At 35.0% G+C, this 72,089-nt stretch overlaps 3 protein-coding genes across 3 annotated transcripts in view; all 3 read left to right on the top strand.

The window, feature by feature from the left end:
• The window catches only part of LOC147386877 (C18orf8), a 14,464-nt gene extending 13,546 nt beyond the window's left edge, over positions 1–918 (top strand). Inside the window, 1 exon segment of the mRNA XM_086422717.1 lies at positions 440–918. Coding sequence (XP_086278843.1) covers positions 440–616 — 177 coding nt within the window. The 3' untranslated portion in view covers positions 617–918.
• A 10,914-nt stretch (positions 919–11,832) lies between these two features.
• On the top strand, positions 11,833–61,597 carry LOC147386876 (P-loop containing nucleoside triphosphate hydrolases superfamily protein). Its single transcript, XM_086423062.1, has 24 exons — positions 11,833–12,096; positions 12,203–12,482; positions 12,575–12,672; positions 26,911–27,000; positions 29,270–29,322; positions 35,010–35,075; positions 35,162–35,215; positions 41,297–41,356; positions 43,251–43,329; positions 44,197–44,264; positions 46,063–46,125; positions 46,334–46,438; positions 49,046–49,150; positions 49,317–49,424; positions 49,503–49,649; positions 50,754–50,936; positions 51,317–51,475; positions 54,640–54,873; positions 55,917–56,057; positions 56,141–56,266; positions 56,361–56,411; positions 57,103–57,150; positions 57,329–57,466; positions 60,792–61,597. Exons 2-24 carry the CDS (start codon positions 12,247–12,249, stop codon positions 61,386–61,388), a joined length of 3,009 nt encoding a protein of 1,002 aa, XP_086279188.1. The 5' UTR covers positions 11,833–12,096; positions 12,203–12,246; the 3' UTR covers positions 61,389–61,597.
• A 6,822-nt stretch (positions 61,598–68,419) lies between these two features.
• LOC147386875 (putative disease resistance protein At1g50180) lies at positions 68,420–71,161 on the top strand. The gene has a single exon (XM_086424640.1). It carries the CDS (start codon positions 68,420–68,422, stop codon positions 71,093–71,095), a length of 2,676 nt encoding a protein of 891 aa, XP_086280766.1. The 3' UTR covers positions 71,096–71,161.
• Positions 71,162–72,089: the final 928 nt, after the last annotated feature.

Below are 72,089 nucleotides of genomic sequence, written 5' to 3'. Positions count from 1 at the left end.
TGATTTAACAGTGAAATTTTGATTTTGATTTTTTTTCTTCCAAATTTTGATTCATTAATTTGAGTATTTAGAGGAGCATTTAATATATACATATATAGGGTCGGGATCCGTAGACAACGTGTCTTGTCTTATATCGGCAAAAAGTTTTGGAATGGGCTGGTTTTTTGTGAGGATGATCTCTATGGTGAGGGGATCATCCATGCAAAAAAAATCAGCCCATTCTGAAATTGCTAGCCCCAGTTTACAAGTTAAAGAATTGTGGACCTCTTTTCATAGGGTTGGAAGTTTTAGAATCAGCTGATTTCACCATAGAGATCATCCTCAATTGTCAACCTTGACTTACAGTCAAGGAGGGATTTTGAAAAACATATTATTTACTGTGATGTTTATAGGGATTTTGAAGCTCAAAAAACTAACAGAAAAGTTGGTGGCATTGCAGGTCACTACAATCCGGCCGTCATTATTTCTCGAAGCTGCATTTGCTTCCAAAGACCCCCAACATCTAGCATCAGTTTTAAGGTTCTTCTCTGATTTTATTCCTGGCTTTAAGAATACGGCAGATCACACTGCATATTGCCGTATTCTAAATGAGATGAACTCATCCATAGCTGCTTAAGGCATATGTTTCTTAGGAAAGATTACAATATCAGAGGATGCAAAAAAAAGCCTTAAATCGTGAAACTCTTATGCTGTTCTTTACCCTAGAAAAGAAAAGAAAAGGAGAACTGAAATCACTTCAACAGCGTTGCTTTGTCGAGATCATGTTCTACTATCGGTAGTTATGCATTTTGATGGTCGGCTGATACCACTTGCAACCTTTTAAACAGCAATCACAATTGAATGCCATAAAGTCTCCTTGTTTGCTCAGGTCTCTTGTTAGATAAACTATAATTTGGTAGGTAGAAGCCATTTGAAGTATTCTATAACTGGTGATATACGTGACAAAAATCTGTGATTTTTTTTTTTTTTACATAATCGCATTTAAATCATGATTTTATTATTATTATTATTATTAAATCGTGAAGTTTTCTAAAAATTGACAACTTACTTAGTTAACCCCAACTTGGTCACTATGGTGACATAGAAGTCCTTAGTTGCTTCATAGAAATGCTAGTTACCTTGAAATTTTAATTTTATGGGAAATCTTGATTCATCATAGATCTTTCTTATGGGTTGTGGGGTCGACCCCTAAGAAAGAAATGTGATTAATAGATGCTCATTCATGAAATCTTATTTTATATGGATTACAAACAACTAAGTCTGAATTAACATCACGACCAAAGAATGGATCCAAAGTAACATGAATTCTTCGGAAAATTTGGTTATAAATCTATTTTCTATTTTCTAATAGAAAATAATTAAATTTTAATAGTTCAAACAACTGTTTTTAATATAATAATAAGATTTTGAGACTCAGCATATACTATTTCACCTTATAATAGAAAATTATAATTATTTAAGAGAGATTCTATTGCCACATTAACTTTGCTAATGCCAACCAATTCATACATGTAAATCACCGAAGAATTAAATATAAATCCATATAAAAATCATGTGATACGGTCCCCTCACATTAAGCCCATGATGAGGAGGATATGTTAAGAGGTGTGCTTATATAACGAGGGACGTACTACTTCTAATCCATAAGTTTAGATCCACAGTTTCTTAATAGGCTTTCTTGATCAAGGTCATTATCAATGGTTTATTTTTTTATGATTTATTAATATATAAATCTTGATTTAGTTTGAAAATCGTAGATATATAATTTTATGTGATATATGTTGAACAAACAATAATAATAACAAAACCTTATTCCAAAGATTTGGTGTTAACTAATTGTCAAAAGCGATAGTCAATCTAATGATAATTGAGATTTTCGGTAACAATTTAGTCAAGCGTCATTGGCAATCAACTTCAAACATGATGCACCAAACGTGCTAGTCGTGTTGGCCGATCACGTTCATCATGTCTAGTGTTTACTTCCGGCAAAAACAAATATGGGGTATTAAGCCGTCTTATCTGACTTTGTCTTAGTAATAGAAATGAGGATGTTCAAATGGATGAGTGAAAAGATTGAAAATGGACGACTGTGCCCATTCTATTGATTTTAATATTTAAAATTATGATTCAGAGTTTCTAGAATATTAATTTCGACCATAACATTCTGTTTTCAATCGAGACTAGAATGAAACATTGAATGTTTTAATAATATTTTGCATTATTTTGAAATATTTCCTAATCACAAGATTATCTCTGGGCAAGTTTTAAACTTTGGGCAGAACATCTAATCTTCTTTATTAAAAATTCAAAAGCAATAGTACAAAAACAAGAAACCTAAAGTGGGACTTAAAAAACAAGAGTTGGGGATCCAAGGCAACAGTTAGAATAATGAACAGATGAGAGGAGGGACCCCTGGCATCATGAAACTTATAAGATAAAGCAAAGTTAGTAAACCCTTTTCAAAAAGGGGAAAAAATGAAGAAAAAAAAAGAGAGAGAGAGGAGGGGGGAGAAAAGAAAAAGTTGGTAAACTACTCCAAAGTCCAAACATCTATCTTTGGATTCCTCTAAAGGGGTTGGGTCTCACTAGTGCAAACAATGATAAAAAATTGTTTTAAAATAAAATTTTAATTTTAATCTTAAATAGAGAAAATAATAATGTTAAATTATAAATATAAAAAAATTGGGAAAAAAATCCCAAGACTGTTAGTTGTCAGTTGATAACCAAAACAACCTAAAATAGAAGTAATAGATCAAAATGGACCATTTGCTTTAGTAAAACCTAATTTTGGACCAAAATATCCTCATCAAGTGTTTTCTTTGAAAATCACCCTCTCTTAATTATATTTTCTTAGACTTCCTTCATCCCATTTTCTCACTTGAGTTTTTGCACAATGATTACGACCCACCTGGAGGATTGGTTACCATGAATCAAGAATGCAAAATGATATACTTTTAATTTCAAAGATTTAATGTAATTTTCGATATATTTAATGATTTATGACAATGAATGACAAACAGATAATGATATACTCGTATTTTTAAAGATTTAATTGTATCATTTGATCCGAGTATACGTTTTCCGGTCATAACATATGCATTATAGATATTTTGAAAAGATATATTTTATTTCGAGCTCAAAAGCATCAAAATCATCGAGGCTCAACATTTTAATGTCAAGCTCCGACACTTTGACCTTTCAAAAAGTCAAGGCTCAATGCTCATACTTTTCCAAAGGTCGAGTCTCAATGCTTCGATCTTTTAAAAGGTCTCGGTTTCAATGTTGATTCCCAAGCTTTTAAAAGGTTGAAGTATCAAGCCTTCAACGATTACAATTTTTTTATTTTTTCAAGCTCGGCATTAGATAACGTCTTTCCTAACCTTAGAGGCTGGTCTCTTGGTGGACCTACAAACAAATAATTATCTTGATCAATGTGTCTAAGTAATTAGAATTTTGCAATTTTCACACGGTTGATTATTAACCATTGCTTTAATCATTTTAGTACTCAAATGGAACACCTATATGCCACTAATCTCTTTTATTTATCAACAAAGAGATAATCATGAGATTTGTGGCCCATTTTCAAGTGAAGACTTACTATTGTTCCAATGGGAAGAATAAAATCACACTTATCGTAACCTCGTGCACTAGCACGTTGTAGCCCCACTACTAATAATGAAACCTAACTTCCTTTTAACAAATGGAAGAGCAAACTCTTTCTAACCCCACCTGGAGTAGGCCCTCCGAAAGTTGGAGGGCCTACTACATTTGATGGGGTGACATCTATACATAACTTGACTCTCTTTGATTTAGTAAAGGGAGGAGTAAACTACGTCACTCCCCCTCCACCACCCACCAAGATCATAGGCCCCTTGATGTGCCTCAAGTTGGGGTTGGGGGTTGGGGAGAGGGTAGATTATGTAGGATTGCTAGGAAATTGATGCGATACTGACATTAGCATTTTAAATCAATCGTATCTAAATCTTTCTCATTAATTGAATGTGCATCATTAACTTATTTTAGAATTAGTTTCACATACGGTATCATGTTCTTATAGGATAGGAACCGTGTCTAGGTGGCATGTGTTTGATTCAAGTTTAAAATACATCGGACGCCTAATCAAGTCATTTTTCTAATTGCACGCAGCCCAATGTGTTTATTCTCCCAATAAATGCATGCCACATAGACACCATATATTGCTTAAAATATAATAGTTCTTAATACCAACTATATATATATTATAATTATATGTGTATGGAAGCCATCTGATTCCCAACAAACACTATAATTATATTTAGGTCCCACACATCATGATTAAAGCTTGAAAACCAAAACTTTAAAATATCATTGAAAAAAGGCCATTGACCAAATTATACTTTTTGGCTTTCCTGTTAGGCATCAATATTTAATGGATGGTGATGTGCTAAGGTTTTTTTTCTCGAGAAAAATAAAAAGTTGCAATAAATATGATATTGTACTTGGAATTGATAAAAGAATTCACTAATATGTTCTTTCAGAATTTATATATTGAGTCAACTCAATTTTCCATCGAGTTGAGTTTCGAGATGGCTCACCAAGTTAGAAAACTATACGCTTTCGATGGGCTTGGAACAAATAGTGATGTTTGGAGGCCAGAGTGTTACACCATGGCCAACTTCTTCTAGTTGAACAGTCTCAATCACTCTTTAAACAAACATTCAAAACAGGTAAACCCCTACCCCATATTACTTAAAGTTGGCCAGTAGTGTATCAGTGGGTAGCAACATATTTTAATATAACTAATTAATTTTAATGGGCCCATCAAGAGGTGGGGCTTACAACCCTTTTATATGTATGTGTATATATAATTGATCGATGAATCACGTAGGATCTAGATAAGATTGGCAATGGGTCAGATAATATCCGCTTACCCAATTCATCCTACCCGAGTTAGTTGGGTATGGGTATAAATTTTTTTTTTTTATTATCTGGTTGAGATTCGGGTAACTTTATCCTTAATTAATTTATCCAAATTTTTTTAGGGTCAGATATGGATAACTACCTTATCCGATCCAAATATCTGTTTATTCCATTTTAATATGATATATGTATAACCTAAAATTATGATTCTTTCATCATCTTCACAATGAGGTAAATACATTTGACTTAGATATCCGCTGGAAATTTTGGTACAAGTCCGATACAGATAATATAAATAAATAAATAAATTGGATAAATAATCGAATATAGATATCCTTAGAAAAAGTAGGTAAAAAATCGGATATGGATAATCAGATATAGAGTTCGATAAGAATTCAGATATATACTTCATCCGACCCAAATCTGGATCATAATTCTCATTTGGGTCACATGGATTGCTATGTTAGCGTAAATGACACATCAACTCTCTAGGGTTCGTGATTTTTAGATTAAATTTACTTAGAGATTTAAGAATTTTGTACTCTACGTCAATCTGAGGCGTTCGATCATGTTTTTGGGTGCCACATGGATGTGGGGTCGATATAGAACTGTTCCACACATTATTTAATTGTTGTTGGAATTTTATGAATTTTTCTTGGGCCAATATTTGTGTTGAAATGGGTAGATATATAGGAGTTTTTCACTTTTATATTGGATTCCTACCTAAGGAAAGAAAACAAAGTGGTAAGCTGTCCCTAAGACAAAAAGAATCCTTTTCATTACAGTGCGTGGTTGGTGGAGAAGCTTTTCCTAACAGGAGTAGATATTAAAAAATATATAAAATAAAATAAAATAATATAAGTTGAAAAAGCCATTGCAACCCCCCTTTTCTATTTCATTTTAATATCTAAACTGAATTATCATAAATAAAATAGTCAAAAGGTTTTCTATAGCTACAATCTAAGATTCTTTTATGATGTTGGAATTTTTTGCCACGTGGAGGTCTGTCGTAGATATCCTGGACCAATTATTTTTGTATATAATCATCTAGATTGGCCACAAGAGAGGTGCCTTTTCCATGTCAATCACTTTGAGTTTTTTTTTATTTTTTTTTATCACAAGTTGTGGCAAATAATTTGTAAAAGAACATATAATAATAATGAACAAAACGTATGTTAATTTTACAATATCCCTCCATTTTTATTGAAATCTTGAGATTTCTTCGGAAATTGACAATAGCCTTTGACAAATTAGCCTTTCATGAAGGAGTAATTGGACAATCATAGAAAATATCTTTGTATTCAACTTCTTGAAAAAAGTATTTGATTTTTTCTCCCCCGGATTTTAGGGAAAAAGTATCTACCCTAATGTTTAACCTTGAAATTCTCCATTTTTCTCCTAAACATCGTAGGATAAAAGTTTCTATCCTAATGTTTGACCTTGAGATTCTCCCTCTCTGAATTGTTGAATCTCAATTGATAATTTTTTTACAAGAGGTTGAAGACAATGTTGAATAGTTTTGAAATGTTGAAGAAAAAATTAAAATTAAAATTAAAGGTTCTCAGCAAGAGAGAGAAGTTGATGGTGTTTTTAGTTGTTTTCTATGGATGATACTATTTTGGAAAATTTACTTAAAGAACCCTTGCGGAAGGGTTTCTTTCTAAATATTCCCTAAGTTTTCGATGATAGCTTAGCAGGATATTTAATTAAAAAAAATTTCTTTCTAAATGGTCCTAGACCTCATCTCCCACATTTTCTCGCGATTGAATGCCCTAATCATTCAAACTCATCGTTTTCATCCAAAAATTAGATTTTCAACATCTCAATCAAGTTTTGAAGACTCTATTCCGTCAGAAAAGATTTAAGAAATAAGAAGATGTCATTTTCAAGGGTTTTTTCACATTTTTTCTTAGTTTTTTTTATTTATTTATGAAAATCGATCAAGAATGATTCTTTTCAGGTTGAAATCATGTAAATAGGTCGTTATCTCAAGTTTTTAGTTGATCTTTCCATGTATTTTAGTTGAAAAAACTCGAAAATTGAAATGGGTGAGTTTTACCAATGTTGAGTTCACCATTTTTTATTTTAAATGTCCGAACTCGACAGTAATTAAAAGAATTCAAGTTCGACAATAAATAAAAAGTGGTCAACTCGATAGTAAATAGTGGTGAGTTCGACTGTAAAAATTGTGTACTCAATACTAAATAAAAAAGAGTTGAGTTTGATAATATAAAAAGTGGTGAACTTAACAATATAAAAAAAAAAAAACGGTGAGTTCGCTAATAACAAGAGACCATCAAGAAAAAAAAATTTACAAAATGTCCTGTCAAATTATCGAGCAAAAGTTAGGGATTATTTTGAAAAAATATATTTTCACGAGGGTCTTTTAAGTAATTTTCCCTACCATTTTCATAGCAAACCAACCCATTATTGAAGATATGGTAGTTTTAAAATTTTGAAAGACAAGACAAAAGAAGTAAGATGGAATAAGAGACAAATATTTAGAAAAGTTTAATTATAATAAGTGTTGGGCAATATCATAATTTAAGGATAAGAAATTTGTTAAGGAAAATTTTATAAAGTTGCTTCCCTTAAAATACAAAACTAATCTAAAGAGGGTTGTTATCATGAATTAATGGCATTAGGTATCTTTTAAAAGGGAAATCTTAATTAATGTTACAAAACATGAAAATCAGATTTACATTTTATCATGGAAAATCATTGATGTAAAAACACATGACCGAGATGTTGAAAACATGAAATCCAATGTTTGTGATTTATGCGTATCTCAATAATGTATATCTTGGTAATACTTATCCTAAGGACAAATCCCAATTGTTGGATTTTGCGTTTGTATGGCTATGATCATGTGTTATATAATGAGTCATTTTCCATGAGTCACCAAAACCTAGTCATATATATATATATATAAAAGGTAGCATTCAATGGCTAACTTTTTGGCAAAACATTTTTCAAAACATGGGTTAGAAGTTTGGGAATGGGCTGATTTTTGGTGAGGATGATCTCTACGGTGAGAAGATCATCATCACCAAAAATCAGCCCATTCCAAAACTTCTAACCCATGTTTACAAGTTGAAAAATCGTGGACCGTCCATTTTTTGTAAACTGTTTTGATGGGGTTAGAAATTTTGAAAAGGGCTGATTTTTGGTGATGATGATCTCCTCACCGTAGAGATCATCCTCACCAAAAATCAGCCCATTCCAAAACTTCTAACTTATGTTTTGAAAAATATTTTGCCAAAAAGTTTGCTAAAAAGTTTGCCATTGAACGTGACCCATATATATATATTTTGAGGAATCTTCATCGATCTCAATATAATTGTTGCACACCACTATGGTAGAAGTGGAGGTGAAGGTGGTTATGTTTTTAAATTGTGGTGTAAATGTTTTAGTCCTACATCAGATAAAAATAATTAGAGAGTGTAAATCTTATATGGAAGTTATAACATAGTGTAGTAAGTGTGAAAGAGATATGGATAAAGCTTACGTGTACATGAAGGCCCATAAATTCTAAAACAGATTTGGACCCAGTGGTCTAAAAAACTTTAGTGCGTATGTGTGCATGAGATACGAGCGCAAGAGGGGTGCAAATCTCCTTACAAAGGTGTACGTTCGAACAGTCATAACTGAAACATACTTTATACATACATGAGTGTCTATTCGAATAATCACTTATAAGTGATATTTTCACCACTCTTTGTGATTGTCCAAAGAGACAGTTTTAATTTTATAAATTCTCATTTGTTCTTTCTTTTCATTGATTTAATTTTTCGATTTTTCTTTATTTGCATAATGCCCCATTTTATTTTCATGAGATTGATTTATGTCATGTGTCTTTGAGAGTACAAATCACAGTACAAATTCAATTATATGTGTACACTAGGAGTTTTGCTTTGTACATATGTGTGGAGCGTTGTATCATAGGAGACAAGTGTCTAAAGACTATTAACACATTGCAAGGGCGAAATCTATCTCAAGGTTATTGTGTCTAATACAAGCCTTGTTTATTTCAATATTATAGTAATCTTTTTTATGGTATCCATAATTTATTTTATTATTTTATTTCGCATCTTTTTTTGTTTATTTTCTCTAATCTAACATCACAAATTTATCAAACTTTTTTAAGCCAACTTAGATTTTAAATTAGCTTCTTTATTATTATAGCAAGAGATGGCGGAGTAGAAGAGGTTTGACACCAAAATTTGAATCTCACAAATGTCCCTACCTCTACATTTAAACTCAATATAATCAAAGACATTTTGATAAAAAATTAAAAAATTTACAATCCATAATCTTATAATTATACTGTTAATTTTTAAAATTATAAAAATATCTTTTTTACCATATAATTTACAAAAATCTTTTAATTAATATTTTAAATTACAAATAAAACCTTCAATGACATATGTGCCTTTGCATTAAATAGAAAGGTAAGGACGTCTGGATCCTTAATTATGGTTGCCTTTAAATTTTGATAAATTAATTTCATGACATTATGAATTTAAATAACTAGAAATATCTACAAATACTTTTAAAGGTATGTTTGATTGCACATGGAAAATAGGGTGGAAAATCAATTTCCATGGAAAATGACATTTTTCAAGTGTTTGATTGCATATGGAAATGGAAATTCATTTTCCACCCCATTCAAAAAGTTCACTAAATCATGGATTTCACTTTCCCACTCATATGGGTGGGAAAATGAAATCCACCCATATTTTCCATCCTCAATTCTTCTCTATCACCATCACTACCACCACCACCACCATTACATTAACCTCACTGTCGTCGTCATCGCCATCGTCACCATCGCCGTCGCCGTCGGCTCCGTCTCCGACCACCTTCTCTCTCTCTCTCTCTCTCTTCTTCTCCTTCTTCTTCATCCCTCACCTCCTCCGCCACCACCACCACCATGTTCTCTCCTTATCTTCGTCACTTACCTCCGTCGTCGTCGCCGCCACCGCTGTCGCCACATCCTCCCATCTCCCTCTTCCTCGTCATCTTCTTCTTCCTCTCCCCCTCCTCTCATCTTCTTCCTCTTTCTCCTCTGCTTCTTTTTTCTCATATTTTTCCATGATTTTATCCAAGTGAAATCAAACAATGGAATTTGATTTTCCAACCCTACCTATTTTCCACAACCAATTTTTCATGGATTTCACATTCCATGGAAAGTGACTTTCCATGCAATCAAACATACCCAAATTTCATAGTGTACACAAAACAAATGATTTCGAGAAAATGACTAAAATTTCCAACATGACACTGGTCCACAACCATATCATGCCATCCATGCCCACCACTTCAAATGAAATTGATTAATGGACCACTTGTTGGATTATTGGCCACGTGTGAATAAATATTCATTCAATTTCTGTAATTAAAGTTAAATTGAATATGCCACGTGGAAAAAGCGATTAACTTCAATCCTTCCACCTCAGCTTCCACATGTGAAAGTTTCGCCTCCTCAGAGACTGATACCTGTCATGTCTTTCCAGCATATCGCTGCCTATTTATCGTGTTACGGTACAAATTATTATTAGGAAAATGCTGGAATGACACAAATGATGTGGTGATGCGCAGATAACGGTAGATGCTTTTTACTCGTATCTCATGGAAAAGCATCTACGGTAATGTGTACGACACCATGTCATTGTGTCACCGCTGTGTCTCCTTTTGTGTCACCATTGTTATATTTTAATTTGGAAGAAAATATCTTCCACTAAGTGGACATCGGAAATCTACATCTGGGGCAATTTCTTTAATAACTGCACTTCAATACTCAGACATCAGAACATTCAATTAAAAGTCAGACCTCGTCAGAGTGAGTGCTGATCCTCTACTTCAGCAGCAGAGGAATCAAACCCAACTCCACATAAAACTCCCCTTCCATGTTTATGGAGTCGACTATATATTTGTATTTAAATATTATAATTTTCTTTTTATATGGTAGATTAATAGATTTCCAATAACAATACATTTTATAAATAATAATAATTTAAATAAATAAAAATTAATAATTAAAAAATAATTTACCAAAATTTTGTAAAATTGGATTATATTTTCAAAATAATAAAAAACTCAATGAATATCATGTTTAATATATATATATATTTCTTTTAGGATCAAGATATATGGACTTCTTAAAGCACTCGTCAAATCCTTGGGCACATGCATCGGATGATTTTTGGGATAAATTCTTGAGAATGACCTTTAAGGGCGATTCGACATAGAAAAATTCGATCTTGTCAACTTGATCTCAGACAAGTTCCCCATTGACTTGAGAGTGTTTGATCATTCTAGGAACCTAAAATTTGAAAATCATCGCGATTGATACATTCAATTCGTCTAATTCAAGAATATTATAGTTAATTTTTACAAGAATATAGTGGATATCTCCAAGCTCATAAAACAACATGCTTGAAACCAATACTTAGAATTAAAAAAAAAAAAAAGAAAAAAGAAAAAAGAAAAAAGAAAAAAGAAAAAAGAAAAAAGAAAATTAAATTGATGATGGAAGTACGATAGTAAAGTAAGATGCGAAGTAGAGCTAACAATACTCAACTCCAGGTGTAGAGGTTCCGCCACCTGGTTAACACACAAACTCCAAATCAGAGGGAGAGAATTATCCATTCGTCATGTAGTGACACGTATTTCATTATCATTGGCTAGCTTAGATGTGGACCCATCTTAGCTTAGCTTCACGCAACTCATGTGACTATGTCTACGGTACGTCTGCGTGTTAGAAAAGAGGAGAAAATAGAAAAACATAGAATAGTGTTATCAGCTCGGTCAAACCATCATCCTAAGGTTGAGGAACATAATCTTGAGAAAATCTGACTGTCTAAAAATAGGGTTGACATACTACTTGGGTCTACTACAACACTGCAAAATAAGAATTAAAAAAAAAAAAAGTCGAAAAAGGAGGGCGTTTCAGTGAAGGAGAGGAGAGAGGTTGGAGTCTCTCGCTCTCTTCTTCGGGAGTTGGAATGAAAATGCGGTTCGCTTTTCATGAAGGTCATCGCTTCCAAGGCAAGCAACAATAGAGAGAGAGAAAAAAATAGGCCTAAAAAGCTCTCTAGTCTGACTTCGAAGACGATCTGTTAACAAGAACATCAGATCAATTTCTCAACAAATAAATATATGTTTTTTCGAAAATGGCGTCTTGATTCATTCGAGGTAAACTGTAAATCTCGCAGAGTAGTTTCGATTGGTTGTTATTTTACTTGATTTTAGCTTCAATGGTGTTTGACTTGCTGAGCCTTTAAATTACTTGTTCGATTAGGTTGAGCAGGGTTTTGATCTTTGAAGGAATTGATTTTAGCTATAATGGCATCAAAACAAGGGTCGAAATCGAGAAAATCGAGTTCTAATGTTTCCAAATCTGTTAATTCTCCGTCTTCTTCAACGACAACGTCATCGAAATTGCTTCTGCAGACTTCAATTGAAGCTCAGAGTTCTCCTGCTTCTTCGTCTGCTCGAATCAAGCCTCAGTATTTCTACTCTGAAAGTGTAGAGAAATCTAAAGAAAATGTCTCGGTTACAGTTCGATTTCGTCCACTAAGGTAAATTACTTTTATGTTTGTGTTTCGATTTAATGAGACTGAGATGCGAGTAGCCTTGATTTTAATTTACTTATGATTTGCTTTCTGTGCAGTCAGAAGGAAATTCGTCAAGGAGAAGAGGTTGCGTGGTATGCAGATGGAGACACTATTGTGCGGAACGAACACAACTCGTCGATAGCTTATGCTTACGGTATGTACTTTATGTCCAATTCATGGTTCATTTGAGGTTTGCTTTATTCTATTTAGTTTAGGAAAAATTCAAGAAGCCATCTATCATCCTGCCTTCTCACCATAAACTACTGTTGATGATCAAACTAAAAGAATGAAACACAATCAATCATTCCGTGAGGAAAACGTATTTGTCCCAACTTATGGATCGTTTGTGTATATAAGATACTTGTAGCATCTAAGAAGGTGTTGGAGAGAAACACAAAGATAAGTGTGATGGCAAGATTTTAGGAAGCATTTAGTGAGTTGGCTCAATCCCAACAGATTGAGTTTGACTAGCATTGGTAGATTTTCTAGATGGGGCAGCACTTCCCCTCAAGCTGATGTGGGGTGAGCAGACCATCGGCTTGCCCTTAATAGTCGTAAAACGTGATATAGACGACTCGATCCTGGCTCATGACACAGTGAACATCAATTCCCTTGTGAATCACTCTTTCACGGATGAAATGATAGCCCAATTCTACATGTTAGGGCTCTAAGCAAGTGAATGGCTCTAATATTATCGCATCAGATGATTGGCGGTTGGTACAAATAAATTTGAAGATCTTTTAAAAGCATTTGAACACTAGATAGTTTCATAGTTGTGTGAGATAAATAGCTGTTTCAATTGGTACTTGAACAAAGCAATTGTTCGTTGTTTCTTGGTTCTCCTAGGCACAAGATTGGGATCAAGGTACAAGCAAACTCCATTTGTAGATTTTCAGTTATTGTGGTCATCAACTCAATCCGCATAAAAGACTGAAGATCAAGCATCCCTTATCAAATTTTTTGGCCATGGATGATTGTCCCTTTGAGATATCATTAGATGGGCGTGATAGTTGTGAGATGCGACATTGTGGAATGGTGCATGGATTGACATACTTGGTTTACCATGATGGTGATGTCGAGGCAAGTAAATGTTGGATATTGTAGTGTGCCTACTAGGCTGTGATAGTTTTTAACATCTACTAGAGGATCACCGTCATCCTTGAGTAACTGTCCTTTGGAGGTGGCATGAAAACTGTATGGTTGAGCTCCATATATTGATGCAAATTTAAGTAAATCAAAAGTTTACTGGGTTTGTATAGAATATCCCCTGAGGATTGCAATTTATTTCATGACCCAAAAAGAAATGCAACGGGCTCATATCTTTCACAGTGAAGTGAGCATTCAAATCTTTGATAAGAATCTTCAAACATGAAGGGTTATAACCGATAACAATAATGTCATCCAACTTATAAAAAAGAAAACAATAATGTCATCTGCATCAATATGAAGAACTATGATGATACCATTTTGAGATTGGAAAACCAAGGAGTAATCAACATGATAAGAAGTGAATCCCAATTCAAGAAGGAAACTAATGAAGCACTCAAACCAAGCCCGTGGACTTTGTTTCAAACCATACATAGCTTTGTGTTGTTTGCACACATAATGTGGAAAAAACAAATCAACAAATCAGGGAGGTTGTCCCTATGAATGTTCTGATGTAATCAGATCTGGAAATTTAGACTAATTGTGTGAAAACTTTAAGAGAAGTTGAGAAGTTAAGTTAGAAGAGAAAAATCTATTTCGAATCTATTTCATTCGACTAAAAATACTGGTTTACAACTACATTTGATGGCCTTTTTATAGGCAAAACAGAAACATAACAACTAACTAACTTCAACAACTAACTAATCAACTCTAACAACTAACTATTTCAGGTTGTTACTGACCGAAATAACAAACAATTAACTAGCTAACTAACTCTAATAACAAACGAACTTGGACTGTATCATTCTCCCATCCTTAAAAGAACTTGACCATGAGTTAGACGGCATAATAGGGCAGCAAATGTTGCACATTAAACACATTAGATGTGTTTAAATGCAGATGAAACTTCACCCTGTAAGGATTATCATTGATGCACTCCAATATTTTGCAAAGTCTTACCTTGCGAGCTTTAAGTTTGGTGCGTAAGCCACCTAACTGTCTATCCTTTCTTAAAACCACTTAAACGAAGTTGCCTACATTGTATTCAACTCTCTTCTTGTGAAGATCAATAGCTTCCTTATATTTGTTGTTCGAGCTCTCAATTTGGAATTTGATTTGTGCATGAAAATCCTTCATAAATGCTGCTATATCTTCAGCCTAGCATTGGTACTCTTGTTAGTAGGTAAAGGAACCAAATCAACAACACTTGGCTTCGAACCATAAACCACTTCAAAAGGAGATGTATTAGTAGTCTGGTTCGTTGAAGAGTTGTAAGCAAATTCAGCCAAAGGAAGAACATTATCCCAACCCTTGATATGCTCCCCAACTAGACAACGGAGCAACTCCCTAGGTTTTGATTGATAACGCCCATTTGTCCATTGGTTTGAGGGTGAAAGGAAGCGTTGAAATTCAATTTAGTTTCCATGGACTTCCATAAAGTACACCAAAAACGACTAAGGAACTTGGCATCCCTATCGGAGACAATAGTAGTAGGCACACCATGCAACTTGTGAACCTCTTTGAAGAAGAGTTTAGCAATATGTGAAGCATCCATAGTTTACTGGCATGGAACAAAGTGCGCCGTTTTGGAGAATCGATCCACAATCACCATGATAGAGTCATTCTTTCTTTGAGTGGATGGGAGACCCAACACAAAGTCCATACTAATGCATAACCAAGGTTTGGTAGGTGTCGGAAGTGGTAAGTACAACCCCGCGTTAGTAGCCACACCCTTTCCCTTTTGGCAAACATGGCACCTTTGAACATACTCTGTAATGTCCCTTGTAATTCCTGACCAAAAGTAGTCCTTTTGAAGCAATGCAAGAGTCTTATTTCGACTAAAATGACCCAAATTGTGTAATTCAACAAGAAGCTTCTCTTGTAGGGAACATTTTGACACACACAACCTCAAATCTTTGAAAAGAAAGTCATCTTTGAGTAGAAAATCAACATGTTTACCTTGCTGAATTGTATGTAGAATAAGAGCGAAATAAAGATCCTTAAAACTATCAAAATCAGCCACTGCATTCCTCATCTCTATCAATAAAGTAGCTCTTCGACTTAACCCATCAACTACCTTATTAAGAATACCCGACTCGTGCTTCAAAGAGAAAGTGAATTGTTGTAAGAAATTTACCCACTTGGCATGTTTGTTTAAGATGAGATTGACTATTTATGTACTTAAGAACTTATGGTTGGTGCAAAGAATGAACTCCTTGTAAACCATATAGTACCCCCAGTGCTTGATAGCTTGTACTATGGCATAGAACTCCAAAGCATAAGTTGAATACTTGAGCTTGGCACCATTCAACTTTTCTGTAAAGAAGGCAATTGGCTATCCTTCTTGACTAAGAACACCTCTAATTCCAACTCCCAATACATCACAATCTAGTTTAAAAATCTTATCAAAGTAGGCTAAGAACGGGAGCCTTTGTAAGTACCTTCTTCAAGAGCACAAAACTATCTTGGACTTCTTGTGTCCACTGAAATACCTTTTTGTTAAGGCAATTTGTGAGAGGGGCTGCTAAGGTGCTGAATTTTTTTGATAAACCTTATATAAAAAGTGGTATGATCGTGGAAACTTCACTTCTTGAATGCTAGAAGTTGTAGGCCAATCCACAATCGCTTTGACCTTGTCTTCATGCATCAGTACTCTATTGGAAGACACCAAATACCCCAAGACTTCTCTTTCCTCAACAAATCAAGCACTTGTTGAAGATGGGATAGATGCTCCTTCAATCCACGACTATAAATCAATATATCATCAAAGTAGACTACCACACACACTTCCAAAAGAGGTTGCAACATTTGAGTCATCACTTTCTTGAAAGTGCTAGGAGCATTGGTGAGTCCAAATGGCATGGCAAGCCATTCAAAGAGCCCATTGTATGTCTTAAAAGCGGTTTTCCATTCATCCCCCGACTGGATTCTAATTTAATGATACCCACTTTAGGGATCAATCTTGAAAATACTCTTGCACCCGCTAAGCAATCAAACATGTCATCCAACCTAGGAATCGAAAAACGGTACTTGGTGGTAATCTTGTGTATAGCCTGATTATCCACACACATTCCATCCTTCTTGGGAGTTAATAGCGTTGGGATTGCACATGGGCTAAGACTAGGCCGTATGTACCCTCGCTCCAAGATATCTTCTACTTGGTTTTAAAGCTCTTCCTTCTCTTTAGGTGTCATTCTATAGACTGCCTTGTTTGGAAGGGCTGAATTGGGTACTAGATCAATGTAATGTTGGATATCTTGCATAGTAGGCGTTTCAAGAGGAAAAACATTAGCATAGTGTTCTGGAAGTTCTTTCACAACTATTGGCTTATGAAAGTCAATAATTTCTTTTGGAATTAAAGCAACAATGTAATCACAAATAAGAATTTCCTTAATAAAACTTTTGGCAGCCTTTCGAAGTCGGAGTTGCTCAAGTTATAATTATCATCGTCTTTGGACATGAAACGAGGAGTTTGCGGCCTTTTAGCTTGCTTTATTGGAGATTGAAGGCATTAAACCATTTCAATTACAGCCTCAACTTGGCTTCGAAGGTGCCCAATTTCTTTCCGGATTAATAGCGGCATTAGCACGTCCCCGATCACGTTGATTTTGTCCTCATGGTTGTCGATTCATTTCGAATACCTGATGGCACAACTTCAATAGTCGAACACCAAAGTTTTCAGATCTGAAATTGAAAAAACAGATCTGAAAAATCTGCAATTTCAACAGATCTGAAATTTAAAACAGATCTGAAAAATCTGCAACTTCAACAGATCTGAAAATCTACAATCTTCACTGAATCTGAAATTTGAAACAAATATGAAAATATGCAATCTTTAACAGATCTGAAATTGAAAGTAGATTTGAAAATCTGCAATCTTCAACAGATCTGGAGTTAGAAATGGATTTGAAAATCTGCAACTTTAACAGATCTGAAATCCAAAATAGATCTAAAAATTTGCAATATTCACCAGATCTGAAATTGAAAACGGATATGAAAAATCTGTTATCGCTTTGATACCAAATGATGCAATCAAATTTTAAAATTTAGGCTACTTTGTGTGAAAACTTCAAGAGAAGTTGAGAAGTTAAGTCGGAAGAGAAAAATGTATCTCAAATCTATTTCTTTCAACTAAAAAAACTGGTTTACCATTTACAACTACATTTGATGGCCTATTTATAGGCAAAACAGAAACTTAACAACTAACTCAACAACTAACTCACTCACTCCAACAACTAAGGTGGTGTTTGTTACCGCTTCAAAACGCGGAGTTTACTGCGTTTGCGGTGAAAAACTGCGGTTTGCAGTGTAATTACCGTTTGGTAAAAACGGCGTTACGAAATTGCGGTTCGAAATTGCGTTTGGAAACGCAAATTTGAGAAGCGGAATATAGGCGCTTTTTTATTCGCGTTTGCGGGCGACTGATTTACCGAATAAACGGTTCGTGTGTAAATACATTTTTACCCCTGCCTCTTCTCTCTATTCACTTCGACATAACCTTCAATCGATCGATCGAACCTGTCTATCTCAGCTCTCTCTCTCTCGCACCTCTCTCTCTCTCGCACACTTCTCTCGATCTCACCTCTCCCTCTCGCACACTTCTCTCTTTATCTCACGGTCTCTCTCTCTCTCTCTCTCTGTTTTTCTTCTCTTCTCTGTCGAGGACCATCTCAGACAACTCGCACACGGACTTACCTCTCTCTCTGTCGCACACCGCTCGATCTCACCTCTCCCTCTCTCACACTTCTCTCTCTATCTCACGGTCTCTCTCTCTCTCTCTCTGCTTATTTTCTTGTCTTCTCTATCGAGGACCATCTCACACAACTCGCACAGATCTGCGTGAACCACAGATCTCGCTATCGCAAAGCAGTCTCTCTCTCTCTGTTGAGCCTCGCACACATCTGCGTGAACCAAGGAGTTCGATCGTCTCTTCTCTCTCAACAAACAGCCGAATCAAGGGATTTGTGGTTCGATTTCTCTAACCCTATAAACATGAAAATTTCTGAATTTTTTTGAATAAATTTTAGGGTCACTTGATTATAGTTTTCTTGATTATAGTTATGTTATTTCTTTCTCGACAAACAGAGATTATAGTTTTCTGGATCGATTTTTATAATCCTATAAACATGACATCAAACTAGGGGTGTCAATTGGGTACCCATTTAATCATAGCCAGGACTAGAAACTTCAGAAAAAATGGTGAACTCAACAGTAAAAAGTGGTGAGTGGTGAGTTTGAAAGTAAAAAAATGTGAACTCGACAATAAGTAAAAAAGCGTCGAGTTCGATAGTAAATATTATGAATTTGACAATATGAGGGACCATAAGAAAGCCTTGGGAGAAAAATCTATAATTTTAAAACTCATCTTAGTCAACATTCATCATATGTCTCCTAGAGATTAATCATTTGGAAATCCCTACTTTTGAGTACTTTCCAACTTTTGAACTTCTTGTTGTTAAATTCTGTTCAATCAGATAGGATTGATTCATTATGTGAGATCAATATTTTATTTTACATGGATATCCATCTTTTCCTGATTGCTAAGGTGCTCCCGAAGCATATTAATGCAAGTATAAGATATTGATCATGTGGCTAATGTTGATGCATAGAAATCAATCGTTTAGATCTCAATATTGGCCTTTTGAAATCATCCTGAAGTTGATTTCGAGTTGATCGAGCATTGGAAATAGAGTTAGAGGAATGTCTTCTTTTTGAGAATCCTCTTTTATAGATGGCTTCGTTAGCACTTAGCCCCCATATAGAAAATTCTGGTTCTGCCTCTGATTTGTTACAAGTTTTTACATCAAATGATTCCGTCCGTAGTTACTATGAAATAACCTTCATATGTGTAAACCATTTCAATAATTCCTAAATTTGTAACTTTTTCTCATATATGGGTACACATTTGCACAAGTAAGAACCTCTTTTGTCTATTTATTTTTTATTTCTAAAAGTGTGACTTACTAACTTTTGGCTGATCGCGTATAGTATAGTATGAATCAATCCCATCTCAGCCATTCGTTTGATGGTGAACCGTAAACCATATTTTTTGCTAGTATTTTGATTATAATTAATTTTAAGAAAATGAGAACCACATCTATGTTAAATGGCATCATTTAGTTCAACATTGAAGGTTAGTGACTGAAAACTGTCGGAATGTAAATTAGAAGTTATGTGGATGTATTATGTATATATGATGTAATGTGAATGTTGAATTGCATATTATGCAGGTATTTTGTTTATCAGGAAAATTTCATATGTCCATTTTTAAGAGGAGATGCTGCCGAAATTTCTGTAGAATTATTAATTTTTCTATAATTTTTTTTTGAATTATAAATATTTTAAAATTAATACAATTATTTTTAAAAATTTTATATAATTTTATTATATTTATATATATTTAGTGTAATTATATATTTATAAGGGTATTCTGGTAAATTTTTATGCATTTTGGGTGTTCTATCAACCTTAAGGGTATTCTGGTCATTTTACCCTAAACAGCAGATTCTAGAAGCTGTATCAAACAATAATTACTAGATTCTGGTCAACAGCACAGCATTTTTACGAAGCTGTAACAAACAAGTTTTTCAATGTTTCAGCTTCTGACAGCAGATTCTGACAGCAGATTCTAACAGCAGAAGCTGACAGCAGATTCAGGCAGCTGAATCAAACGGGGCCTAACTATTTCAGGTTGTTACTAACAGAAATAACAAACAATTATCTAATGAACTAACTAACTAACTTGGATTGCATCACGTTCACCTGTAGAATGCCATTCAAATGTGCATCTTAAGCATCAAGTTGTTACATGGGCCATCGGAAATGACCAATGATGGCCAAAAGAACCCAAATGTTTGACGGCTTAGCTGTCAGGCTAAATGTTTCTATGTAGTCTAGACCTGTTCTTGATGGTAACCCTTAGCAACAAGGTAAGGTGTCGTTAGGATGTCGTTCATTCTTAATGACCCAGTGACATCCAACTATATTTTGAGCGTGAAGAGGTGGAACAAGGGTCCTCGTGCCAAGTTTTTGTAAGGTTGGTAACTCAAATGGCTTGCACCCCTCCATGTAGAACTTTTAAAAGCTCGAGTAAAGTATGTTGGTTCCACCATGTTAGTAGTGGGCTAGTGGCACGCAGCCCAATATGAAAGAGTGACGGGTGCAAGAGAAGACACGTTTCTTGAGATGCCATCCTTGAGCCATATCACCATGAGGTTGGTATTCAAGTGTGAGGTACGGTTTAGTCAAGAGAGGAAGGAGGGATGGGTTTGATTTGGTGGTGGGTGTAGTTTTGGTGTGGGTAGAGATAGTGGAGTAAGAAAGTATGGGATTGATGTTTGTATTTGAAGAATAGGTCGGAACGGAGGGAGGTGAGGAGTCGGTGGATGATGAAGTAGTTGGAAGGGGGTGCTGTGGTGAGAGGTGGTAAGGGATAAATGGGATGGAAGGGTTCTAATGAGTGCATGATGTAGTGTAACTAGGAGAGGGAACCCTTATTGCCAAGTTGCAAGAGACCAAACCCAATATAAACTTCTGTCTTCGTTAAGAGTTACAAGTAAAGTTGTGAGGAAGCTTGTTGAAATGGAAATAGGTTTCATTGAATATAACATGATTGGGAACACTTAACACAACAAATGGTGGGATTAAGACAAAGATATCCTTTATTGAGGATATCTAACCATAAGAAGAGAGTTTCCACACCAAGAGTCTTCCTTGAAACGCACTCTCCTCCCCGAACCCACCTTGGAATTAACCCATTTGTGAAACGAACAACTTCATAATTCCTTTCCAAACACCACATACAAACGATACCCTAGACGGGTCGGGTCTCCAACCCAAATGAATCAACCTCGAACTTCGAAGCCACAACCTTCCTCCTCCACTCCAAATCTCCATAATCATTTTCCAAGCAATGCCGAATTCATGACACAAAGTCTTCTTAAACCTAAACCACCCTATGCTTTTGGACTACAAGTCTTTTTCCAAATGGAACTTCTTCTTCCCCTCTTTGTCATTCCAAAGAAAATCCCTGAACAATTTCTCTAACCGAATTTCCACACAGCTTGGCAGGGTAAACAAAGATAGGAAATAAACTAGAATGCTGGCCAAGACACTCTTGATGAGAGTAAGCGTACCCCCTTTGAAAGGTATCTGAATTTCCTTGAGGAAAGTCTCCTGTTCACCTTCTCAATCACCGGTTCCCACACTGTTTTGCTCAAATGGGGTGCTCCCAATGGAAGACCCATATAGATAAAAGGAAGAGAACCCACTTCACAGCCCAAACAAGCTGTCAACCACTTGAACCTCGGAATGTTACCTACCGCAAATACCTTACATTTTTGAAAGTTAGCACCTAAACTCGAGACTGCCTCAAAACAAGTAAGGACCCCCTCCTAGGTAATTCAACTGCCTCATCGACTCCTTCACAAAAACTAATAAGTCATCGACAAATTGTAAGTGTGAAACCATCTCTCCTCTGCTTATTGCCGCAAAACCCTCTAATTCGCCACATTCCACTACATTGTTGATCATTCTTCCAAGCGCTTCAGCCACAATAATGAGCAAAAAAGGAGAAAGCTGGTCCCCTTGAACTCTTGAAAAGACCTTTTGACGATCTATAAACCAAAATTGAAAAAGAAGCCAAGGAAACACACATCATAATTCAACGCAGCCATATCCCCAAACCATCCGATGAAGCATGTATATGAGGAAACTAATCATAGGCCTTCTTCAAGGTACCCTTGACTTCCTTCTAGCATCGATACACTCATTGGCAATAAGAATATCATCTCGAATTTGCCTCCCATTCAAAAAAGCTCCTTGAGCTGACTCGATAATCCCGGGAATAACCACTTTCAACCTTGAAGCCAATAATTTAGAAATAATCTTATACACCAAACACACAAGACTAATAGGTTTCAGATCTGCGATGTCCTCCACCTCAGATTTCTTTGGGATCAAGGCAACAAATGAACAATTAGAGCTAAAGTCTAAAAAACATTTTTGTGGAAATCTTGCATCACCTTCATGAAGTTTGCCTTAATAACATCGCTACAAACTTTGAAAAAAGCCATAGAGAATCTGTCTGGATCGGGGGTCTTATCATTACTAAACCTCGAGACTGTCCTAGACACTTCTTACTCTTCAAAAGGTCTCTCCAACCAAACCCGATGCTCCGGAGAGTTTTGATCAAACGGCAACCCATCTAACTTTGGTCTAGCCCGATGATTCTCATAATGCAACTTCTTGTAGAAATTACAAATTGAGATAGCCACATTTTTTTTGATCAGTAACGAAATTTATTGAGAAAGTGTTTGAGAAGACCTACTAAAGATACAAAATAACTGAAGGAAAGGCAATGGAACAAACCCATTCCCATCGAGCGAAAAAGTCCTCGAAGAAGACACCCCTAGACTTGGCAAACACCTTACAAAAAAAAAAAAAAAAGATATAAGAAAGGGTCGACAAAGAAACCTTAGAAGTATCCAAGCCCTTGTCTTCAAAGCATCTTTTGTTTTGCTCCTTCCAAATCTCCCAGCAGATAACAAACAAAGTAAACCTCCAAAGAACTTTCTTGGCATCGGAGAACTGAGAACCCCACTCCTGTCAAGATTGAAACAAAGACAAGACAGACACAGGAAAACAACCCTCCATACCAAACCTCCTAAGAAGAAATTCCAAATTTCTCTCGTGAATGCACAATGTAAAAACACATGATCAATAGTTTCCTCATCCCTTAACCAAAGCAAACAAACATTTGGCCCTCGCACACCTTTTCTCATAAGTTGGTCCATAGTCAAATTCTTCCTCAAGGAAGCACACAAAATGAAAAAACCACCTTTGAGGGAACTTTCTGACACCGCACCTCCTTTGCCGGAAAACTTGCACTTGTGAGCACCAATGACTCGTAGAACAAGCTCACCGAGAATGCCCTTGAACAAGTGTTTGCCCAATGACGCCCATCTAACGCCCCTATGTTAACCCTCTCTATCTCCAAACAATGTAAAAGCAACAACACTCCTTCCATCTCCCAATCATTAATGTTCCTTCTAAAGCCTAGATCCCACCTGACATGTCTTCTTCTTGGGTAAAGAAGGAATACACTGGTAGACCCTTCTTTGTAGATAATAAGAAGAGTTGAGGGAAGCTCAACATAAGCGGGGTCTCCCCGCACCAAGCATCTTCTCAAAATCTAACTCTATCCCCTCAAGCCTACAAATCTGATTCTATTTTGAAAATCTAGAATAACTTTAAGGATTCCTTTCCTCACTCCACAATCGTAGGATTGCTGCGCTTCCTTGCTCTCGCACCCAAAAGATTCAACACTAAACTTCGCTTCAACTACCTTTCTCCACAAACTATCCACCTTGAACATGAACCTTCAAAGCTACTTTCCCAACAAATCTTGATTCATGGACTTTAGACTTCTTATACCCAAACTCCTTTGCACCTTAGGACAACAAACTTTCTTCCAACTCACCAGATGAACTTCCTTTTCCCCATTTTATCATGCCACAAAACATCCCGAAAAAGCTTCTCCAAACTCTTAGGCATGGTAAATAGAGACAAAAAATAGACTAGAATGCTTGCCAACACGCTTTTTATAAGAGTAAGCTTCCTCCCATTTGAAAGGTACCTTGCTTGCTAGGAACGAAGTCTCATGTTAACTTTTTCAACTATGGGCACCCACATTGCTTTGCTTAGATAAGGAGAACCCAAAGGTAAACCCAAGTGAAGGGAAAAGAACCCAATTGGCAACCCAAACATGCCGCAAGAAGACGAGCTCTCGGCATTTCCCCGATAAAGAAAACTTTGCTCTTACGGTAATTCACCACCAAACTTGAGATTGCCTCAAAACTACACAAATTTTTCCCAAAACACTAACTTTCTTTTCTGACACCTCGACAAAAACCAATAAATCGTCTACAAATTGTAAATGAGAGATTGAAGGACCACCATGGGCCGGAGATAAACCTTCCATGTCACCGTTGGCGACAGTATTACTAAGCATGCTACCAAGGGCCTCAACTACGAATAAGAAGAGAAATGGTGATAGTGGATCATCTTGCCTTTGCCTTCTTGAGCTTCTAAAGAAACCTTCCGAGGTACAATTAACAAGGACAGAAAACGAAGCTGAGGAAACACACATCATCACCCACCACATTTTCTTCCCCCACCACCCAATCACTTTCCACTTTAATCCTTGAGATATGATTAATATGAAAATTTGGTACTTCGATTTCAAATTAACCCTTCTAGTTCTCTTCTCCATTGCCAACGCTACGATTTCTTACTTTTTATCAATGGTTTCAATCTTCCTGAGCAAATCTTTCTTCCTCTACTCAACTCTCCCAAAGGTCTCAACATTCCAACTCTTTAGTTTCTCTTTGATTGCCTTTAATTTTAATTTGAACACAACACCTGGCCTCCCCATAAACACCTACTCATCCTACCAACCTTGAATCAAAACTTTAAAATTTGGGTGTTGAAGCCACATATTTTCAAAACAAAAAGGAATCGATCCCTTTCTTACCATTCCAGTGTGCAAAGTGATCAAAAGCCAGATTGGGGATAGTTTCCTGAACAATATCGTTGAAGTGCTCCTCCCAATTGCTATAAGCCAGAAATCTATAAAAGGCTTTTAAAGAGAGAATCAAAGCTGGAATGTACGAGACCCAAAATCAAGGAAGTTGCTAGCTTGATAGTCGTGAGATAAGACGTGGGATAGTGCATGAACTAACATACCTGATTGACCGTGAAGGTGATGTTGCGCCGAGTAAATGTTAGTTATTGAAGTTCTCCTACTAGATTCCTGTGGTTTGTAACATCCACTAGAGGATCACCAATTCACCATCATTCTAGAGTAATTGTCCTTTTGAGTTGGCAGTAGAATTGCATGATCAAGCACCATCCATTGATGCACATTTAAGTAAATCAGAGGTAAATTGGGCTGGGCTTAGACCCATAGCTCAATTGGTTTGACACATTGCAAAACAACTTTGAGGTTGTGGGTTCAAGTCCAGCTTACCCATAAAAAAAGAGTTAAATTGGGCTTGTGATGAGAATAGCTCGTGAGGATTTCTATTGAGATCTAGAAAGAATGCCTGGGCCAAGATCTTTCGTTATGAGGTGAGAGTTCATCTTTGATAAGGGTCTTCAAACATGTGATCACTCTTCATTCGTTTAAAATTCTCTCTTTCTAACAAATATTTATCAAATCAAGAATTACAATAACAACACAATGGAGATGTTTTTTTACAAATTAATAATCGAAAGAACGCAACCAAGGAGTTTTTAAAAGATGATTCAGATCCAATATTTCTTGAATAAAAAATTTAAATTAGAAAGATTTTATAAAACCCTAGAAAATCCGATGGAAGAAAGAAAGAAGTATTTGAAGTAATTGTAAATAAAAATCCGATCGTAGAAAGAAAATTTAAAGATATAGACCAACCTAGGAAAAAACTACATGAGAAAATCCTAGAACAGGCCTAGTGACTCAAAATATAAAGAGAAAATTTATGTTTCATGAACAACTCATAATGAGCCAGTTTTTCAAAAATTCTTCTTCGAGAGAAGTGATTTTTGTGGCAACTCCTAAGAAAAGAGCTTCTAACTTATTATAATTTATTTTATTAGATCTTTATTTATTTCATTTTCTATATAAGTTTTGTAGTTCTACTTAGCATTTTTATAAGAGCATTTCAAGGCTTCCACTTCATATTGGCTTGATTCTTACTTTTCAGCTCACAAAAGCGATCCACCCTCATAGATGCGTCACATTTTTTAAAACATTGGGTGTTTTTACCAACTATCTAACATGTTCTGATCTGGAGGACAAAGTGCAGGTCACCGCATTGAAGATTGGGTCCGTTTATGAGAATTTAAAACTTGTTCAATTTGATAATAAAGTGATAATTCATGATTTTTTTTTGCTGATCTTTTGTATGTGTGAAAAAAGTTTAGAACATGGTGTCTAGCCCATATAGGGTTTTTGCAACATAAATTCTTTTGTCATTATGGACAAGTGTTCATTCGAAACCTCAGTTATGATGAGTTATGGATTAGTTAGGCATATTATACATTATGAATATTATTTCATACTTTTTAACTTACAAAGAAAAATAATTATGAGTCTTATCATTCAATGATTTGAATATTGATTCAAATTGAGTCCTACTCATTGATTTTATGATCCAATTCTATTCTGACAACATTTTTTTTGTTTTTGTTTTTCTGATTATAGATCGAGTATTTGGTCCTACAACCACAACACGCCATGTTTACGATGTGTCTGCACAACATGTCGTTACTGGAGCTATGGAAGGCGTTAATGGTAACCAATTATGATCTTATTGCTTGATCACTGTTATTGCTAGACTTAGGGATGTTAGAACCATTGTTGACTTTGTCGAAATGTATTACATGTGGGCTTAGACCCATAACTCAGTTGGTTTGAAACATTGCAAAGCAACTTTGAGGCTGTAAGTTCAAGTCCATCATCATCATCATCCTCTCAACCACCACCTTCCATTTAACTTTCTAGATTTATACCCACACAACTTACATACTACTAGATTCTTTTCATTTGGACTACGGTAATGACCGTATTTCCAAGCGGGAACTTAGGATAATCCATAGAGATATTTATTGATCTTTTCCCAATATCACGAACAAGATCCAAGAATAAGATTAGTTAATGGAGCAGAGAGATAGGTATGAGGAGCAACTGGTGGCGAGAGAAGGGATGATTGGATCATTCGATTTAGGCCTTAGGGAAGAGTTGACCGACAAGGACGACAAACTAATTTCTAAGTTTCTAAGTTCTAGAAAAACAACTACAAGTAATAACTATTAAAGCAAAAAAGTATATAAATTATAAATACCTCAACGTCAACTTGAGTAGTATTAGTAGAAGAGAAAAAAGATGATGATAAATTGATATTTGAAGGTTGATTTGATTCTTAAGTCTTGTCTTGAGTAGAAGCCTTGAAGGTTAATAGAATTAGAATTTAGAATGATAGTTGAATTTGAGTGATGCTTGATGCTTGATGCCTCGACCCTTGATCAATCTTGATTCTTGAGTTGAGTTCTTGACTTGAATCTTCTTGATTCTTGAAGTTGAAGGTTGAAGCTTGAAGTTGGACACTTGATTCTTGAACTTGAATGATGTATCTTAAATCTTGATGATCTTCAAATTTTTGATGAATGATGAGATGACTTCACTTGAACTTGATTTTTGATTCTTGCCTTCAAGTCTTGAGAGTTGAGAGTGAGTGATAGTGAGTAAGTGAGTTGAGAACTTGAGACGTGAGAGTTGAGAGTGAATGATAGTGATTAGTAAGTGAGAGATTTAAGAAGAATTGAAGAAAGAAAGAGATTTGAGCTTAAAGAAGTAGTAGAGAGTAGAGGGTAGAGAGTATGTTGTAGATGAAGTATAGTGGTATTTATAGGAAAGGGTGGTTTAAAGCCAAAAAACAAAAAACAAATCCATGTCCAACGGTCATATTTCTGACCGTTGGACACTATGCCATCGCATGCTTTCCGGACAGCACATTCTTGTATATGCGAGGGTGGCATATGCAATTTTGGTTTGGGATTTCGCATATGTGATCACATTTGACAACACTGGTCAGCACAGTGCTATTCAACCTTAAATAATTCTAGGGGATCTGCTTTAAGGCCATTTTTTAGTCCCATTAGTTCTTTTACAGGTGTTACAGATATTTTTCGTATGGCCTTATATAGCTAATGACTCTCCTCTTTATTACCTTAATTCAAACTGCAAACTATAAAGGTCTTGTGTAAGGTGGGGATTTCGTAAATCTTAATAACTTTCATTTCAGGAGACGTCTCCACCTTCAAGAGAATGTGAGAAAGTAAATATATATACTTGGGGGGAGGGAGGGATATGGAAGCTCCATTAGTAATCAAAGAGAGAAAATAGTCATTAAATATTGTTATGGCTGAAAGTGTGCTGGGCCATGGCTAAAAATTCACAATAGTGCAATTTAGGCCTAATCACGAGGTCTATATAGTCCTGAAAAATCTTAATTTTTAGCTTAGGCTAACGTGTATGGCTCTTGCATTGTTGAGTGATCTTAAGAGGTTTGATAACCATCCCCTAGTCGACTCCCTTCTATCTAAGAGATTTGATAATCTCCACGGTTTACTATCAATGACGTCTGTCTGATTGTTTTTGCTGATTTTCTCATCCATTGTCTTCATTTTTTAGGAATACTTTTGAAAATATGAATGCTTTTACAAGTTTGCTTTATTGTTCACATTTTGTCAAACTTAATCCTCAAAATCTTTCCCATCACTTAAGCACCCAAGGCATTCATAGAAGTCTTAGAATGTTGTTTCCTTGCCATTATTTTTGTCACTGCTCTGATGGTGATAATAATGTTAACAAAAATAATAACTTAATTTATGCTTCACCTATGAAGTTAATTTATGTGTTGATAAAGTTAGTCACAATTGTTACAAATAGAGATTGTTGAATTAAATTTTTTCTCTTGATTGTTGTAATTGTCACTTGGACTATGCTTTGCTAATGATCTGGTACAATAACTATTATTTATTTATTTATTTTGTTCCATCAGGTACAATTTTTGCTTATGGTGTGACAAGCAGCGGGAAGACCCATACAATGCATGTGAGTTTAAGGATTAGCCTCCCTGTTTTCTCTCCCTCTTTTTATAGGCAATATATATAAATTTTAAAGGTAACAGAAACATATACACATAGATAGGAGGTTGGGAAAACCTACCTAATAGATAAGGTAATGGAAAGAGAAGGAAAAGAAAGACAATAAACAAGCTAACTATCCATCTTTTGATACAATTACGTCGCATCTAAAACATAAGGTCTTCAGAAGAAGTTCCTGGATTCTGAAAAACAATTTGGACCACATGAAGACATAAGCTTTAATGTTGAAAATGATGGCATGATCCCATAGACCATTTCTCCCAAAACCTGTCATTGTGTTCTTTCTAAAGACCCAGATAAACGCTAAATATTGCTAATCTCCAAAGCATCTCGACTCCAGAATAAAAAGCGTTTAATACCAATCTGGGAGAAATCAACTACAAAACAGGGAAAGGACAACAAATGCAAACATGATGAAGGATAAGATGGTTTACTGCATCGTTGGATCAGGAAATTAATGATCAACTGTCAAGATTTTATCTAAGGTAGCAGTTCAAATAGAAAAATCAATCTTGGACCCCAAATGAAGGTTGCAGGAAAGGGAAAGTCTTAATGGTAAATTCAAAGCTGATTAAAAAGATCTAATTGTTAACAGGCCATTGACATTCCTCAACTACAATCCTTCATCATCAACATGGGGGAAGGGAATATTGTTAATTTGAGCAATCAATTAAGTGATATGTTCTATTTACCAGTCATTGAGAAACTCCATAAACCAAAATCTCATTATAGTGCATTGTTGATTTTTCCTTTTACATAGACGAAAGAGATTCAGATACAAATCTTTGGGCTGAGATTTTGGACACCAGATATCCTATTGGATCCTACCTCTTTGCCTACTCTGAAGTTTGATTGATGTTTGCACACCAAATCCTTGGGCGGAGATTTTGCACACCAAATGTCCTCCCAAAATTGGATCCGACCTCCTTTGCCCACTTTAAAGTTTGAGCATAATCCATTTGACAAAATCTGGAAGCTCGCTATGTATACCATTCCAAATTCTACAACCATAATAGGAACCAACCGCACCACTTTCCCCATTCTAGATTTTGCACACCAATCCTTGGGCGGAGATTTTGCACACCAAATGTCCTCCCAAAATTGGATTCAACCTCCTTTGCTCACTTTGAAGTTTGAACATAATCCATTTGACAAAATCTGGATGCTCGCTATGTATGCCCTTTCCAAATCCTACAACCATAATGGGAAACAATCTCACCACTTCCCCACTATAGATTTCTGCTTTTGTACTTTGAACTTATGCCCATTAAAAGATTAGACTTCTTATCTCCAAATCCCTAGTACCACGTGCTCTAATGAGCTTGATTCATGATTCATGACTTCTTTCCTTTGGTTCCAAACTACCCTGATTTTAGGGACACATTGATGCAAGGCGATTCAAACTTAACCTAAGATGATGATTTTGAGATCAAGAATAATTACCAAAGGTTCATAAAATAAACTAATTCTACCATAGATTACTAAAGAAAATCATATAAATGATTAAAAATGATTCTTAGGCTTAGTAATCCTACATGGCTACTCCCAAATATTAAAATGAGGGATCCTAAGGAAGATAGGACTTTCAAAGGAATTTAGGGTCTCAATCTAATACCTGTGAAGATTTTCTTAGTCACAAGCAAGGGTTTCAAGAAAATGTAATAGGCTCAAAAGGTTTTAGTGGCTATTGTGGAAGTTTCAACAATCCCCATTGGCTATATATTCAAAAGACTAAGGGTGTGTTTGAAAATGGAAAGTTGCATGAGAGAGCCCGTGACTTGTGCTTGTTACTTAAAATTGCGTGTTTGATAAATTTAACCCATGCAAGTTAAGAGCTCTCGGACTCTTCAACTTGCGGTTTTACACGTCTTTCAACTTTCATAGATTTTGATGAATGTTGAGAACTCTCAACCTCATCAGGTTATCTCTCCTCTTCCCCAGACCATACTCTGCCTGCCCTCCTCTCCTTCTCTCTCCTTCAAATCAACAACTATTCCCGTCAAGTATCCTAACATCCGCATCTTCTTCTTCCTTGTCTCCATCTCTCTCCTCATCTCCATACCCATACCAATCTCAAGTTCCACCACCAATTCGTTGATCCCTACAATGACATCGTCTTAACTTATATCTAGAAATTAGGGGAACATCTCCCTCCTCTGTCTCATCTAACCAAGTTAATCAACTTGAATCAATGGCTATGATCCTCAACAATGATCTCGATAAGCTCAAATCATGTAAACTATTTGTGGGTTTCAAACACAATGAGTATATGATTTTTGCTTCTCAAGTTGCTTTGACCTATGAGACTATCCTTCCTACTAATGTTGGTAATGGGACCCTTTTGCTGGATTTCCAATGGATGATCTCCAAATTGGGATGAAATTGCTAGTGATTTGAATCATATGTTGACTCATATTGATTTTGTGGGTACCCAGTTTGAAATTGGCTACTAATTTGCCATTAATACCATCGAATATTGTAGGGAAATTTCTGGTGGTTCTATAAAGGGGAAGAAGGTTGAAGCAAAAAAAAAAAAATTGCATCTTTTATTTTGTCAAACACTCAAGTTAATATTAACTTTCAGGTTCAACTTTCAAAAGTTGAACTTCTGGAAGTTGAATTGTCACGAGTTCAACTCCCATCTTTAACTATCCTTTGCCAAACACACCCTAAACGCAAAGGTTTGCAATTACAAATATGTTGTAATAAAGTTAAAGGGTTAGTATGTGGTTATATTTGGGGTGTAGGAAAGTGGGCTAGGGTTTCTTGATGATAGAATTAGGGTTTACAAGGGGTTGACCAAGAAAATTGTGGCTATAAATTTATGGACAACAAATTATATCGACAAAAAAAAAAAAAAAAATAGAGAAGAAAATTAATTAAAGGGAGAAGATGAAAATATATGGTAATTACCTTGGAATCACACCAAGAAAATTAATCCTACCTTGAAATCACATAAAAAAGAGCCATGTCTTCACACCACCCATCCAATATCTGGAAAAACTTGTAAGTTTTATTCAATCTCTCATCAATCATAATAATAATAATAATCTGGAATAATGTCTTCAGAAATATTTATGTAAGACTCAAAACCCTTATCTAATCTCAACCATCCAATTAACATAACAAGATCTAATGGCTTGAAATAAAATTTAAATATAAGAAAACCAAAAAATACCATCTATGTTTCAATCTTATAACTTTATCTCCCTTGGATTTTTAACCTATAAAAACTAACTAGAGAGACATGATAAAGTTACCAAATTGCCATTTTACATCTATACTATGACCATGGATTAATAAAACATAAAAAGAAGCCTAAATACTAACCCTAATCACTAAAATAGACCCTCATAAACTTAAAACTAAATAAAACATAAAATCTAACTAATGACTGGATGAAAAGGCCTCATGATCTCAAAAGTCTTCTTCTCACACACCGACTTGCATTTTACCGAACAACTTATGGGCTTCTAATTTATCATTTCACTATTAATCTCTATTTAGTTTTTTGATCTTCTTTGCGATGGACATGTGTATAGACAATAAAGACGTGTAGTACACTAGGATACTAGGCAAGATGTTCTTAACTAACATAACACTACCCCACGTTGGAGTGTGAATATTTCCAAGAACCTAATTTACAACCAAGTCTCTCCATGACAGGATCTCAAATGTTCTTGGACCTATCTCAACTCCCTAGATAGTACCCCAAGATGTGAGCTCAAGAGTTTCCAAGCACCATAACCCAAAACTCCAACTGAAGCCTCAAAATTGTCGATATCCTCAACTACCACGAGTTTTACTTTTGCAAAAATTGATGTTCAAACCAGAAACTACCTTAAAACAATACAATAATTGCCTCAACGTTTTTAGTTGAGAAACAAAAGTTTGGATCAGTATTAAGGTTTCATCAGCAAATTGTAGATTTGAGATCTTCGGACCTTCGTCTTCCATTGAGAACCTTTCCAAAGAACCCCCATCTGCTAGTCTGGGTATCATTCTTCTCAATTATTGTAGCAACAGTGAAGATAAATGGTGAGAGGAGCTTTCCCTTCCTCAAACCCAACGAGCTCCTAAACTAATTGGCTGAAGAACCATTAATTGAAATAAAGCGAGGCCGATGATACACATATTTGAACCCATTTTCTTACATCAAAACTCATCCTCCTTGGAAAATAGTTCAAGAACCCCTTAATTTACATGTTACTAGGTTTTTTTCCCATGTCAATGCTACAAGCAATCTTGGCCGAACATCTTCTTGAATCAATACATTCGTTTTCCTTTCAAATATTTGCTTTCCTTTTTTGATAGACAACATTTTCCTTTCTAATGCTCCTTGTTCTGTTAATTTATATATATTTTTTATAAGTATTGTGTTAATATAATTGAGGGGAGAACAATTTGAATTTTTGATGCTAGCATTTTTGCTATGATAGCATCTTGTGCACACAATCTACCAAACTAACAAGTCCGAAATTTGTGATGTTGTTTTCTATCTATGTATAGAAATTAGGATAACAAAGGTTTTAGAGAAAAAATAAAGAGACTCCTCATCTTGGAATTCCTCGACCACTTTCATGAAGTTTGAAAATAATTCATAGTGGGGCCTAGTGCTTCATCATCACTTGAGCTCTTAATAATGCCTAAAGGCTTCTTCTTATCCTCAAAGGATCTTTTTATCCAACGTCTTTGAGTGCACAAGATTTTATCAGGATAGAGGCCATCCAATAAGAGTTTTAAAGATTCAATATTAGAATACTACTCTATTGGCCCCTTCCAATTTTCTCCTCCCACTCCAAGTGTTTACCATCGATCAAGAGTTTAGATATAAAGTTAGACTTCCACCCCACACCCACATTGTCCTTAACTCATGACATTAACTCTAGTGTGTAATTTTGTGTTGTCCAATTGATGAGGTTGTTTTCTCTTTAGCTTGGCCCTTTTTGAAGTTCTTGTAGATTGGCGGTTGTCTTTTTTGATCTTCTACAATATTTCACCTTGTCAATGAAAAATATTACTTCAATATGATTGAATTCTTCCCATTGAAGTTTTGTTTAGCTGTCCTCGTATATGGCATAGTTGGTAAGTCATCATCACCACCCATTGAAAGTCTATGAAAAAGATAGCTGGTTACAAGTTGTTTCTCCTAAGGGTTTGCTTTGAATATGACCTTACTAGGTTCATTGCTAAACCAACTTCCTTTTGTGGTACTTGTAACTGGGACAGCTAGCATCAAAATTCTACCAAATTGATTTTAACCAGAGAAGTAAAAATTTCTATTTTAATTTCTTGATCTAATTTAATATCTTGGACCTTGATTGCAAATGAAATCCTTTATTGCTTTCCTTCAATCAGGGCCGTTGGTTGTGAAATAATTTTCTTCATCGATTAAGTTGTTTACATTGTGCATTTCTTTGTAATTATTCTGAAATGAAATTGTAACATGCCACTGTTTGAGCTTGAAAGAGGCATATTGCATCCTATCCCCATTGTCCATTGTGCTAATCATCATGATATCATTTTTCATTATATTATGCTATGATTTAAAATAAGTTGGTTACTCAGAGATCAATAATGCATTTATTTTGGAAATCTTCCATTATGCTAATGTTGGTATCATACAAATGACAGGGTGATCAAAGGTCCCCCGGAATTATACCATTGGCTGTTAAGGATGCATTTAGTATCATTCAAGAGGTATTGTAAATGGGATGTTTATTTATTATTACAAGCTTCTTAACTATTTATGATATTACTTAATCTAATAATGGTTGATGTCATAGACTCCAAGTCGAGAATTTCTCTTACGTGTGTCATATCTGGAGATATACAATGAGGTGAGCTTTTTTAAGCTCTGACAAATTATTTTCTTTAGAATGTTATGTTAACATTTTTTATGTTTCATATGTTCTTATAGACTAACATTTTAGTTTTGTGATCTTGGATGACAGTTTTTGATTCTTAAGATTTAGAGTTTATTTAGTTGAAGTTATGCTTTTTATATGATTTACTTTGTATTTATTTTTTGTTTGTAGTTTGTACTCCATAGTTCATTAGCACACTAAAGTTGATTGGTTGGAAATAGCTTGAAGCAACCATTTTTTATTTATTTTTGATAAGTAAAGATACTTTATTAATAAAAAAGGGAGATCGAGGTGACCAACCCGGATACTAAGAGAACATACAAAAAATAAACCCACAAAAGTAGACACAACTACAAAGAGCACTGCCCTTCCTTCAAATTACCAACCCTATCCCATCTGACAAGAAAATGTTCAAAAAAGTTACTCTTTAAAACTTTACATGTCTTAGTCCAAAAACACAGAAAAGAGCCAAAATCAAAACAATAAGATCCTGAATGGAATTATCCTTCCCTTCAAAGATACGACTATTCCTTTCTTTTCAAATGCCCGAACAAACTGCAAATGAAAGCAAGCCCCAAAGGATTCATTTTGACTTTCGAAATGGAAGATCACAATACAACCAGGAGTCGAAAAGTGTGCAGACTGAGGAGGGGGAACATCCAACCAAACCAAAAACGGATATAAAGTAATTCCATATCTGATTTGCAACGGAACAATGAAAAAGCACATGGATGGCAGATTCTCCACTAGCAAAACATGATGAGCAAAAAAGTTAGGAGAATGGAAACATCTCCTAATAATCTGATCCAAAGTAGGCAATCTCCCAAGAGCAGCTGACCAAACAACCACTGAAATTTTCAGAGGCACTTTCCTACCCCAAATAAAGAAGTGCGGAAAAACAGAAGGCTGATCCAACGATCCCACAAGATAACCTCACAAACAAACGACCATCGTTAGAATCCCAAATTTGGCAATCTTCAACCCTATCTCTTAACTCTATGTTCTCAATGTTCAATGTCAGACTCTCCCTACACTTCCCAACTCCCAATCATTAAACGCTTTCCCGAAACCAAAATCCCAACTCACTATTCCCCACCCCCTAACATGTCCATATTTGTTTTAGCTATGGTATATTAACATTTTCTTTATATTTCATGTGTTTTACTTATAGACGGACATGCGTGAGTTATGTGATTAGGATAACAGTTTTTTGTTGCTTTACTTCTAGAGTTTATTGAGTTGAATTTATGCTTTACCATATGATAAAGTTGTATTTATTATTTTTTGCACTTCATAGTTCATGCGCACGGTAAAATTGATGGTCAAGAAATACCTTGAAGTGACCATTTTATTACCTTGGTTCTATTAGCCATATGGATGGAGAGATTGATGATGTTATCCATATAATTAGAAGTGTTTGATTGGAGGTGTGCTTTTGGAGTGCTATATGGCTGGCACCAAGGTTTAAAATCTTTTCTTGAGGTGATGCCATGGTTAGGAGAATAATCAAGACTGTCTTGATTGAGATAGTCCAAGACACGCCAAACATGCAATGTTTCGAGGTCAAATACTTTGAGGGGATACGAAACTTCAAGCCATGGTGGCATATGGCACATCCGAATGAAGTTAGAAGGCAAATTTTATAAGACAATGTAAGACCGACTATACTTTATGAAGTAGATGTAGGGCAATGAAAAAACATCGCCATACTTTTTTATTTTTTATGAATAAAACGTGCTCATAAATTGAGTGTAGCAGTGATGAGGGTGCTGAATGGAGGGGGTGAACTAGATAATATTCGAAATGAATGCATGAGTGAAAATTGGTTGTCCCAATTGGTGGCAAGTTGAGGGAAAGTTGATGAGATGGCTTAACTATGTGCACTGAAGGCCAAGTACCACCCCAGTTAGAAGGAACGTGCAAGTTGAAGTTATAGAAGAGCAAGTGGAGGACCAAAAAGAACTAGGGTTCAAGTAGTGAGAATGGATTTGGGCATGCTTGAGTTGACAAAAGACATTGATTTAGACATAATTATGTGGGGGAACAACATTAGTTTAGTTGACCCAATTTTTTGGGACAAGGCTTTGATGATGATGATAACGATGACGATGATGATGGGCTTATTTTCAAACTAACTATTCAACAATTAGGTAGAATGGCTATTTGTTGCTTAATTTATTTAAATGAGATTCATTTTCACTAATCCGTGCATTTCTTTTTTGCATTACTTTTGTAACTTAGGTTTACTACAAATCCTTTGGACAATCTCAGCATAGTAAGCTTGACGAGTAACTTTCAATGATTATCTAGATGTATAGTACTTGTCGAATATGGTGATTCTCACTTTGTATCCTTCTGAATTGTATTCTGTGCTTAGGTAGAGCATTTAACAAATATCTATTATATATTTGAAAACCTTAAGATTTTATATATATATGGATATATTTGAAACTTCTAATCACATTGATGTGAACCCAAACAAAAATTGTGATTCTAAAATCGCGTGGAACAACTCAAAAATATCGAAGAGAGAGGCCACACAAGCCAACCGACACAAAAAACTCAAGCTTCAATCACATGTATACAGGGAAGATATTAAAAAAAGGTTGAAGTGCTTATGCACATCGAAAACAAAATTCATTATTCACAAGTTCTGCAGGTCCTCCCTATTGCAACCTATGTACTATAGAATAAAACTGTACTTAATCTTACGCATTGATTCAAAAGTACACTTTTGGTCCGAACCATCAGAAAGTAACCAACTTGAAAGCCAAGCAAACCAAATAAATAAACTAATAATCAGCTATTAATAGAATGCTAATTAATTTATAAACATTAGTTGGCTTTTTATCTGTATTGGGACATTGACTTGGCATCTTTTGTGGGATTTTTTATTATCAATCATAGCTCAATCAAACTTACCCTGTAGAAAAGGACCCGTCCTAGTCAAGATGGCGATCTTCAGGTTCACCAACTACCAATCAGTACTGGAATTGATCAACCTTCTTCAATAGATAATCAATCACCTTGCACGGTGGATTAATCACATTCATAAGTTTTTGAAGAATATCTTTAATATTGATGATCATTTGAAGAGTAGTAATTTGTTGAAGTGGTTCGATTACCACTAAATTTCTGAATCCTTGTTGAAGCAAATCAATGATAAGTAGATGCCTTTCTATCATCATCAGAGCCATAGACAAAATATTTGGGGTTGCTTGTAGGCATCTTATTCTTCCATTCAATTATGTCCAAAGCCATATCTCCTACTAATTCAGGTGTGTTTTTGTCCATTCTCACTACCTCATTCCATATCCTTTTTGTTCCCTTTGTTGCATTTGTATAACCTTCAACTTGCATGCTAGACCATCGTCCAAACAGGAGGATCATACATATTGACCATATGTCAAACCAAAGGACTTTGATCATGCATATATATTTGAAATTGGGAATCAAACACTTGTTAAAAATGATGAACAACATTTGAGATGATTATATGAATAATCAATTGTTATATTAAGTGGTAGAAGAGTTACTGTTTCTCTTAATGGTTTTTGCCATACATTGATTGTCTAAATAAGTTTTCTCTTTCATCATTGTGGTCATCATAAATCATATTAGCATGCTCTCCATGTTTTAATTGTTAAACAAGTAATCAAGCTCATAGGAATACTAAACAACCTTTGAAGACCTATTCAGGAAGAAGACTAGTTAACAATCCTTGATGTAGCATGAAAAGATAGGTCTTGTCAGGGCGAAGCTAGTAAGGACACAGTTGGGGCAATTGCCCCCACAAAACTTTGAGATACCCTTGTATTTTCAACTAATTACATGTCCCATTTGCCCCCCACTCCCTCACCTCCCTCCCCATTTTCCCCCACCCCCTCTCCTCCCTCCAATTTTTGCACCCCCCTCCTCATTTTAATATTTGGAAGATGACATTGCTTTTTGATTGGGGCTTCTGTCATAGATTAATAGAAAATGACCTAAATGTCCTTTTCTTCAACTTCCAACCAAAAACCTCTGAATTTCTCCCCAAAACCATTCATTTTCAAGCTATTCAACTGTAACATCAACTATAGTTTGCCCCCTCTACAAGAAAATCTTGTCTCCGCCCCTGGGTCTTGTGATGTCTTTTTTTTGTTTTATGATTTTTTTTCTTGTTTATAATAGACAAGAGTATTTTGGTCATTTTACATTTTTGTTGGTGGGGTTCAATAGTTATTTTAATGTTTTTGGGTCTTATTTTATATTCCTTTAAAGTTTTAAGGAGGTTGGTCAAGTTGTAAGGGAGTTATGAGTTTTTTTTTTTGGGGTATTTTTAATCACTCTAGGAGTTAAGGGAAAATCTGTGATTGTGCCTATAGAAGTATATAAATACTCTCTTCTGTTATCTTCTTGGAGGCTAATGAATAAGATTTGAAATGTGGCTGTCTAAGAAACCTTGGTAAGTGATTCCCAAACCCTAGAAGTGATTTCTAGGAACCTTAGAGTAATTATAGGGATTTTCTCTTTCTTTCCCCTTTCTCTTACAAGTTCCATATTACTAGTTTGTGCTACCATTGTTGCGTTATTTATCTTGTTTGTACTATCATCCAAGTTTGAAGTTGATTGGAGGTCTGTTGTACTGATTTTGCAACATAAATCAAGTCCTACATCCCAAGCTTTTCCAGTCCTAGAATTTTTACGATCTTATTGACATCGTATGACCTATTTGGGTAACAAGCTGTTTGGTTATTAGCTTCCCCTTCATCCAATTTTTCACATGGGGCTCAAGGATGAAAATGATAGTGGTCCCGTTTGAAACGTGCAAGACGTTTTTGTACTTTCCTCTTTAGTTCATCGACTTTGATGTTCTACAATATGTTCGTGCAAACGATGGTCACACACACCTCTTCCACTTTCATGACAACATCCATTGCGATTTCACCTTCGTCTTAAAAACCCCTAGGATGAAAGTGGCACTGATACCAAGTGATACATAGCATAACAAAGCTGCAAAAATCGCAAGAAAGATAGAGATATACGAGGATTACTAAGCAAAAATAACTCCCTAGGAGCCTAGAATAGCTCCTGAAGGACTCTTTCAGGTTTTTAATCTCCAAAATTCACAAATTAATAGCATAAACATAGCCCCTCCTTTCTTACCCAAATTTGGCTTCCTTTATAATTAAAAAAATGTCAAAGTGTCTAAACGACCATTCATTAATGGCATAAAATGTAGAGACTTCTAAAAATAGTTAGTGATATTCCATTAAGGTACTTAAATGGCCATAATGGCACCCTCATTATGCATTCTAACTCAACTTTTAAGAAGAAGTAAGGCAAGTAAACTGGAGCACTACTAAAACTGGTCTGTGGCACATAACAAAAGTGGAGTTCAAGCTAACCATAAAATGCACAGGTCCAATTGTTTTTTCAAATTGCACTCTTTTGACAAGGCTAGCTGATTTTTTTTGTGAGGATGATCTCCATGGTGAAGAGATCTTCTTTCCCAAAAATCAGCCCTTTACTCATTTCCATGAGGGCTTTGTATTGTATGTTTTTGTCATGTTATTCTGAACATATTTATTTATTTTTGATAACATAGGGTGTCTCGCCCCCCTTTGAGATTTTTCCAATGAATAAAATTGAATTCAAAATCTCTAGGTAGTTTTTCTTGCTGAAAAAGTTACCGAGAATGAAATTTGTGGGTATGGGGTTGAATTGGGTCTATTTCTTCCCCAACTCCCTCTCTCTCTCTCTCTCTCTCTCTCTTTGTTTGATTATCTTTCTGTAAACTTTTCTTATCTTTCCTCACTAGCTTTTCTTTTTCTCCACTGTACTTGGGGCACGTTAAGAACTTACTCTTTCTTTTACCATGGAATGCATCTGAACATCTAATAGGCACTGGCAATGCTACTTGCAGACGATTCATTGCCAGCACATCCTAAGGCATGCGCATTGCAAATGTTTCTAAAGTTGTTAAAATGATTCAGATTGTAACGTTCATATTCATTGCACCATTTTTTTTTTTTTGTGACAATACCTGATTAGAATTCTGTTTCATTTCAGGTGGTTAATGACTTGTTAAATCCAGCAGGCCAGAATCTGAGAATAAGAGAGGACCTTCAGGTGCTTGTCTTTCTGTCATTTTTTTCCTAGGACTCCTAAGGTTGATGTATTATTTAACCAAGTTGATTTCCTTTCTATTTCACTATTATAGCTCAGTAATGTCAGTTTTTTTTTACTTTCCACTCATTTCTACATCTTTATGAATCCTTAGTTTATGCTATTTCTGTCATTAATTGAAGTTTTGCTTCATGCAGAAGTTCATCAACCATAGTGCAGTAGAGAACCTTATCTTGATTCTTTTTTATGCAATTACATTCTATATATTAATTGTTGTATTAAATGTGGGATTTTACTGAACTTGCGTATCCATGAACTTTTGGGTACCAATGTCATTAAATATGAGTTTTTCTTTGCTTCTAGAAATGTTTACTGGTCTATAGCTACCAACTTATAGAATATTGGATATTAAACTAAGGTCCCTTTCCTGTCATGGGTATACTATTAAAGTCAATCTGCATGTTGTGACTTGCGTCAGCTTTCCTCTTTTTTCTCATTTTTTTCTACTTATTGTTAAGCCGAATCGTGTCACTCAATCAAGGAAGCTACTTGTTTACTTGTATTGGGCTTCAGGAAAAAATCTATTTACAATGGAAAACAGGCTTCATTTCCAACTTTTCTGGCTCAAGACCTCTGAATTTCCTTGTTCTCTTAATCAAAACTCCTGAGCTGTTTATCAGTTCTTTATTTTTCACTACATAATGGCCTCAGCTATTCAACTTTGACAATTCTCTTCTGCAGTTTAAAGATTTATAGAAACGCCTTGAGATTGTCATTGGTAATATTCCTAGGAAGAAACTAAATGTGTGTATGGGCTTAAATTAGCAAATATGATGGGAATTCTGTTGGGATGTTACATCTGGTGAAATTTTTTTTGTAAGACAATGGTAGGTTATAATCACAGCTGGCTTGCTGTGGTGCGAATTGTCAAAAGTTCTTTAAACCCAATTTGAGGTTTTTAGGATTTTGGAAATGGATTTAATTTTTATTAAAAGCCAATTGAGTTTATCACTTCGTGGAATTTGACAACATTGTTGAACAAAAAATGTGTTTTAAATACTTACAATGATGTAGAATTACCATTGTTTAAAATTTCGTTCTGTTTTGGAATTTTTGTGTGGAAGATTCCTGTTTTGGCCGAAACTAGAATGAAATATGGACGTCCTTGTGGAATGTCTCCGGAGTGTTTCGGATTCTCTCGCAATGCTTTGGTTGAGACAAATTTTCTCTTGACCAAAACATTGCCTTGAAACAAGATTTTAAGCCTTGTGTCTATTATTAGAGTGTGTTCGATTGCATGGAAAATCAAAATCCATGGAAAAATGATTAGGATGGAACACTTGAATCCATTGTTTGATGTTACTTTGGAAAAATAAAAGGAAAAAAAGATAAGAAGAAGAAGAAATGAGTTAGGGTTTAATTTGGAGATGAAAAATAGAGCTGGATTTTACTTTCCCACCCATATTTGAAAAAATAAGAGGAAAAAAAGAGAAGAAGAAGAGATGAGTTAGTGTTTAATTTGGAGATGAAAAATAGAGATTGATTTCACTTTCCCACTCATATGGGTGGGAAAGTGAAATCCAGCTTTTGTTGGATTTTTGGATGTGAGTGGAAAATGATTTTCCATGGAAAAATGCAATGCAACACATGAAAAATATCATTTTTCGTGGAAATTGATTTTCCACCCTATTTTCCATGTGCAATCAAACATACCCTTAGTGTATCATGCGATGGAATCTTGAAATTAAAAAAAGAATTAAAAAATCTTTGGTTCTTCCAACGATAGTGTTTCGTTATATTTAATTGATAGTGTCTGAGCTATCAAGTACCTGTGATGAAGTGTCATTTCCTAAACTTCAGTAAAATGCTATTAATTACATGATTGTGTTGGTTGTAGGGAACATTTGTTGAAGGTATAAAGGAAGAAGTTGTATTATCCCCTGCCCATGCCCTGTCACTTATAGCAACTGGAGAAGGTAGAACCTTTGTCTTTTGTAGTTCTGTAATATATATGATATCATGGTAGACGATCCAACCGTACAATGAATTGTCCATTCCTTGAAAAACCATGAATATGTATGTCAATCTATTTTGACGTACTCACAAACTCATGAATTTTCTTGAATTTTAAAATTTGGGACCTAATTTAAACCATAAATTCAAGTCAGTTATTTATTTTTATATATATATATATATATATATATATATATATATATATATATATATATATAATAAAGTTAGTAATCTTAGAATGTACTTATTTTTTGTGACAATAATTCAACCCTTAGTGCTTGGGTTCCTGGGCCGAAGCGCAGCAATGATCATCATTTTAAGATTGACTCAATGCACATTTGGATAGGTGTTTTGCCCTTTGTTTGCTGAGAAGACCATTGTACTCCTTTCTTCGGTGTCAGATCTGACACCTCACTGCTGTTGTATGGCATGAGAGCATCTAGCCTCCTTGTGAAGTGCTATCGTATGTGCATGGTCTTGTCTTAAGCCCTTAAAATTTCAGATTTAAGAAGTGTTTATTGAATTTCCTTACGCGTCGTGGGTTTATATTCTGTAGTAGATCTAAGAGCTGAAGCTTTATCCCTTTTATCTTAGAATTATCTTCCATATCTTTTAGTTGAAGACTTGAAGGTTATACTAACAAGGTTTCAACCCACCATCTTCTTTGTGTTTCATCATGTTTTCGTATGTTTTTTCAACCAATTCGGCATAACATAAGTGAAGATCCTGTAAGAGTTACTATGCTTTTCAGACCTTGTTTCTTACTGACATATGTGGCCTTTTTTAGGTTGCCTTTTTCTTATGTTAAATCTTTTGTTTTTTTATGACAGCTCACAGACACGTGGGATCCACTAATTTCAATTTACTCAGCAGCAGAAGCCATACAATATTTACACTGGTATTTTAACTCTACTTAATTGCAATGCAATCTTACTTGAACAAGTCTCTTAATGTGGTGTTTTATTTTGCAATTGATGCTTCTCATATATCTTTTTCAAGTTCTGATTATATACATCAAGATAATTTGATGTTTTCAAATTAGCTTCATAACATATGTGCTACATGTGTGGATTTGTGCATTTTTGGAAATGAGATGCATCCATTCATCCTTGTTTCAACCCCCACTTCATCGAATTGGAGACAACTCAAATGAGTGCACTTGACTCCGCTGCACACTTAATAGCTGAAGTGCTTGTAGCACGGAGCTGTGGCAAAGCTGGTCCCTTATTTGCTTTTATGTGTTTTTGGTCCTTTTGGTTTTATAGTGGGTGCCATGCCAATGCAATATGGTTTTGGTTTGCAAGAAATTTATGCATCGACATGTTTTAGCTGATACATTTCCAATTTTGAATAAGCAATGTGATTGTCATTCACAGCATTATATAAATTGGTCCTACTGTCGGTGTATCCATAATGTTTTGGCAGGTTTGCATAATGTTTTGATTGACATGTAATCATGGTTTAAAGTTTCATATTGTTTCAGAATGTCTTGCCCGAGACCTAATTTAAAATTTGAATGTTTTGGAAATGTTTCAGTCGAGACAATCTCGTCTCCTAGGACTTGTAAGAGGTTGTCCCTTGAATATGAACTTATCATAGGCAGGCTAAACTATTTAGAAAATGAAGGTGGGAATGCAGATGTATGTCAGTGGTGCTCTTTGGATTTTAATCACTGCCAGTTATCATATTTGGTATTACTAACTCAGGTAACATAAGTACGGGATGAAATGTTTTAAATATAAGTTGGGCCAGGTTGATGGCAATACTGATATTACATTTCTCATTCTTGTACCCAATGTTTAGGATTGATGTATATGTGTATATATATATAGAAGACTAATGGATAGAACTTGAATCTGTCTGAGAAACAGATACATCTGGATACAGGTGGTATCCAAATCCAGATACGAATAACCCATGGATATTGTTGATCATAGATACCTCTTCTTGTTCAGAAAATTGAGCTATATCCCCATTCTAGAGTTAGGTTTTTTTATTTCATTTTATATCCAAGAACTAGTTGAATAAAAGATTTAGAAAAGAGTATTTGAACATCTCTTGAAAATTTAAAGTCCATCAAATGAACGAGATAACTAATAAAGAAGTGGGCAAAGGTGGAAAATACAAGCCATTACATTCTCTTCCCCCAACTATGGAGAGAAATATCTGCTAGATAACCAAAATCCCTCCACAGCACCAAATGTTGAGCCAAATGTAAATAATCTGAGAGAAAGGCCTTTTTTGTGAATTTGACATCATATTTAGGTTTCTAAAATAAAAAAAATCCATTATATGTCCATACTGTTTTCCAGTAACTATTATGTAATTTCATAGCGTTTGAAAATTTATTATGGAATATGATGAGCATATAACCATTCAATAATGACCAAGCTCAGAATCTGGATCTCTATTGGATATGGAATGCTGAATTCATATACTTTAAAAAAATATGGATTCGAGATGATGTTTCCATAATCAATACTGGTTGGATCTCATATCGGACCCACTGGAATTATGTCCTAAAGGAAACTATGGTAAACTGGTCATATAATTTTTATTTTTAATTTATTTATTTTATCCTCACCATGTTAGATGGGTTGTCCATTCATTTGTCGATCTCATATCATTTAACTATGTGGCTCTTTCTACTAACTCCTATTCTATTGTTTTTTTTCTTCCCATTACCTTTTTAACAGACAATAGAGAGTAGCCCTTGCGGTGATAACAGCGAAGGCGAAGCAGTTAACTTGTCACAACTGGTGAATCTCAGATACTTGAATCCTACTCTGATTGCTTTTTGTGGAGGATTACTTTTTTTTTGTTTTGTTGATATAGTGCTCTTGGTTCTATACTTAGTGTGATTTTATTGTCTTAGTTTTTGGTCTAACTTCTTTTTCTGATGTCCATTATGCAGTACATGATCAATTGACTTCTTATATCTTTTCTGTATTTTTCTTATACCTGCAGAACCTCATCGATCTGGCAGGTTCTGAGAGCTCTAGGGCTGAAACTACTGGTGTACGGCGAAAAGAAGGTTCTTACATCAATAAAAGCCTGCTTACTCTTGGAACTGTGAGGCCTGAAACATTGTTATCCACTCTACTATTCTAGTAATGTTTGTATGTGAAATATAATAGCTTGTTCTTGGTGTATATTCCCTTTTTGTCTAAATCTACGACAATCTTAGTTCGCTGTCATCTGCATGCTAATTTTCATCACTATTATATGCTGTTCCTGGACTTATCAATTGATACTTAGGTTCCTAAATCTGGTTTGGTTGAATTTTAAAGTTATTATAAGATTCAACTAGGCTTTTAAGGGATTAAACAAGGTTCGATTGAGGCTGCAGAGGTTGCTATATAGTTCGGTTGGGATAAGTGGCTCCAAAATATGAATCGGCTAGTGTTTGTGGCTCTAAAATATGGATTGAATAGGGTTGAATGGAGTTTTAGAACGAGAAAATTTGGAGAAAACCAGTAAAGAGGAAGAAGAAATTAAGATCTTACCTTGAAACCAAGCACTGGATAGAGGAATTTTGGTGTTACCTTGTTCACCAAGCTGAATGCCCCAACATTCAAGCCATAAAACAGAAATTTCTGTAAATTTTTTTTATACAATCGTGGCAATCTTCTCTAATAAACCCTAAACAATGTTTTAAATACTAACCTAGAGACTTAACACAAAAAAGTCTTTTATTCTCCTAATTATATATAAATTACAGTTACTTGTTAAATATTGGGCTGGCCGAACCTAATTGTGGGGCCCGCAACCTTTAAGTGGCTAGTTCACTTATTAATTAACACATGTTAGGCTTGGGAAAAAACATAAAACCTAACATTATGGCCTTGTGTTGGCCATTCTAACCCATCCAATGGGTCCTCCTTGATCCAAACGCAGTTTCATGCAGTCTCCAATGTGGATCTTCAATAGATTTTGCACATGGGGTCTTCAACTCCTCTCTGTAGGCATCAGTGATCCGCAAAGAAACTGGTGGTTTCCTCCTCATACTTTGATAATACCTTAAGGATGATGCTTTGATGTCCCCATCTGCTATTTTTCTTCTTTCCATTGCATCCACTAACTCTTTAGTTCTTACCTATTAAATCCGCCTTGTTCTTATTGATGAGACAAATCTTACATCCCTTGACTTACTTCTATAGTTGCCTTGTCCTGTTTGATGTGACCGGGCATTGTTGCGGTACATTTCCTCCGGGGAACGGTCTAGCATGGATTAAATGAAATGTATGATCAAGATTCATGTAGTGTAAATTCAAACATTTATTATGATAAAGAATGTTAACTTTGCTAATTGTGCTGATATAGACTTTGCATTTGATTTGTTAAATCCCACCAAAAAGTTGTTAGAACTCAAATTAGTATTTATAACTATAGTCACCGAAGTCTCCGACTTATTGAAAAATTTGCGATTAAATAGTGACTTTTTTCCTTCACTGATTTAATCATGACTTTTTTTCAATAATATGTGACTTCTACGTACTTCGCGATAAAATGATGAATAATGTGTAAAATAATGCGGATGCAAATGAGAATGACATTGATTTGATGTTTGATCTGTTAATGAATTCTAATTTGAACCAATGATTGTTTTTTATTTTATTTTATATTTTGAATAGTATAAACCTTGAATATGTTGTGGATCTGTGGTTACTTGCTGTGGATGTATAAATGATAGTGACATGGGAATTCTTGATTTATTATTCTAGTTTAATATGGAACTTGATGATATAATATGAGAACACCCTAACCTAGCTCGATTTTTTCCCAATGTTTCCGAGATTTTACTGAATTTTCCCTTTGCTGACTCATTCCTGAACCCTGGATGGGTGACTATGTTTATAACCATACAATGCCTCAAACATTGCCTGTGAATTAAACTAGAGGAATTAATAATGATAATGGTTGATGTAGAAGGTATCTAGGTCCAAAAGTCAGGGAGAGCAGGACTCCTGAAGCGGACTCAATCCTTAGGTAGATTATTCCTACAACACGACATACGTAACAGTAACCCAGGGCTGTCTCATAGCAGATCAGCCTTAGGTTGTTTTTCACCGATGGGTCATATTTTTGCAGGTCCGTGGTGCTCACATGGAGATGAGTAAAAGGCTTTCTCTTGGTGAGGTTGATATCCAGCGACTAGTTATCTGAAACTTCTAACACTTCAAAAAGTGGAGCGCAAGTTGGAAATGTTCTATATGTCCATTTCACTATTAATATGATTCCATTTTTTATATGGTTAGGAGTTTCAAAATTGGCTGATTTTTTGTGAGGATGATCTTAAATTTTCAGATGCTTGTTCTCACTGAAAAAAGCCCTTATCTGAATATGGGCTCCACATTCCTTTGTAAAAAATGTATACACATACATTTCTATATTAATTTTTTGATAATTCTTAGTACTGCACTGCCCAATTTCTTGCGATAATTATTTGATCTTGTTTGGTATACCTTCTTGTGCAGTAAAGGTATACCCTGCTTGTGATGCGTAATTAGAGCTATATACATCTTCTCATTGTGCTAGCAATTCTTATTGACGTGTTGAATTATGCATTTTGGCAAATGATTTCATTCGTGCTTCCAATTAATATTTACATCTCTATTGTTCTAATGACTAAATAAATTTATCGAGGAATCTGCTAATATGTGACTTGTAGAATTGCAGGTTATATCAAAGTTAACGGATGAAAGATCTACTCATATACCATACAGGGATTCTAAACTTACCAGGCTCCTTCAATCTTCTTTGAGTGGCCATGGACGTGTATCGGTAAGCTTCCTCAGGTTTAATGTTACAATCATATTTAATTAGTTAAATAGAGTAATTTTTAAGAGTGGAACGATATGATCATAAGTGCTTTTTTAATCAAAATACTGATTGTGAATAATCACATTTAAGTGCTATATATATTTATGTATTTTATTTGAATCTACAGCTTATCTGTACTGTTACTCCTTCGTCAAGCAATTCTGAAGAGACACATAACACATTGAAGTTTGCTCACCGTGCAAAACATATTGAAATTCAAGCATCACAAAACAAGGTATGCTATTCCTGGCTTTCCTCATTTATGGAATACTTATACTTGACAGTTGACAAATGTAATTGTTTTCCATTTCAGATAATTGATGAGAAATCGCTTATCAAGAAATACCAAAATGAGATTTACAGCTTAAAGGAAGAACTGGAACAATTAAAAAGGGGCATAGTTACCGTCCCTCCACTGAAAAATGTTAGAGAAGATAATATTGTGCTCCTAAAACAAAAGGTATGCCAACAGTGAACTTGGTTTTGAGGTATTTTCCTTGATATGATATCATGATTTTTAACTTGAATATCTGATCTGACTGCAAATTATGGTTATATGGAAATTGTTCTGTTCTAATAAATATTCTCTTGAATGAAAGATCCTTTATGTTATCTTCCCATGTTACCCAAGTACTCCAAATGGGTGTGGCATCCAGGTCTGATGTAGATGCCATATCTGTGTCTTGTTGCACTCGCATCCCTATCTTATCTTTGTGACATGGAGCGCTACTAAAACTGCTAAATCCGATTCATAAAAAAACCATTTCTAATTGTAAATGCCATATATTGCTGTCACTACCTTATACTTGGAATAAGCAGGTAACATAGAATGCTCCTACAAGTGCTAAATCTGACCAACAAAAGTAATGGGTCTTTTCATTTACAATTGCATTTGTAGGAGCACTCAGTTTAGATTTGATAACCAAATTTAGTTTCTTTAATCTCTTTGATTAACTTATAGTAACAATCATAGCTTCAAAGTACGGTTTCATCTCAGATTGTTGTGGACGAAGTGTCTTCGTCTCTTGGGTGACTGATGCTATATTGAGGGTTTGTCTTGTATTTTATTGTCCTGGACTACGTTATCTAGTTTGCTTGTTTAGAATTTGGGTTCACGGTTCGTGGTTTACCTCTAGAATGAATCTGGTTCATTCGGATATGGAGAGAGAATTCATTTCCTTGTTTGCTAGTTCAGTTTACTTTTAAATATAGTTCAAGTATATATTCTTAGTCATTATTATATTATTATTATTTTTAAATAAATATTTACCAATTTTTCCACTTGTTTTTTATTGGCATGCATGCATATAGACTTGTGCCCAACACGGTGATCAATACTTTCAACCACTGAAGCATGCAACGTATCTAAAAAAATAAGATCTCCAAAAAACTGGCGAGTGCTCAAGTCATCTTCGACTGTTTTGTTGAATATTTGCAGGCATTCCACCATCCATATTTCCTGAATACTGTAGTAGTTTCTTATGATTGCTGAATATATCTCTGTTCTTATTAAACATTTATGTATGGCTTGATCAAATTCCTTCGATTTTATGTGATCTGAAAGTTAGAAGATGGTCAAGTCAAGCTGCAATCAAGATTGGAAGAGGAGGAAGAAGCTAAGGCTGCTCTACTGGGGAGGATACAGCGATTGACAAAATTAATTTTGGTTTCCACAAAAACTACACAATCATCCAGATTACCTCAACGCTCTGGTCCAAGGAGGAGGCATTCTTTTGGAGAAGAAGAGGTTAATGCCTGAAGTTTCCAAATTTTCTCTCTCCAGGAGTATTATGAATACTAAACTTATAATGCATCTCGTATTCATATTTTTGTAATCCATTAAATTTCCCATTTTAGACTCATTGTCGTAATAATTATCAACATCTTTTCCTAATAATTGGGTAGGAACATCAATTCACTCTTAATTACCCATTTTATCTTTCCTTCATACCTTTTTTGACCACCTCCATCCATATCATTTTATATCTTCCTCTTGGCCTTTTAGAACCCTTAACTTCCTCTAAATTTCTTTGCTCGAGTTTGCATGCATGTTGTGTTCATTTCAAGTCTTTTTTTCCTTCTATTAGTATTTTGATTCTCTAATTGTAGATTTTTTTAATTGTGCAGCTGGCATACCTTCCATACAAGAGGAGGGATTTGATCTTAGATGAAGAAAACATTGACTTGTATGCTTCTCTAGAAGCTAATGGTGAAACCACAGACGATACTTTTAAGGAAGAGAAAAAGGGTCGGAAACATGGACTGCTAAATTGGTTCAAGCTGCGGGTATGCTACAACTGGATCCATTTTACATCTATGCTAACATATAGGAGTTTTCATTTTTAATCATTTTAAATGGAATGCTTTCATTACAACTGCATAGATATTTTATTAGTTTATTTACCTGACTAATCTAGTTTATCTCTATTTCGCATAAATATGTTAAGCCATGTGAGCCAATTTAATCTTCAGGTAGCCTTGGGTAGCTGCCTAGCTGATGCTTATAACTTATTGTTTTACTTTCCTATAAAATATTATGAAGTTGTATTTCTTTTTTAATAACATTCTTCTCCTTTCTTACTTTTAAAAATTACCCGTAAAGAATCACATGATGTATATACTCTTGCCACTGATATGACGATAGGATCTATGGAAAGTCCCACTTTGGAAGCAACTTGAAGTCATGTAAGATTGAAGTAATTGTAACAGAAAGCCCCTTGAGACTTGCTAATCACTTCGACCTTATAGAGGAACTTTTTTAGGACCGGTCTTTGATATTTTTTCCCATTATTTAAGGGAGTTTGTGTATAATAAATGGTGTATATGTACGGGGTTCTCTTCTCTATGGGTCATGCATAAAATGGTTAAAGATATACTAATCAATTTGTTTATAGAAACTAACTGAAACAAGTATCATAAAATCTATATTCAATAACGTTCCATTTTTTTTAATACTCAATGAAACCATTAATATTCGACTTATAGATAAGTTACTAACAATCAACTACTCGATCAAACAAGATTGTCTAAAACCAAAGTGTACATCTTGGGGCCAACCTTTTGTTAGATCAAGCTTCTTGAAAAAGTTTAAAAAAAAAAAAAAAAAAAATTAAAATGAAAAAACCTTAGCACGTCCTTTTTGGCCCGTTCATGTTCCATTAAAGCCTTCATCTTGCGAAAGATTACTCCTCCAAGGCCACCAATGGCATCTATTGCATTTGGTCACATAGTATCAAATGTTTCTCCCTTATCTTCATCTATTGGGTGTGTTGACAACCATTTGCCCCAAAAGACCGATCTGATGGGAAAGGCGTAACTATGAATATAAGAGGGTCATGGGTCTAATTGGGGCACGAGATATGAGCACCTGACACTCGGGAGCGGAGGCGGAAAACACAACACTCAACACTCCCCTTCACCCATAAGGGTGGAAAATTCCCTTGAAGAGACTTGAACCCATGACCTATAGTAACCTAGCGCTTGGATACCATGTTAACAACCATTTATCCCAAAAGACGGATCTGATGGGAAAGATAAATATAAGAGGGTCACGGGTCGGACTGGGGCACGATATGTGAGCACGTGACACTCGAGAGCAGAGGTGGATATCACAACACTCAACAAGGTGTACTCACATTCCCTTGGAAGCTCTCATTTTATTATTTTTATTTTATTTTAATCATATATTTTTTTCCTGGCACTCCTTATACGATTTACACCAGCTATATATGATAAATTGATGCCCAATATGTTGTCTTGGACATCTTCCTCCTTACCCTTAAACGCCATTCTACTCTTCTAGAGTCCACAACACAATGCCAACAAAAGAAGTCTCCAAATGATCCAACCCCTAAATGAGGAGGGAATAAATAGACCAGCTATAAAAAAGATCTAAAACCAAAAGGGAAATGGTCCAACACACACCTAAAGATGAAAGGAAAAACTCAAGGCATCTCGAGCAAGAGTACAAAGTAAAAGAGGGGGTTAATGGATTCTCCATTTGATTTTGCATATATTGCAGATGATTATTCTACTGCTAATCAGGTGATCAATGGTGGAAATTCTATCCAGGGAAGCAAACCAAATAAATAATGCCATTTGGAGGGGATTTTTAGTCCCACAGAAATGGAGAAGGAAAATTTGATGCAAGGATTGAAGGAAGATTTGCTTTGCTTCCCAAGACTTCATGAAAAAGATCTTATAGATCACCCATTCCCGCCTATTGAGGAACTAGGAGTTTCATTAATATTTGCTTGTAATCTTGTTGCAAGCTCTACCTTCAAATCATTGAGATTCCTCTATAAGCTGAAATTTCATGAGGTTGTCACACTCAAGCTTCTCCAGAAGTCATCTAGTGTTCGATTTTTACGATGTGAGGGAATAAACCAAGGAGGAACTTCTCACTTTAAGGGAGACGAGCCAACCATCAAACCTCGCAGAAATGAACTCTACCGTCTATTCCCACCTTTAAGCTAATTCTTTTGACCGACTCATGGTGTACATTCTAGGTACCTCTTAAGATGCTACAACAATAAGAAGATCTAACTTCTTTGGTATCCCAGTCAAAATTTATGATTCCTTAGTTTACCAGTATGATCTGTCTCTACAAGGCTAATGTTTTTCCCCCAGTCTCTTCAATGATTTCAAGATATATTGACTAATTTAACTAATCTAGTGATGGAAAGTTTTTCCTTTATGAATGAAACAAAATGTGAATAACTAAGGGACAAAATTATTACATAAATTACCCCCTTCCCCCTAAGAAAGAAAATTCTGATAACTTGTATAAGGTTAGTCCTGTTCTTTCCTCATTTTAGGTTTTATTATTACGAAAAAGGGGTTTGGTTTTAGTTTTGTCCACCCCATTTTTGATTCATTGGTTGACTTCATTTTCTTGTGGTTAGTTACCATATTTCACCGTAAATTTTTTTCAGAATGTCATGTTCACCTGACCCTATTAACAAGTGAGGCTATTTCACCATATACCCATTTAGATCCTTGTAACCATTGCTTTCTTGACGATTGTTGTGTATTTTGTACATGTGCATGATTTGTTTTTATAAATCGTAGTTCTTTTGGAAGTACTTACAAATGAAGGTTCATATAGTTCTCAATTAGAGCCGTTAACTGCCCCAATTGATATGCATGCTCAATCAGTGACGGTACCACATTGAATTGGGGAGAAAAATAAAAAGAAAATCTAAAATTTTTCGGCCTTCGTATGTATATATTGGTGGATACATGCAAATAGGTCTCTACTCAATAAATAGGCTCCTTAGTTAGGAGCATCATTTTAATACCTCTTTGTCCAGTTTGTTAGATACACACCCTATCAATGTGCATCAATTGATACTTATCCATGCAATGAGCAGAGCATGAATGATGTTATTGAAGGGGAATAGCCTTTTCTTCGTTGATATATGTGTAATTTTTAAAAATTCTATTTTCAGAAACGAGATAGTGGTTTGATAACATTGACAAGCATTGATGGTGATAAATCAAGCGGGACAAAATCAATTACTGCACCTTCAACTCCCCAAGCAGAGAGCATTAATTGTCCTACAGAATCAAGAATCTCCAATTCTTTGCTTACAGAGAGTACTCCTTCTGCAGATCTTTTATTGGAAGCCGGACAGGACAGGGAAGTTCGTGATGATAATTTTTCTGAACAAGAGTTGTCGTGGGTATGTGCTTTGACTCTCCAAATTCCTTGGAAATATAGTTTTTTCTATGATAAGTCACATAGTATCAACTGTATTATGTGAATGTGCTTGGAAAGTACAGGGTGACCAACTTCGATATTTTTTTTCTCCAATATATTAATGAATGATTGTTATTCACAAGATAAGAAATTATGTTCTGAATGGAAGTATTAAACAGTTGGTCATCTGTCTTTTTTGGGCCTTTAACACTATAGTAGAGTTCCACTGTTGCATTTTAATTGATCATACCCAAACCATCTTTATTGACTTTCCCTTAGTTCATCACCTACTAGAGCTATTACATTTTCTTGAATGCATTCATTTCTAATTTTATCTTTCTAGTCTTTTCACTCACACATCTCAACATCCTCATCTCTGCTATACTATCTATTAAAATGACGCTTCTTGACTGCCCAACAGTTCTATAAAGCATAGTTGATCTCACTGCCATCTTATGAAAATTTTCTTTTAGTCTGATTGGTATGCTTTGGCCACAAAGCACTCCAGCAACGCACCTTCACTTTAACCATCCATCTCTGATTCTATGGGCGAAATCTTCCTCATTCTTCTATCCTTACGTACTAAGAGACTTTATGCCTTTTAAATTTGTCCATATCAATGATTTCATTTAGAGAAGATATATGGTTTTATATAAATGATATTAAGAATTAGATTACGTTTAAGTAACCATGCAAGGTGGAATTGAATCCACTTGGATCTTATGAGACATTTTAAATCATGTTTTTATCTAAATAGTTGATTCAGCTACTCCCTCTCTATTTCTTTCTTAAATTTATTGTTGTTTTTTTTCTTTTTTTTTCTGTCATAATTTTAGGAATTAAAATTGACTCACCTGATTCTGAAATTCAATAAAATTTGAACTTATAAAAAAAAAATTCGAAGACAAATAAACCTTTTTTTTCAATGTTTGTGAAACTTTAATTTTAAATTCAGGAGTGGATGCCTTAACGTTACTGGTTTAGTAGTATTACTTATATGAACTTGCATGTATAATCTGATGACAGAATAGCATAAAAATGGTGGACCAAATTGATCTGCTTAGAGAGCAGCAGAAGATTTTGTCCGGAGATGTGGCTCTCCATTCAAGTGCTTTAAAGCGTTTGTCAGAAGAGGCTGCAAATAGTCCTAAGAAGGAACAGATTCATGTAATACTCCTTACCCTGCCAAAGAATTAAATAGTGTTTGTATGCCTACAAAGCACAAACCTGATGCCTTCTTGATATTTTAGGTGGAGATTAGAAAGCTAAACGATGAAATCAAGGTGAAGAACCAACAGATAGCTTCCCTAGAAAAGCAGATAGCTTCAGCTATTCTAGCTTCCCATAACAGTATGGATACATTGGAACTATCACAGGTAAAGACCAACTTATTGAAATTGGATAGACTCCTTGTCTTTGTCTATATGATTCTGAATCTGTTATTTATCTGGTTTTCGTTTTATGTTGCAGTCTTTTTCTGAATTGGCAGGGCAACTGAATGAGAAGTCCTTTGAACTTGAGGTGATCCAATCCGAACAAAATTTTCCTATCTCAACTATGGCATTGATGATGTGATTATTGGCACCCCAACTGTTACTTATTACACCCCAATTTCTTAAATTATTTATAACATCCGAATTATTAGAACTTCAAACATTATAAAAGTTTGATTCAAGTTATTATTTCCACATTACAAAGTGTTATAGCACCTTGAAACAACTTCAATCGTTGTTTATCATTGGGATTAGGCCCATATAAAATCCTAAATCTAACAAACAGAAATCTAAACAAAATAGAGAAAGAGAGAGTTTCTATTGGCACCCCAACTATTACTTATTCACAGCCATTGACTTATGTTTTATTTTATTTTAATTGGGGTGTAATAAGTGAAAGTTGGGGTGCCAATGGAAGCTCTCTAAGTTTCGTAGACAGAATTGAATGGAGGGAGAACGTTGGTTCAGCTGACCCCACTAGTTTGGGACAATCCTTGATGATGATATTAAATTTGTTATTTCTGCATGCCCTTTGTTTAAATTATTTTCCACACATTGCATTAGCTTTTTGTCTTCTTGATTGTAGATTTATAAATTGAAAAATAAGTGTATGTAAAGTGTAAAAGAACCACTTTTTTAAAGTGAGTTGCACAATTGTTTTCTTTTCATTCTTTGATCTCGTAATCTATTGAAGGATCAATTTGTATCACTTATTTCAGGTGAAAATTGCAGATAACAGAGTAATTCAAGAGCAGCTCAACCAAAAGGTACAATAACCAGTAGAAGCAGATCATCTAATATTTTTGAGAGCTGCTATTGGCACCCAAACTTTTACTTATGGGGTGCAATAAGTAAAAGTTGGGGTGCCAATAGGAGCTCTTAATTTTTTTATTTTCCAGGGATTATGATAGCAGTTGAGTAATGTCTCATTTTGTTTTCTTTTAGATCTGTGAATGTGAAGCATTGGAGGAAACAGTTTCGTCCTTGAAACAGCAGTTGTCTGAGGCACTGGAAGTGAGCAATTCCAGCCAACTGCAGGCTCATTCACAAAACGACACTGAAAGCAGAAGCTTCCAAGCACAGGTTTTTAGTCCTATGAACCTGAGAATTGTTTGTTTCAATATTATTTAGAGAGCTATTGCCACACCAACTTTTACTAACAGCACCCCAAATTGTGTGTTAATTCTTTGGCGATTTACATATGAATTGCAGTGCTGTTAGAAAAAGTTGGTATGGCAATAGGATCTCTCTATTATTTATTATGAAGCCAAGGTAGATTATTTCAAAGGATATTCTAGGCAAAGTTCTTGGATCTGTAGTTTTGGGTGTTGCTAAGTATTTACCTACAAAGTAAAACCTGGACTGAAACCAGATGTTTACATGATGCAGGATAGTGAGGGAAGAAGAGGAAATTTGGGGGTTAAAGAATTTGGTTTAGGTTTTTGGGTAAGGATTTGGACTAGGATAGGGTAAACCAAAATGGTAAAATAATTTTTTTTTTCAATTATTGTAGGGTAGAGAAAATGGTTAAAGGTTAAGGATGTAGGGTAAGGAAATGATTAATGGTTAAGGTTTATAGGGTAATGATTAAAGGTTAAGAGAGTGGAGAAAGGATTAAGGGTTGGGATTTGTAGGCTTCAAGAATAAAGATTCAAGAATTCAAGAAATCATTACGTCCTTGCTGTGGCTCACCGTAGGGTCACATCTTTTTCAAAGATTAGGAATCGACTTGATTTTATTATCTGTTTTGTATTATATAGGATCTCAACATAGTCCTAGGGTGTTTTTCTTGGGTATATTTATGTTGCCCCCAACATTTAAAGGTCTTGGTGATACAAGACTATGAAACTAACTAAAATAATGGTTTTGAGATTACAAATTTTTTTTATTATCAAAGACAAGGAATGTTATAAACTACCGAATTCTACCACAAAGAAATAAAAAAATCAAATAAATGGCTAACAAATAATTCTAGACTATGTTTTAAGCACCGCCAATCTGAATCTAAAATATTAAATTAAGGGATCTTATGGAAGGTAGAATTCCAACTAGCCTAGGGTATTAATCTAACAACATCGGAGAAGATATAGAAAATTAGGGTTTCTATGGTTAGATCTAGGGTTGGAATAATGTTAGATTAATAAAAATAAGGTTTTAGGATGGTCTAAGCTTGTTGCAAATTATTGGACAATAAGTAGAGTTGATTTACTTCGATTCGGTTAGGGTTTTGGGACTGGTTTGGGCTGGGCAATGTGGTAGTTTTGGGAGACGATTTGGTAGCTTCTATCATGTGTAGGATCTCTAAAAAAAAGGTTGATAAGGGCTAACCTAGGGTTAAGAAATAGAAATTCATAGAAAACTATGAAAAAAGGATGAAGAAAAAGAAAAAAATTAGACTGTACCTGCAAACTAAGAAGAAAATGAAGGTATTGATGATTCTTGCTCACCAAGATGAATGCCCCAACATTCAAGATAGGAAAATCGTAAATTTTGTAAATTGTATTAAAAAAACTCCATAAAATAACATAAAGACGTACTTAAATAGTAAAACATAACCCTAAAGAGAGAGAGACTGAAACTACCTTTAAGTGAGATAAATTACAAAAATTCTCTAATTTTTGTGACTTTCTCTCTCTTAAAATTTCGAACCTTAAAATCTTAAATAAAAGACAAGTTAATGTTACCAAACTACCCCCAAGCACCTATACTAAAACCATGAGCTAATAAAACATGAAAATAAGCCCTAAAACATAAATAGAATCCAAAATAAAGTCCAAAAAAGAAAATTAAATAAGTCCTAAGTATTCTATCACTATAATCACATGTTGGTCATTCTAATTCAACCAACAAGTCCTCCTCGATCCAAATGCAACCTACATGCACTCTCCAATATGGAGTCTTCAAAAGATCTTGCACATGGGGTCTTCAAGTCCTCTTTGTAGCTATCACCAATCCACAAGGAAACTTGTGATTTCCTCCTAGGGTAATATGTAGAGGGTGATGATCTGATGCCCCATCACCTAGCTTAATCATATTGGTGAATTATGCATCCCTTGTACTCTCAATGGTTGGTCATGATGGAAATCTAATGTTGTCTACATACTTGAACACTGGTATATGGCTGGTTAAGGCATTTTTAGATTATTTTCTTAAGTATGACTATGTTGGCCATATTATTATATCGATAGATTGTACTTTTAAGGGTATGGTTGTACATTACTGCTCTTTGCATCCCTTTTGTTGCTCCCAAGGTTGACCTTAATGAAATCTCTCTCTCTTAATATATACTCTATTATCTAGTGGGTTTGTGTTTAGTCATTATGTTGAGTACGTGGTTTTGTTATGTTGTGGTTTTATGTTGGGTTTGGTGATATAAAATCACCATTCTTTTTGTTTCTTAAGGTTGATGGGCTTTTCCACTTTTGTGGGGTATTTTGGTATTTTCCTTTCATTAGCTTATGGGAACAAAATGGGGCTCTTACATGGCTGTCTCTAAAAGGGTTTTTCTCTAAAAGAGGTTTTTCTCTTGGGTAGAGAGTGTTAGAAAGCATTGAGTCTCTATATGTGTATTCTTTTTCTCTTGTAAAACTTGGAAGCTCAGGATTCTTGAGGGTGATCTCACATTTTTGTCACGGGTTTGTGATAACGGGAGTGGCATCGGGATTTATTGTTTGGGTTCTTACTAGAGTTGGGTATAGAAATTTGGTTGGTTTCACTGGAGTGTTGGATGTAAGTATAGACCTCCATTATTATAATTTCCTCCTTGATTAGTGGATTTCTATTTGCTAGCTTGCCCATAGATGTAGTCTCATTGTGGGTGAACCATGCATATCTTTTGTTGTGGTTATGTTCTTTCTCTACTTTCTTTATTGTTACTTGCATTTGCTTTGCAACACATTCTTGGGGTTTGATTGTTGGAATTGATTGCTTTATTGTTGGAAGGGGTTAATTTTGATAATTGGTTTTCCGTATGTGGCTTGGGATCTAGCCACAACAATTTCGTTGCACATTATCTACATGGATAGTAACCAAGTTTGGATTTGGTTATTATTCTGTGAGTTCGGTTAATACTATTTGCTCTGTATAAAAGAACGTAGGTCTTACTGTAACACATTCAATTCGATAAAACTATTTCTCTGTACATGGTACATAATATTTGGTTTTCTGATCTAGTTCTACGTTCCTGTGCCCCAAATACAACGACGATTGGGTTTAAACCTCTTTTCTGTATCAGTTGAATCGAGCTTTGTATTTTGGTGTTAGCCATGCTACATCACTAGTCTCTCTGTTGGTTTATCATCAGCGTCCACTCACTTCAAATCTGAAGCAACTTGTGGGTCTTATTGTTGAAATTATTTATCTTTACTTATCATCCAATCTGAACCTGCATTCTTTTTTCTTAAATAAGGTAGCTGAGATCGAAGAACTGAAGCATAAAGTAACTGAACTAACAGAAACGAAAGAACAACTAGAAACACGAAACCAGAAGCTTGCAGAAGAGAGCTCATATGCTAAAGGATTGGCATCTGCCGCAGCAGTGGAACTAAAAGCATTATCAGAAGAAGTCACCAAACTTATGAACCATAACGAGAGATTATCTGCTGACTTGGCAGCATCGAAGAATTCTCCCACGCAGCGTAGAAACAGTGGTGGGGGGAGGAATAGTAGAAGAGACAGTCACATCAGCAAGCGTCAGGAACAAGGGGGATCCCAAACAACAGACATTAAGAGAGAACTCAATATCAGTCGGGAGAGGGAGATGTCTTACGAAGCTGCATTGGTGGAAAAAGAACAAAGAGAGGTAGAGCTTCAAAAGAAGGTCGAGGAATCCAAACAAAGAGAAGCTTATCTCGAAAATGAGCTCGCCAACATGTGGGTTCTTGTGGCGAAGCTGAAAAAATCACATGGAACTGAGAATGACGATTCGGAACTGAAGAGAGAAACCCAAAGAACAGATGGTTTGGAGACTCGGAAGGATTCAATAGCGAGGAAGGGCTTGCAATAACAGGGTTAGAAAAATAAAATAAAAATGCTTGTCATGTATTCAAAGTTGAAGTGATTTTTTTACATTTGAAACTGTTCTCTTATTGATGGTTCTTTGTTTTTCTTTTGAGTTTTCTGTGAGGGTGTGTATAGTTGTTGAGAAAAATGTTTATCTCCAGAAAATTCATCCCCAGAGAAAATTATCCAAGAAAATGAATTTCTTGAGAAATATTTGATTGTTGGTTTTCAGGTATTCATTGGAAAAGAAACATTACGATTATCCCATCTTGACGAGAAAATCATTTGCTCAAGGAGGTTAAGGACAAATATTTTCACATTAACAAAATTCTTCAGAAAACGATACTTCCAAATATACAATGCAATCAAATTAATGAAGAATTATATTCTCTGGCAACCATTTTTCTCATTAGCATAAATATATACTCAAGTGAATATAAATTTCCACATGAAATTTATCTTGAAATATTAATTTTCGTTTTTTGGTAAGTTCCAATTTCATTATAGCGCCGATAAAGATAATAGACACGTGAATAGAAGGAACAACACTTGTTCAGGAGTAAGTGAAGATTACGTTAAAAAAAATTGTGGCATTCGATCCATCATATTTCCCAAAAAAGGTGAACAGAACTTAGGAAAGTATAATAATCTGTCATCAAAGAAATGAAGTGAGCTTGATAAATTTTAGATACATTAGCAGGATGATGACAGTGCTAGGTGCTTTTATATAAAGAAGAGGCACCTACATAAATAATACTGTGGCATGAAAATAGATAAGCAAATTATCTCTCTAATGTTTGATTCAAATCTTATTGAAGTTCCAAAGCAAAATAATAAATGAAAATCTTGTCGAAGTTTCCTTTTTATAGTTAGTAGATTGAATTGGGTACATCTGTTCATATTTCAATTTCGGTATAGGGATGTTTCTTTTGATTTTAGCAATAATAAATTTAATTTTGTAAGATATACATATTTTGTTGGCTTGGGTAGTTTATATGTATGATCTGTACAAATTTAATTTTGATTATTTGTTTGCTCAAAATTCCATTGACTCTTCATTAGAAAATTAATGTTATGATAAAATGTGATGCAATGAGAGTTTCTGTATATTGTTGTACAATCTATTGGGTGTACATTGATAAGAGATGCAATCTTGCGACTCTTTTTATAGTTTATGAATGAATCTATACATTAATTGTATTAAATAAAAAAAGATATATATATATATATACAAGGAATGTTCAGAGACCCTAAAGCGAGCCAAACATTTTTTTTAAAATGGGTTAAAAGTTTTGGAATGAGCTGATTTTTTGTGAGGATGATCTCTATAATGAGGAGATCATCCTCACAAAAAAATCAGCCTATTCTAAAACTTCTATCCGCATCAAAATTGGTTTATAAATATTTGACGGTGCACATTTCTTCAACTTGTAAATTAGGGTTAGAAGTTTCAACATGGGTTGATATTTTTAAGATGATCTCATAAAAAATCAGCCCCTTCCGAAATTTTTAATTCATATTTTGAAAAATGTTTGAAATAATATTTGGCTCTCTTTAGGGCCTCTGAATGCTTCCTTTTATATATATATATATATAAGGTGTTAGAAGAAGTGGTGGACTTGTGAATTGTGATAATTCATATGGATGTTTATAGATATTCTATATCTTATGTTTCTATAAATCAAAATATTATATTATATTATTACACATGATATTATTATTTCTACTTATTATGTGTAACATCATAGCTAATGGACACCTTGAGGTGTAAATCGTGAAGGTTGAAAAAAATTAGATAAAAGTCATTTGGCGTTTCTTCATAATACGTGGACTACATAGAATAAGAATAACTTGAAATTAACTTGCATTTTCAAATGGGAAGATTGGAAATAAATTTATATTAACCACATGTACAGAAGTCGAATGGAGGCCTGTGGATTTCTTTACCAATGAAGCCAATTTTAACATTACAAAAGTTTTGTTTTGTTTTTTTTTTTTAGATTTTAATCTATGTCAGGAAAAGATAAGAAGAGATTGGGAAAAAAGTGTGATGATTTGTCTATTATGATATTTGTTACTTTTTTTTGTTTTTTCGATGCGTGTCAAGGCATGTAGACCCGACTAGTAGGGAATACAAATAGAACCGACTAGTAGGGAATAGGGTACTTGTTTTGTTTTTTCGATGCGTGTCAAGGCATGAAGACCCGGCTAGTAAGGAATGCAAGTAGAACCGAGTAGCAGGGAATAGGGTGAATAAGAGAATGTCTTGCACGTTGCATTTTATTAAAACCAATTTAATGATATTTTGTCGATAAAGCAAATAATTAATTTTTTTATTAAAGAAGAGTTATCCATCAAGTCAAACTATATCCCTAGAGTTCGTTAGAAAGGTTACAAAATTTTGATAATATCTTTTTTAGTAAGAATTTGTTCTCTACTCAATATATTTCAGTCAAGTCTCATTTTTTGTCTAAAGTGATATTACCCATTCCACCCATTCCAAAAATAATAACTAGATTTTGTTCACATAAAACACTCTTTGTATTTGAACTCCATCCCTCCCTTCTTCATCACTAAGAGCCTTATAGAACCCTTCTTCCCTTCTTCACTAAGAGTCTTATAGAAGTGATCCTCCACGATATAATCTACTTTTTAATATAATAATCGATATGTATATCTCTCCAATGGGGACTCATGGAATTAACATGAGCTTAGCCCTTCATGTATTCTTTGCCTCTCACACCACTTTATTCGTACACGAGTTATAAAATCATGATTCACAATAAACACATTGAATTTGTTGTTCTGTTTATACCGATAGTTTGATGTCCTCCCATGAAAAATTAGTGCTGTCAATTGGGTTGATGACCCACAAACCAAGTCCAATCCGCCCGAAAAAGGGCTAGAGCCTTGATATTAAGCATGCAAAAAAGGGGTGGCTTACTGTGCATTGGATAATGGAAAAAAAATGCTAGTGCAAAGGATAATTTGAGGTTAATTTTAGGGGGAAATTACTTAATAGACTCTATGATATGTAGGGACACCTGTCAAAACGTGGCCTGAGTTTTTGAAGATATCTTAACTACCCAAATAGAAAAAATATTTCTTTCTTAATGCCCCTCACATGTCACATCCAAAAAATGGGGAGTTCAAATACTTGAGATGGAAATTCAAATAGTCCACAACTCAAATCCTCGTAACAGGTTGCTCTTGAAAATTAGAGAAAAAGTTGATCTCAATGATGTGTATTGTGGATATCAACAATTTGAATCATTAATCTCAACAATTGAATTAAGGGGGTGAGGGGGCATTAAGAATATAAAAAAAAATTACTAACTTAATTATCAAAATAAGACCCAAAATATTAAAAAGTATTTAGAAATGAACCCCACTGTCAAGGTTCATTAATTAAACCTGAGTCATGTCGATCTTCGACAAGATTTGAAATCATGAGAAGTAGAGCATACACAATTGGATTTTTCTAGCTTCAACCCACGATTGAGGCTCTCCAAAAACAAATGGTTGAGATGTTTTGGATTCGCAAGAAAAAAGAATACCTAGAAAAAATTGTATTGATCTAAAAAAAAAACTATTAATCCCAAGGAACAAAATAAGAGAACACTCAAATGTTGAATTTAAATGGAGCAAAATGAAGAAAATTATAAAGACAAGAAATTGCTTTGAGGCACGTAGTTATCTACATTGTCTTATAGACAATAGACGCGTTCACTCCACTTGAAAATAAAGAAGCAATTGGGTTTCTGGCACACTTATCTTCAAGATGTAACAAAGCCCAATTTAGTCACTAACTGTATGTTATCTCAAAATTTATACTAATTTTGAAAGAACCTGTCACATGGGATTTCTAATGCACAAATGTGTTTTTGATGAAAACATAAATTAGTTTAGCGAAACAAAACAAAATTAGGAAGAGAGAGATTCAATTTCTCTGATGTTTTTTGGACAAAATTGATCTCTTTATATAGAGAACAATCTTAAAAGTAATATCCATTAAAAATGGAAAAAAGTGCCCAATGGGGGTACAAAATCCATTGGAAGTGTCCTTCGGGTTAAAATCCCGTTGGAATGACCATTGGGAGGCGTCCTTTACGCCGAAATCCAAAAGGCACTATTTGGAACTACTAAGCACCAGTTCAGATTTGAGAATCAATTAGGCTGCCCTGTTAGCCCAGTTGACACCCTTTTGGACGGTTTGGATCCTATATCACTAATAAAACTATATGGAACTTCTTAAAATCACCAAATAAGGTATTTATCTATTTTATTTGGATGATTGAGAAATTTTTTATCTTAGTTTGGGTTCTTGCTAACATGTGCCTAAGGGCACACCTTAAAGTGCATTAATACACCTTGAAAATAAGTGTTTAAGGGTATTTTCGTAATAAAAATGTTAAGGGTATTTTTGATAGGAAAATTAATTTCTTAGATGTATTTAATGCTTTAACAAAACCCTTTATGATTTATGAATATAATATCCATCAATTTAAAATTATTTCAGTGCTAACAAATTTGATTGTTATCTTGATTAATCCAACACTATTTTTCCATAATTCTCCAACATATTTGAGATACTGTGTTTTGAAAATGATGACATAACCCTTGACCTCAGTACTGCTATAAAGGACCAAAAGGAAAAAACCTAAACAGCCTGATCTTCAACCTCTAGCAAAAAATACTTGATTTTTCTTTTTTCTTAAATCAGTCTCCTTCAATCTTACTATTCTATATCCTTCTACTCCCAAACGTTAATATTATCTGAGAAGAGCTCTTCACCCATTAGTTTCCTACTGCAATGATACACACGAAGACAAAAAATGCCTAACCACCGGTCTTTTGTTTTTTTTCATCTCCCCAAACCATAGGGGTTCAATGGGAAAATGACTTTTCTAGGTAAATACGAGTTTCACACGTATGAATTATGATAGTTCATTTTCTTTATAATAAAAAAAAAAAGTTATTCTTGGAAAGTGATTTCATTTTTTGACATTTTCCCCAGTGCAAACAAAAAGAAAATTCATTTTTTGAAGTATTAGTTTACTTTTTTTTTTTTTTTTCAAAGAAACCATTTTCTCGCAACCATCTAGAACCTAGATTAAGGAAAATCTCGAAGTCTGACTATGTTAATTAGGTTCCCACCTTAACTAATTCCCTCCTGTGAAGACCCAGGAGTTTAAGTCAATGAGGGGAGCCAAACTCACATAGGAAAAAACTCTTAAGCTGTTTATGTAGTCAAGCTCTCACCATGACTCCCCCCTTCCCCCCCCCCCCCCCCCCCCCCCCCCCCGCTGAAATAAATTAAATGAGTAATTCTACTTGAGTCCTGCTAGCCTCACTAAAAGTTAGTAAGGATTTCATCTTTACTGAGGGTCTCAACTTGTGGCATTCAAAAACACGATCCAATGCTTCAGGGTTGCAGAGGACAAGATTCTATGAATTTTGAAAAAAAAAAAATTCATTTAAAGTTTTTTTTTTTCAGTTTAATTTTTTTTTTAAATTTGCACCATCCATTTTCAAAACCTTGGATAGAGCTCAAAAGAAAATTTGTTTGAAATTTTATTTATTTATTTTGATCTAAGTTTTTCCATGAAATCTAGAAGGCCACAGTGTTGGATTGCCGATGTGATAATCCATTTGAGCAAAACGATTCTTAGTAAGTCTTAAAATCTTACTAAGTTAGTAAGGAAAGTGTTTTTCATTCTACTTCTATTAGGGTCATCTTCTCCAAGACTAGCCGCCCCCTTCTTTGATTAAGTAGACTGTTTCACATTGGCATGACTTTGTACTTTCCGTGCTAAGAGGAGGGCCCATTTCTCTAATTTTGATGAATGATGACCAGTAATGCCCTCAACTTTATGTTTCCTTGTTTCTTCCATGTCCTTTCCTAAGAAATCCCACTTTAATTGCCATGCGTGGATTCTAGAGGTAAATGAAGGTATTAAGTCAAGTAGAATAAGAAAAATGTTGGGGAGAAGTTCCGTAACACATCATGGTAGTCACACTCATAGAAAATTCATTAATTTGAAGGTGGTAATTTACTATTCTCGTTAACATAAATTTTTTGATATACTTTAAAAGTATGTATTGTGACACATTCAAATAGGCCTAACAACCCCATGATATTTAGAAATTCTCTTATCAAACTTATAGAATGAATAATTTTGATTAGTGATATATAACAATTATCAATAAATGATCGGGTATAAGATTACTCAATTGTGAAAACTATCAAATTAAATAAATATAGTTCACCAACAAAATTGAATTTTAGCATGTAGAGTCAGGAGGGGAGGGGGGGATTAAATCGACCGATCAATGAATCAATTGATGATTTATCAATTAACCACGTAATATATTAATATTTTGAGAGTGCTTATTTTCTAACTTAATTAACCTGAATAACTCAAAAACTCACTGATGTGGCATGTGCAAGAACCCTATATTTTTTCTCTCAGGACACACAACTACTCATGTTTATGGTGATGTGCATTGTGTATCCCAAGGGAAAAATCTACGATTTTTGCATATGCCATGTCAATGAGTTTTGGAGCTACACATTTTTACCCTTCACGTCAAAATTTTATGAGTGTTGATTATGCAACTTACTAACGTGGCAGGTGCAAGAGCCGAAGATTTTTTTTTTGTTGGGATACACAATTGTATATGTTTTATGGGGATGTGCAGTTGTGTATCCCGAGGGAAAAATCTACTGTTCTTGCAGGTTACACGTTCAGATTGAGTTACAAAATCATTACACAAATTTCTTTTCTTCGACTTTAAATGCCAAGAAAACAGATGACGATGATGGGTTTTGACAAGAAACCCGAAAACAACATCTAATACGTATATTTATCGAAATGTTCCCATCTCTTCTTAAGAAAGGAAAATTCCATCCGCCAAGAGATATATAGAGAGAATTATTCCAATGTCACTGAGACAAGAAAAAGAGAGAGTTAACTTATTTTCATTGTGAGAGAGTTCATTTATTTTCATTGTAAGAGTAGACAATATTCCATAATGGCAGAGCATGTTGTTTCTTCTGTTGTGGGAAGAATCGGTCAGCTACTCATGGAAAAAGCAAGTTTCATGCATGGGGTCCATCAGAAGGTGCAACGTTTGCAAAATGAATTAAGGTTGATGCAGTGCTTCCTCAAATATGCTGATGCAAAGCAAGAAGAAGATGAACTTGTTCGCACCTGGATTTTCAATATAAGAGATGTTGCTTATGATGCCGAGGACCTTATCGACAAATTTATTCTCAAAGTTGTATCTTTAAAGAGGAGAGATGGTGTCAAAGGTGTCCTCACGAGGCCCGTTAGCATAGTCATCCATGGGGCAAATCTTTACACAGTTGGTAAAGAGATTGAAGAGATTCAAAATAGAATCCGTGACATTTCTCTAAGTTGGGAAAATTTTGGCATAAAAAACATTGGTGAAGGAGAAGGAACTAGTTCCACAAATGAGAGATTGATGCAATTGAGACGGTCCTATCCTCATGTCGAGGACAAGAATATCATTGGCGTCGAGGAGGACATAGATATATTAGTGGCAGAGTTAATCAAAGAAGAAGAGCTACTCGGTGCGATTTCTATCGTTGGAATGGGAGGACTCGGTAAGACCACTATAGCCAAAAAAGTTTACAATCATAATGTCATTAAACGTCATTTTAATTGTTGTGCCTGGAGTTTTATATCTCAACAATGTAGAACGAGAGCTGTTTTGCAGGAGATCATTAAACAAGTTGGCATTCTAACTTATGGTCAAATGAAAGATATGACAGATGAAGATTTGGTCGTGGAGCTTCATGAATTCTTGAAAGAGAAGAGATACTTGGTAGTTCTTGATGATATGTGGACTACAGGGACTTGGGACAGCTTAAAACCTGCCTTTCCGAATGGGAAGAAGGGAAGTAAATTAATGTTCACCACCCGTAATAAAGAAGTTGCTTGGAATGTGGATGCACATGGATATCTTCACCAACCACGATGTCTAACAGAAGAACAAAGTTGGAATCTGCTGTGTAAGAAAGCATTCATTGGAAATGCTAATACAAGTTTCCCTCCATGTTTGGAAAAGATAGGAAGAGAGATGGTGAAAAAATGTGATGGTTTGCCTCTAGCGGTTGCTGTGCTTGGAGGACTATTAGCAACAAAGTCATCACTGAGTGAATGGGAGAATGTCGAAAGAAATATGGGTTTGCACTTTAGTAAAGGCCAACTCGGAGTCGAGGGAATACTGGCTCTAAGCTATAAGGATTTGCCCTATCAATTAAAACCCTGCTTTCTTTATCTGGGTCTTTATCCCGAGGACTTTGAGATCCCCACAAAGCAAATGATTAATTTTTGGGTTGCCGAAGGATTTTTACGACCAGAAAGAGGAGAAAAAATGGAGGACTTGGGAGAAGAATACTTAACTGAACTGATTAACAGGTGTATGGTTCAGATGGGCAGCAGGAGTGTCACGGGTAGGATTAGAACAATCCGTATACATGATCTTATGCGAGACCTATGCATCTCTAAGGGGAGGGAACAAAATTTTCTTGATATCTTCCATAGGAATTTCGTTATTCCCCGAGCTAATAATAAATTGCGTAGACGATCAATCTTTTCTACTGAAAATGCTTCATTAGATTCTTCGTCCCCATTTATTCGTACTCTTCTATACTTTAATGTAAATAAGAGTAATTTCTCACTTAACATTGGGGAATTCATGTACAAAGACTTCAGATTTCTTAGGGTCTTAGAACTCAATCGTGTGAGTTTTGATAAAAAGAGGTTACCAATAGAAATAGGAAAGCTAATTCATTTGAGGTACTTAGGCCTAAATGATGCTTCGATAGAAGAGATTCCGAATATATCTATAGCCAATTTACACAGCCTACAAATCCTTGATTTAAGAGTAAATTCATCTATCAAGATACCCAATGTGATATGGAAGATGGAACAATTGAGACACCTATACCTGAGTCATTGGTCTAATACTGATGACTTGCGAGTGGAGACTTTGATAAATCTGCAAACACTGCATTATATAAGGGCTGGGCGTTGGATGGAAGAAGGTTTTGCCAATTTGATTAATCTTCGAAAATTGGCAATAAATGACATATCAAGATCTCAAGTGGAAGTATTACTTAACACCATATTTGTCAAGTCTAAATGCCCACTTCGATCCTTGTATTTGCATACATTCGAAACATTTCCCGATCTGGAACCACTTTCTCATTGCCATCATCTACTCAAACTATTTTTGGCAGGTCGGATAGAGAATCTCCAGCAATGGCCACCAAACCTCACCAAGTTAACCTTGGGTGGGTCAGGAATCAAGCAAGACCAAATGGAGACACTTGAGAATATGCCAAACCTAATATTCCTCAAATTATCATGTGCATTCGAAGGAAAGAAAATGGTTTTCTCTTCAAGAAAGTTTCCTCAACTCCGATTTCTGTATCTTATGGGCTTGAAAGAATTAGAGGAGTGGATAGTGGAGGAAGGAGAAATGCCATGTCTTAGGCATTTGGAGATTAATGGGTGCTTGAAATTGCCAATGATTCCGGAAGGATTGAAGTTCTTAATTACCTTACAAGAGTTGAAGATACAAAGCATGCCACAGGAGTTCAAAGATAGGGTTAGAAAAGGAGGAGAGGATTGGTATAAAGTCCAACACATACCATCCATCACAGGCGCTGGTCTGTAACGATGTCTATTACATTGCCCACAAACCATTGTTGATTCAACAATAAGTCACCCTGCAATTTAATTCATGGTGAGTTTCTATTTCTTCTTCACAAGCCATTATTGATTGTAGAATATGCCATTTTAATTCAATTATAAGTTGTTTTTTTTTCATATGTTTTTGCGTACCTCTTATGTTTTTTCCTTTTTCCATTTATTTATTAATTGCATTTTTCGCTCAATCTATTTTTGTGCATAACCCACACCCCCCTCCCCCAACCATTTGATATATAAACTCATTTTAATTCTTGACATATATCTTAGACTCATTTCAATTGATAGATTATTTTCCCTCTTCAGTGCTCTGTACTTAGCTGATTGCTTCAAATTGTCTTACCACGAATCAATATTTTTAATTTAGAAGGGTCTGTCAACGTGAGCAATGTTTGGTCAGGAGAATAATTGTGACTGTCTGATCAAGAAATTCTCAAGTATTTTTAGATAATCCCAAAATATTCAGTGTTTTAGGTCCAATGTTTGTTCCACCACACTTTAAATAATGGTGAAGGAGACTGACATTGTGCATTGTACCCTCCATTTCTGTCTATTATTCCTCCCAATAGTGTAATTTAGTGAAGCCTATATCTGTAGATTAATATGAGATTTACAGTAAGACAAGAGCCTTCGTTATTGCATGATCCATGGGTAGTTACTAATGCTTGTCCTAGAATTTACCATTGAATTGTTACTATGGAGCTTGCACTCACAAATGAATTCCTTAATTCTCAATGCAAGATCAATTAATTTAGTGTTTGCTCAGTCAATCTTTCATTGAGATTTGATAATTGTTGTGTATCACTTATTTGTGGCTGTTTGGTTTACTCATCCAAAACTGATTTTTCATTTTTATATGTTTCCATCTTTATGGTAGTTGTGATGATAGATGACCATGTGGTTGATGGGGCAATAGTGATGGCGGACTGGCAGTTGCGGTAGCAGTGGTCGTGGTGGTGGCG

The sequence above is a fragment of the Akebia trifoliata genome, chromosome 14 (assembly GCF_017979445.1).
Source record: "Akebia trifoliata isolate Shusen 1 chromosome 14, ASM1797944v1, whole genome shotgun sequence".
Taxonomy (NCBI): domain Eukaryota; kingdom Viridiplantae; phylum Streptophyta; class Magnoliopsida; order Ranunculales; family Lardizabalaceae; genus Akebia; species Akebia trifoliata.
The sequence above is the reverse complement of the archived record's forward strand: the minus strand, read 5'-3'. Positions and strand labels throughout refer to the sequence as shown.

Bases quoted from the DNA above. Each gene is read 5' to 3' on its own strand.
- LOC147386876 (XM_086423062.1), top strand. From the start codon at position 12,247: ATGGCATCAAAACAAGGGTCGAAATCGAGAAAATCGAGTTCTAATGTT. The intron at 49,151-49,316 runs GTAAGCTTCCTC...TTGAATCTACAG, and splicing joins GTGGCCATGGACGTGTATCG to CTTATCTGTACTGTTACTCC. The intron at 50,937-51,316 runs GTTAATGCCTGA...TTAATTGTGCAG, and splicing joins ATTCTTTTGGAGAAGAAGAG to CTGGCATACCTTCCATACAA.
- LOC147386875 (XM_086424640.1), top strand. From the start codon at position 68,420: ATGGCAGAGCATGTTGTTTCTTCTGTTGTGGGAAGAATCGGTCAGCTA.